This window comes from Oncorhynchus tshawytscha, unplaced genomic scaffold, assembly GCF_018296145.1.
Source record: "Oncorhynchus tshawytscha isolate Ot180627B unplaced genomic scaffold, Otsh_v2.0 Un_contig_2142_pilon_pilon, whole genome shotgun sequence".
NCBI classification, from domain to species: Eukaryota; Metazoa; Chordata; class Actinopteri; order Salmoniformes; family Salmonidae; genus Oncorhynchus; species Oncorhynchus tshawytscha.
The window spans coordinates 16,440-88,528 of NW_024608948.1; the positions used below are offsets into that span (position 1 = coordinate 16,440).

At 42.0% G+C, this 72,089-nt stretch overlaps 3 protein-coding genes across 4 annotated transcripts; all 3 read right to left on the bottom strand.

The window, feature by feature from the left end:
* Nucleotides 1–13,093: 13,093 nt before the first annotated feature.
* Nucleotides 13,094–26,665, bottom strand: LOC112240986 (zinc finger protein 431-like). 2 transcript variants are annotated; one of them, XM_042313891.1, is made up of 2 exons: nucleotides 26,145–26,665; nucleotides 13,094–13,640 (listed from the first exon to the last, which is right to left on the bottom strand). In XM_042313891.1, the coding sequence occupies exons 1-2, from the start codon at nucleotides 26,410–26,412 to the stop codon at nucleotides 13,537–13,539; spliced, it is 372 nt and encodes a 123-aa protein (XP_042169825.1). In that variant the 5' UTR covers nucleotides 26,413–26,665; the 3' UTR covers nucleotides 13,094–13,536. The 2 variants fall into 2 exon arrangements, with proteins under 2 accessions (XP_042169825.1, XP_042169824.1); XM_042313890.1 differs by lacking the exon at nucleotides 13,094–13,640 and adding an exon at nucleotides 22,200–24,244.
* Nucleotides 26,666–33,833: 7,168 nt separating this feature from the next.
* LOC121844018 (zinc finger protein 568-like) lies at nucleotides 33,834–39,716 on the bottom strand. The gene is made up of 2 exons (XM_042313889.1): nucleotides 38,933–39,716; nucleotides 33,834–35,479 (listed from the first exon to the last, which is right to left on the bottom strand). The coding sequence occupies exons 1-2, from the start codon at nucleotides 39,471–39,473 to the stop codon at nucleotides 34,533–34,535; spliced, it is 1,488 nt and encodes a 495-aa protein (XP_042169823.1). The 5' UTR covers nucleotides 39,474–39,716; the 3' UTR covers nucleotides 33,834–34,532.
* A 15,389-nt stretch (nucleotides 39,717–55,105) lies between these two features.
* On the bottom strand, nucleotides 55,106–57,154 carry LOC112242102 (zinc finger protein 135-like; the record flags this gene model as incomplete). Its single annotated transcript, XM_042313888.1, has 1 exon — nucleotides 55,106–57,154. A coding segment is annotated over one exon (1,449 nt), but the record flags the coding sequence as incomplete, so codon positions are not given.
* Between the last annotated feature and the right edge of the window lie 14,935 nt (nucleotides 57,155–72,089).

A 72,089-nucleotide genomic window follows, 5' to 3' on the forward strand; every position in this document is an offset into this window, starting at 1 on the left:
TTAGTTACCTCTACTGCAGAGGATAAGTTAATTAGAGTTACCTCTACTGCAGAGGATAAGTTCATTAGAGTTACCTCTACTGCAGAGGATAAGTTCATTAGAGTTACCTCTACTGCAGAGGATAAGTTCATTAGAGTTACCTCTACTGCAGAGGATAAGTTCATTAGAGTTACCTCTACTGCAGAGGATAAGTTCATTAGAGACTGCAGAGGATAAGTTCATTAGAGTTACCTCTACTGCAGAGGATAAGTTCATTAGAGTTACCTCTACTGCAGAGGATAAGTTCATTAGAGTTACCTCTACTGCAGAGGATAAGTTCATTAGAGTTACCTCTACTGCAGAGGATAAGTTCATTAGTTCATTAGAGTTACCTCTACTGCAGAGGATAAGTTCATTAGTTACCTCTACATGAAGGTCAGTCAATGTGTACAATTTCAAGAACTTCTTCCAAGTGCACTGCAGAAAAATATCAAGCGCTATGATGAAACTGGCTCTCATGAGGACCGCCACAGGAAGGGAAGACCCAGAGTTACCTCTGCTGTAGGGGATAAGTTAATTAGAGTTACCTCTACTGCAGAGTATAAGTTCATTAGAGTTACCTCTACTGCAGAGGATAAGTTCATTAGAGTTACCTCTACTGCAGAGGATAAGTTCATTAGAGTTACCTCTACTGCAGAGGATAAGTTCATTAGTTACCTCTACTGCAGAGTATAAGTTCATTAGAGTTACCTCTACTGCAGAGGATAAGTTCATTAGAGTTACCTCTACTGCAGAGGATAAGTTCATTAGAGTTACCTCTACTGCAGAGGATAAGTTCATTAGAGTTACCTCTACTGCAGAGGATAAGTTCATTAAGTCTACTTAGAGTTACCTCTACTGCAGAGGATAAGTTCATTAGAGTTACCTCTACTGCAGAGGATAAGTTCATTAGAGTTACCTCTACTGCAGAGGATAAGTTCATTAGAGTTACCTCTACTGCAGAGGATAAGTTCATTAGAGTTACCTCTACTGCAGAGGAGTTATTAGTTCAGGATAAGTTCAATTAGAGTTACCTCTACTGCAGAGGATAAGTTCATTAGAGTTACCTCTACTGCAGAGGATAAGTTCATTAGTTACCTCTACATGAAGGGAGTCAATGTGTACAATTTCAAGAACTTCTTCAACTGCAGAGGATAAGTTATGATGAAACAGGCTCTCATGAGGAGCCACAGGAAAGGAAGACCCAGAGTTACCTCTTCTGCAGAGGATAAGTTCATTAGAGTTACCTCTACTGCAGAGGATAAGTTCATTAGAGTTACCTCTACTGCAGAGGATAAGTTCATTAGAGTTACCTCTACTGCAGAGGATAAGTTCATTAGAGTTACCTCTACTGCAGAGGATAAGTTCATTAGAGTTACCTCTACTGCAGAGGATAAGTTCATTAGAGTTACCTCTACTGCAGAGGATAAGTTCATTAGAGTTACCTCTACTGCAGAGGATAAGTTCATTAGAGTTACCTCTACTGCAGAGGATAAGTTCATTAGAGTTACCTCTACTGCAGAGGATAAGTTCATTAGTTACCTCTACATGCAGAGGATAAGTTCATTAAGTTACCTCTACTGCAGAGGATAAGTTCATTAGAGTTACCTCTACTGCAGAGGATAAGTTCATTAGTTACCTCTACATGAAGGTCAGTCAATGTGTACAATTTCAAGAGCAGTCACAAAAAATATAAGTTGAAACATTGAGGACCGCCACAGGAAAGGAAGACCCAGAGTTACCTCTTCTGCAGAGGATAAGTTCATTAGAGTTACCTCTACTGCAGAGGATAAGTTCATTAGAGTTACCTCTACTGCAGAGGATAAGTTCATTAGAGTTACCTCTACTGCAGAGGATAAGTTCATTAGAGTTACCTCTACTGCAGAGGATAAGTTCATTAGAGTTACCTCTACTGCAGAGGATAAGTTCATTAGAGTTACCTCTACTGCAGAGGATAAGTTCATTAGAGTTACCTCTACTGCAGAGGATAAGTTCATTAGAGTTACCTCTACTGCAGAGGATAAGTTCATTAGAGTTACCTCTACTGCAGAGGATAAGTTCATTAGAGTTACCTCTACTGCAGAGGATAAGTTCATTAGTTACCTCTACATGAAGGTCAGTCAATGTGTACAATTTCAAGAACTTCTTCCAGTGCAGGCAAAAAGTTCTATGATGAAACAGGCTCTCATGAGGACCGCCACAGGAAAGGAAGACCCAGAGTTACCTCTTCTGCAGAGGATAAGTTCATTAGTTACCTCTACTGCAGAGGATAAGTTCATTAGAGTTACCTCTACTGCAGAGGATAAGTTCATTAGTTACCTCTACTGCAGAGGATAAGTTCATTAGTTACCTCTACTGCAGAGGATAAGTTCATTAGAGTTACCTCTACTGCAGAGGATAAGTTCATTAGAGTTACCTCTACTGCAGAGGATAAGTTCATTAGAGTTACCTCTACTGCAGAGGATAAGTTCATTAGAGTTACCTCTACTGCAGAGGATAAGTTCATTAGAGATACCTCTACTGCAGAGGATAAGTTCATCAGAGATACCTCTACTGCAGAGGATAAGTTCATTAGAGTTACCTCTACTGCAGAGGATAAGTTCATTAGAGTTACCTCTACTGCAGAGGATAAGTTAGCGTTACCTCTACTGCAGAGGATAAGTTAGAGTTACCTCTACTGCAGAGGATAAGTTCATTAGTTACCTCTACTGCAGAGGATAAGTTCATTAGAGTTACCTCTCTGCAGGGGATAAGTTCATTAGAGTTACCTCTACTGCAGAGGATAAGTTCCATTAGAGTTACCTCTACTGCAGAGGATAAGTTCATTAGAGTTACCTCTACTGCAGAGGATAAGTTCATTAGAGTTACCTCTACTGCAGAGGATAAGTTCATTAGTTACCTCTACATGAAGGTCAGTCAATGTGTACAATTTACCTCTACTGCAGAGGATAAGTTCATTAGAGTTACCTCTACTGCAGAGGATAAGTTCATTAGTTACCTCTACATGAAGGTCAGTCAATGTGTACAATTTCAAGAACTTCTTCCAAGTGCAGTCGCAAAAATATCAAGCGCTATGATGAAACAGGCTCTCATGAGGACCGCCACAGGAAAGGAAGACCCAGAGTTACCTCTTCTGCAGAGGATAAGTTCATTAGAGTTACCTCTGCTGCAGAGGATAAGTTAGCGTTACCTCTACTGCAGAGGATAAGTTCATTAGAGTTACCTCTACTGCAGAGGATAAGTTCATTAGAGTTACCTCTACTGCAGAGGATAAGTTCATTAGAGTTACCTCTACTGCAGAGGATAAGTCCATTAGAGTTACCTCTACTGCAGAGGATAAGTTCATTAGAGTTACCTCTACTGCAGAGGATAAGTTCATTAGAGTTACCTCTACTGCAGAGGATAAGTTCATTAGAGTTACCTCTACTGCAGAGGATAAGTTCAAGTTCATTAGAGTTACCTCTACTGCAGAGGATAAGTTCATTAGAGTTACCTCTACTGCAGAGGATAAGTTCAGATGTGTACAATTTACCTCTACTGCAGAGGATAAGTTCATTAGAGTTACCTCTACTGCAGAGGATAAGTTCATTAGTTACCTCTACATGAAGGTCAGTCAATGTGTACAATTTCAAGAACTTCTTCCAAGTGCAGTACTGCAAAAAATATCAAGCGCTATGATGAAACAGGCTCTCATGAGGACCGCCACAGGAAAGGAAGACCCAGAGTTACCTCTTCTGCAGAGGATAAGTTCATTAGAGTTACCTCTGCTGCAGAGAGGTTAGCGTTACCTCTACTGCAGAGGATAAGTTCATTAGAGTTACCTCTACTGCAGAGGATAAGTTCATTGCAGAGAGTTACCTCTACTGCAGAGGATAAGTTCATTAGAGTTACCTCTACTGCAGAGGATAAGTTCATTAGAGTTACCTCTACTGCAGAGGATAAGTTCATTAGAGTTACCTCTACTGCAGAGGATAAGTTCATTAGAGTTACCTCTACTGCAGAGGATAAGTTCATTAGAGTTACCTCTACTGCAGAGGATAAGTTCATTAGAGTTACCTCTACTGCAGAGGATAAGTTCATTAGAGTTACCTCTACTGCAGAGGATAAGTTCATTAGAGTTACCTCTACTGCAGAGGATAAGTTCATTAGAGTTACCTCTACTGCAGAGGATAAGTTCATTAGAGTTACCTCTACTGCAGAGGATAAGTTCATTAGAGTTACCTCTACTGCAGAGGATAAGTTCATTAGAGTTACCTCTACTGCAGAGGATAAGTTCATTAGTTACCTCTACTGCAGAGGATAAGTTCATTAGAGTTACCTCTACTGCAGAGGATAAGTTCATAGAGTTACCTCTACTGCAGAGGATAAGTTCATTAGTTACCTCTACATGAAGGTCAGTTCAATGTGTACAATTTACCTCTACTGCAGAGGATAAGTTCATTAGAGTTACCTCTACTGCAGAGGATAAGTTCATTAGTTACCTCTACATGAAGGTCAGTCAATGTGTACAATTTCAAGAACTTCTTCCAAGTGCAGTCGCAAAAAATATCAAGCGCTATGATGAAACAGGCTCTCATGAGGACCGCCACAGGAAAGGAAGACCCAGAGTTACCTCTTCTGCAGAGGATAAGTTCATTAGAGTTATTGCAGAGGATAAGTTCATTAGAGTTACCTCTACTGCAGAGGATAAGTTCATTAGAGTTACCTCTACTGCAGAGGATAAGTTCATTAGAGTTACCTCTACTGCAGAGGATAAGTTCATTAGAGTTACCTCTACTGCAGAGGATAAGTTCATTAGAGTTACCTCTACTGAAGAGGATAAGTTAGAGTTACCTCTACTGCAGAGGATAAGTCCATTAGAGTTACCTCTACTGCAGAGGATAAGTTAATTAGAGTTACCTCTACTGCAGAGGATAAGTTCATTAGAGTTACCTCTACTGCAGAGGATAAGTTCATTAGTTACCTCTACATGAAGGTCAGTCAATGTGTACAATTTACCTCTACTGCAGAGGATAAGTTCATTAGAGTTACCTCTACTGCAGAGGATAAGTTCATTAGTTACCTCTACATGAAGGTCAGTCAATGTGTACAATTTCAAGAACTTCTTCCAAGTGCAGTCGCAAAAAATATCAAGCGCTATGATGAAACAGGCTCTCATGAGGACCGCCACAGGAAAGGAAGACCCAGAGTTACCTCTTCTGCAGAGGATAAGTTCATTAGAGTTACCTCTGCTGCAGAGGATAAGTTAGCGTTACCTCTACTGCAGAGGATAAGTTCATTAGAGTTACCTCTACTGCAGAGGATAAGTTCATTAGAGTTACCTCTTACTGCAGAGGATAAGTTCATTAGAGTTACCTCTACTGAAGAGGATAAGTTAGAGTTACCTCTACTGCAGAGGATAAGTTCATTAGAGTTACCTCTACTGCAGAGGATAAGTTCATTAGAGTTACCTCTACTGCAGAGGATAAGTTCATTAGAGTTACCTCTACTGCAGAGGATAAGTTCATTAGAGTTACCTCTACTGCAGAGGATAAGTTCATTAGAGTTACCTCTACTGCAGAGGATAAGTTCATTAGAGTTACCTCTACTGCAGAGGATAAGTTCATTAGAGTTACCTCTACTGCAGAGGATAAGTTCATTAGAGTTACCTCTACTGCAGAGGATAAGTTCATTAGAGTTACCTCTACTGCAGAGGATAAGTTCATTAGAGTTACCTCTACTGCAGAGGATAAGTTCATTAGAGTTACCTCTACTGCAGAGGATAAGTTCATTAGAGTTACCTCTACTGCAGAGGATAAGTTCATTAGAGTTACCTCTACTGCAGAGGATAAGTTCATTAGAGTTACCTCTACTGCAGAGGATAAGTTCATTAGAGTTACCTCTACTGCAGAGGATAAGTTCATTAGAGTTACCTCTACTGCAGAGGATAAGTTCATTAGAGTTACCTCTACTGCAGAGGATAAGTTCATTAGAGTTACCTCTACTGCAGAGGATAAGTTCATTAGAGTTACCTCTACTGCAGAGGATAAGTTCATTAGTTACCTCTACTGCAGAGGATAAGTTCATTAGAGTTACCTCTACTGCAGAGGATAAGTTCATTAGTTACCTCTACTGCAGAGGATAAGTTCATTAGAGTTACCATTCTACTGCAGAGGATAAGTTCAAGTACTCAGGATAAGAGTTACCTCTACTGCAGAGGATAAGTTCATTAGAGTTACCTCTACTGCAGAGGATAAGTTCATTAGTTACCTCTACATGAAGGTCAGTCAATGTGTACAATTTCAAGAACTTCTTCCAAGTGCAGTCGCAAAAAATATCAAGCGCTATGATGAAACAGGCTCTCATGAGGACCGCCACAGGAAAGGAAGACCCAGAGTTACCTCTTCTGCAGAGGATAAGTTCATTAGAGTTACCTCTACTGCAGAGGATAAGTTCATTAGAGTTACCTCTACTGCAGAGGATAAGTTCATTAGAGTTACCTCTACTGCAGAGGATAAGTTCATTAGAGTTACCTCTACTGCAGAGGATAAGTTCATTAGAGTTACCTCTACTGCAGAGGATAAGTTCATTAGTTACCTCTACTGCAGAGGATAAGTTCATAGAGTTACACTTAAGAGTTACCTCTACTGCAGAGGATAAGTTCATTAGAGTTACCTCTACTGCAGAGGATAAGTTCATTAGAGTTACCTCTACTGCAGAGGATAAGTTCCCAGAGTTACCTCTACTGCAGAGGATAAGTTCATTAGAGTTACCTCCTGCAGAGGATAAGTTCATTAGTTACCTCTACTGAAGAGGATAAGTTCATTAGAGTTACCTCTACTGCAGAGGATAAGTTCATTAGAGTTACCTCTACTGCAGAGGATAAGTTCATTAGAGTTACCTCTACTGCAGAGGATAAGTTTACCTCTTCTGCAGAGGATAAGTTCATTAGAGTTACCTCTACTGCAGAGGATAAGTTCATTAGAGTTACCTCTACTGCAGAGGATAAGTTCATTAGAGTTACCTCTCTGCAGAGGATAAGCAGAGGATACCTCTACTGCAGAGGATAAGTTCATTAGAGTTACCTCTACTGCAGAGGATAAGTTACCTCTACTGCAGAGGATAAGTTCATTAGAGTTACCTCTACTGCAGAGGATAAGTTCATTAGTTACCTCTACTGCAGAGGATAAGTTCATTAGAGATACCTCTACTGCAGAGGATAAGTTCATTAGAGTTACCTCTACTGCAGAGGATAAGTTCATTAGTTACCTCTACTGCAGAGGATAAGTTCATTAGAGTTACCTCTACTGCAGAGGATAAGTTCATTAGAGTTACCTCTTCTGCAGAGGATAAGTTCATTAGAGTTACCTCTACTGAAGAGGATAAGTTAGCGTTACCTCTACTGCAGAGGATAAGTTAATTAGAGTTACCTCTACTGCAGAGGATAAGTTCATTAGAGTTACCTCTACTGCAGAGGATAAGTTCATTAGAGTTACCTCTACTGAAGAGGATAAGAGTTACCTCTACTGCAGAGGATAAGTTCATTAGAGTTACCTCTACTGCAGAGGATAAGTTCATTAGAGTTACCTCTACTGCAGTTACCTCTACTGCAGAGGATAAGTTCATTAGAGTTACCTCTACTGCAGAGGATAAGTTCATTAGAGTTACCTCTACTGCAGAGGATAAGTTCATTAGAGTTACCTCTACTGCAGAGGATAAGTTCATTAGAGTTACCTCTACTGCAGAGGATAAGTTCATTAGAGTTACCTCTACTGCAGAGGATAAGTTCATTAGAGTTACCTCTACTGCAGAGGATAAGTTCATTAGTTACCTCTACTGCAGAGGATAAGTTCATTAGTTACCTCTACTGCAGAGGATAAGTTCATTAGAGTTACCTCTACTGCAGAGGATAAGTTCATTAGAGTTACCTCTACTGCAGAGGATAAGTTCATTAGAGTTACCTCTACTGCAGAGGATAAGTTCATTAGTTACTGCAGAGGAGTTCATTAGTTACCTCTACTGCAGAGGATAAGTTCATTAGAGTTACCTCTACTGCAGAGGATAAGTTCATTAGAGTTACCTCTACTGCAGAGGATAAGTTCATGCAGAGTTACCTCTACTGCAGAGGATAAGTTCATTAGAGATACCTCTACTGCAGAGGATAAGTTCATTAGAGATACCTCTACTGCAGAGGATAAGGTCATTAGAGATACCTCTACTGCAGAGGATAAGTTCATTAGAGTTACCTCTACTGCAGAGGATAAGTTCATTAGAGTTACCTCTACTGCAGAGGATAAGTTCATTAGAGTTACCTCTACTGCAGAGGATAAGTTCATTAGTTACCTCTACTGCAGAGGATAAGTTCATTAGAGATACCAGCCTCCGATTGAAGTCCAAATACATGTTTCACAGAGTTCAAGTAACAGACACATCTCAACATCAACTGTTCAGAGGAGACATGCATGAATCACTGCAAAGAAACCACTACTAAAGGACACCAATAATAAGAAGAGACTTGCTTGGGCCAAGAAACACGAGCAATGGACATTAGACCGGTGGAAATCTGTCCTTTGGTCTGATCAGTCCAAATGTTTGTTTTTTTGATTCCAACCACTGTGAGACGCAGAGTAGGTGAAAGGGTGATCTCTGCATGTGTAGTTCTCACTGTAAAGCATGGAGGTGGTGTGATGGTGTGATGGTTCTTCGCTGGTGACACTGTGATTTATTTACAATTCAAGGCACACTTAACCAGCATGGCTACCACAGTATTCTGCAGTGACACGCCATCCCATTTGGTTTGTGCTTAGCGGAACTAGATGACCTGGCCTCCACAATGACCCGACCTTTACCCAATTGAAATGGTATGGACCGCAGAGTGAAGGAAAAGCAGCCAAGAAGTGCTCAGCACGTGCGAACTCCTTCAAGACTGTTGGAAAAGCATTCCAGGTGACTACCTCATGAAGCTGGTTGAGAGAATGCAAAACTGTCATCAGGGCAAAGGCTGGCTACTTTGAAGAATCTCAAAGATATTTTCATTTGATTAACAGTTTTTAGGTTACTACATGATTCCACGTGTTATTTCATAGTGTTGATGTCTTTGCTATTATTCTACAATGTAGAATAACTAACAGAACTCTGTATACCGTGGTGGAAATATACCAGTCTAGCTTCCTGTCAACGAACAGAACTCTGCTGGTTGTCCTGGTAACAGATACCAGTGGGAAGATCTACTTTATTTGTTCAAACTACAGCACTTACTTTGGTGAGGCAAATCTGATCCTTTCTTCTCTTCTCCTAACTTTTATAAGTTTTATTCTCCAAGAATCTATGTCTAGGTATGTGATCATCCTAGACTTGTCCTCTGCTTTTAACTGCATTCAGCCTCACCTTGTCTGTGACTAACACCCCCCCCCACCTACAGGTGATCCCAGCCTCACCTTGTCTGTGACTAACCCCCCCCCCTACAGGTGATCCCAGCCTCACCTTGTCTGTGACTAACTCAACTAGATGACCTGGCCCCACCACAGGTGATCCCAGCCTCACCTTGTCTGTGACTAACCCCCCACACCTACAGGTGATCCCAGCCTCACCTTGTCTGTGACTAACCCCCCACCTACAGGTGATCCCAGCCTCACCTTGTCTGTGACTAACCCCCCCCACCTACAGGTGATCCCAGCCTCACCTTGTCTGTGACTAAACCCCCCCCCCCACACCTACAGGTGATCCCAGCAGTACCTTGTCTGTGACTAACCCCCCACACCTACAGGTGATCCCAGCCTCACCTTGTCTGTGACTAACCCCCCCCACACCTACAGGTGATCCCAGCCTCACCTTGTCTGTGACTAACCCCCCACACCTACAGGTGATCCCAGCCTCACCTTGTCTGTGACTAACCCCCCCACACCTACAGGTGATCCCAGCCTCACCTTGTCTGTGACTAACCCCCCACACCTTCAGGTGATCCCAGCCTCACCTTGTCTGTGACTAACCCCCCACACCTACAGGTGATCCCAGCAGTCACCTTGTCTGTGACTAACCCCCCCACCTACAGGTGATCCCAGCCTCACCTTGTCTGTGACTAACCCCCCCCACCTACAGGTGATCCCAGCCTCACCTTGTCTGTGACTAACCCCCCCCCCTACAGGTGATCCCAGCCTCACCTTGTCTGTGACTAACCCCCCCCCCCCCCCACCTACAGGTGATCCCAGCCTCACCTTGTCTGTGACTCAACCCCCCACCTACTGTGTGATCCCAGCCTCACCTTGTCTGTGACAAAGGCCAAGCACATCAGAGGACCCCCACAGAACCTTTTACAGGTGATCCCAGCAGTAGGTCCCACTGTTCAGCAAGAATAGGAGCAGGGGTTCAATCTGGCAGCCATTTGGCTGCTGAACTGACAGGTGTCATCAGGCTTCAACAGTAACAGAAGGCCCTTCCTCTGTGGACAGATGGGCCCATCAGGGCTCTGAACAGTGAGGTAAAGGCCCATCATGGGACAGATAAAGGCCCAAGGCTGCACATCAGAGGAGGCCCCCCTGAACACAGAACCTTTTCCTAGGTTTTGAGCTGCTGACCTACTGAAGGAGATATAAGGTCCCACTGTTCAGCAAGAATAGGAGCAGGGCAAGTTTCAATCTGGCAGCCATTTGGCTGCTGAACAGTGGGACAGGTGAAGGCCCATCAGGCTGCTGAACAGTAGGACAGATGAAGGCCCATCAGGCTGCTGAACAGTAGGACAGGTAAAGGCCCATCAGGCTGCTGAACAGTAGGACAGATGAAGGCCCATCAGGCTGCTGAACAGTAGGACAGGTAAAGGCCCATCAGGCTGCTGAACAGTAGGACAGGTAAAGGCCAATTAGGCTGCTAAACAGTGGGACAAGTGAAGGCCCATTAGGCTGCTGAACAGTAGGACAGGAAAGGCCCATCAGGCTGCTGAACAGTAGGACAGGTAAAGGCCCATTAAGCTGCTGAACAGTAGGACAGGTAAAGGCCCATCAGGCTGCTGAACAGTAGGACAGGTAAAGGCCCATCAGGCTGCTGAACAGTAGGACAGGTAAAGGCCCATCAGGCTGCTGAACAGTAGGACAGGTGAAGGCCAATTAGGCTGCTAAACAGTGGGACAAGTGAAGGCCCATTAGGCTGCTGAACAGTAGGACAGAGAGAGGCCCATCAGGCTGCTGAACAGTAGGACAGATGAAGGCCCATCAGGCTGCTGAACAGTAGGACAGGTAAAGGCCCATCAGGCTGCTGAACAGTAGGACAGAGAGAGGCCCATCAGGCTGCTGAACAGTAGGACAGGTAAAGGCCCATCAGGCTGCTGAACAGTAGGACAGGTAAAGGCCCATCAGGCTGCTGAACAGTAGGACAGATGAAGGCCCATTAGGCTGCTGAACAGTGGGACAGGTAAAGGCCCATTAAGCTGCTGAACAGTAGGACAGAGAGAGGCCCATCAGGATGCTGAACAGTAGGACAGATGAAGGCCCATCAGGCCGCTGAACAGTAGGACAGGTAAAGGCCCATCAGGCCGCTGAACAGTAGGACAGGTGAAGGCCCATCAGGCCGCTGAACAGTAGGACAGAAGGAGGCCCATCAGGCCGCTGAACAGTAGGACAGAAGAAGGCCCATCAGGCCGCTGAACAGTAGGACAGGTAAAGGCCCATCAGGCTGCTGAACAGTAGGACATGTAAAGGCCCATTAGGCTGCTGAACAGTGGGACAGGTGAGGGCCCATTAGGCTGCTGAACAGTAGGACAGAGAGAGGCCCATCAGGATGCTGAACAGTAGGACAGATGAAGGCCCATCAGGCTGCTGAACAGTAGGACAGGTAAAGTCCCATCAAGCCGCTGAACAGTAGGACAGGTAAAGGCCCATCAGGCCGCTGAACAGTAGGACAGAAGAAGGCCCAATGCACGGTCAGACAGTAGGCCAAAGAAATGTGTGACTTATGTACTAACTTTCCAGTTTTCCATACTGAATGTTTTCTAGTGTATTGTGTTTGTGTACCTAAATGAATTTCCATGTAAAATGGACAATAAAGAATATTGTATCATATCATTAATTTAAAGTCAAAAAATGCATGTACCAATCACAGATAATCCTTTAATATTTCCTAGAGTACTGAACAACATATTCATGTGTAGTACTTCATTAGAATGCCCCTTTAAAAACCACACATTGGTTCAACAACTGCCTGAGTTTGTGCCCCTGTTTCAAAGACCATACTCACTGGTGTTAATCAGGTCTTCAGTCTCCTCCCCATTCTTCCTTTTCTTTCACTCCCACAATGTCCTCCTTTTTTATTGAGGGAGCCTCCTCTTCCAGTTTGAAAGCTTCTATCTCCTCCTCTTCCACTGTAACAGCCTCCTCTTCCACTCCAAACGGTTCTTTCTCTTCTTCCAATGTAACAGCCTCCTCTTTCAATATGATATCCTCCTCTTCCATTCTGAAAGCTCCTATCTCCTCCTCTTCCACTGTAACAGCCTCCTCTTCCACTCCAAACGGTTCTTTCTCTTCTTTCACTGTAACTTCCTCCTCTTTAATTCTGAAAGCTTCTACCTTCTCCTCTTCCACTGTTACATACTCTATTCCCTCTTCCTCTTTCATTCCAAACGGTTCTTTCTCTTCTTTCACTGTAACATCCTCCTTTTTAATACTGACATCTTCTTCATCTCCTTTCACTGTAATATCCTCCTCTTCTTCTTCCACGATAATGTTCAGCCCCAGAGCTTCTTTCTCCGTCCAGCAGACCTCCGCTTCTTCAGCAAGGGATGAGTAGTTTAGTGAGCTCATGGTCAGGGATGTTATCTAGCTAGCTAGCATTAGTGACTAGCCTAGTGCTAGGCTCAGTATCAATCTTAACAATGTTGTACATTTAACAAGCATATTACGTTTAAATTGTGTTAAAAACACAGATTAATATACACATTATCAAAGGAATTTCAATGCATCAGTTTATTGTTGGCTAGTAAGCTACCGAGGTGGCTGACTTAGTTGCCATTTTGTTTTTAGGAAGAGTCCCGTCCCGTCCACTAGATTATGTACAACAACAAAAAAATCAACTGAAAGACTCACATCGCCATCTGCTGACTGGAGTTGGTAAAGCAGTTATTCACGACATTTATTCTGGCAAATAATAATATCAAAATGAGAAAATACATTTTCTCTAACCCCTTACAGCCAATACTTTCCTCATCACAAGATAAGATAATTACTTTTTTCACCCCAATGGGGAAATGTTGTTTTCTGCTCTGTGTATGTACAAACATATCATCAAACATACAAAGGACATCAAGACAACTTCAGACAATAAATATGAGAAGAAAAGATGAGCTTCTACTTCAGTCAAATTTATTGTAAAAAAGCCTTTACATTTCTTACAAAATAATAAGTTGTTTTATTGTTAGATAAAAACAAAGATGTTGGCCTACTCAATAACATTAATAACTATTTTAGTGGTGACTCAAATCTGTAGCCTATAGTACAGTGAGTAGTCTAGATAGCTCATTTAGAAAAATGTGATATTATTCTTCCCTTTTTAACATTACAAGTAATAATAGAAATCGACATCTCTGTCTAATTCCATCTCCATCTGTTTCTTTCTCGTAAGCCTTTTCCCCATCCTGGAATCTGAGACTTTATGGGAATCTGTGGTAGAGAAGAAGAATGTATGAACAATTTTGGCATAGACACTATACATTACCCCCTAGTTATCATCATCGTGATTTCTATAGTTTAGGCATATAGCTAGTTACCTAGCTAGTGTTTGTGTTATCCAGCTAGCAATAACAGTGTTTGGTAACATTAATACGTTTGCTAGCGTTTAGTTACATTGAAAAGGGGTAAACGTTACTCATAGTGTGTTGACTCAAGTAGCTAACGCTAACATGCTCTGTGTGTCTCACCATAACATCTTCCATTTAATAAAATAGGACAGGAGGTTTCAATTCACTAACAAAACGTGTGTCTCACCTGGAGAACAAGGTTCAGGAAGGATAATACCACCGAGCCCAGCTAGCGTTAGCCAGCTAGCTAGTAGCTACCATAGCATATTGCGAGCTTTAGCCAGCCAGTCAATGTTAAAATACAATGTAAAATGTTCGAGTACTCAAATAACTTTGTGGTAATGAAAGCAAAAAACTGATTTTTCTATTTTTCTTTGCAAATGTATTAAAAAAAAACACTATTTACATAACTATTCAGACCCATTGTTATGAGACTCGAAATTGAGATCAGGTGCATCCTGTTTCCATTGATCGTCCTTGAAACGTTTCTACAACTTGGAGTCCACCTGTGGTAAATTAAATTGATTGGACATGATTTGGGAAGGCACACATCTGTCTATATAAGGTCCCACAGTTGACAGTGCATGTCAGAGCAAAAACCAAGCCATGAGGTCGAAGGAATTGTCAATAGAGCTCTGAGACTGGAGCCATGGGATTGTGTTGAGGAACCATCCCTACAGTGAAGAATGGTGGTGGCACCATCCCTACGGTGAAGCATGGTGGTGGCACCATCCCTACGGTGAAGCATGGTGGTGGCACCATCCCTACGGTGAAGCATGGTGGTGGCACCATCACTACGGTGAAGCATGGTGGTGGCACCATCACTACGGTGAAGCATGGTGGTGGCACCATCACTACGGTGAAGCATGGTGTTGGCACCATCACTACGGTGAAGCATGGTGGTCCACCATCACTACGGTGAAGCATGGTGGTGGCACCATCCCTACGGTGAAGCATGGTGGTGGCACCATCATGCAATGCAGATGTTGTTCAGCGGCAGGAACTGAGAGACTAGTCAGGATCGAGGGAATGATGAACGGCGCAAAGTACAGAGACATCCTTGACGAAAACCTGCTCCATAGTGGTCAGGACCTCAGACGGGGCGAACTCGATCGAACATCTCTGCAGAGACCTGAAAATAGCTGTGCAGTGACGCTGCCCATACAACATACCTGACACAGAGCTTGAGAGGATCCGCAGAGAAGAATGGGAGAACCTCCCCAAATACAGGTGTGCCAAGCTTGTAGCGTCATACCCAAGAAGGCTGTAATCGCCCACAAAGGTGCTTAAACAATGTACTGAGTAAAGGGTCTGAATACTTATGTAAATGTAATAGTACATTTTTTTTAATACATTTGCAACATTTTCTTTGCAACATTTTCTAAACATCTGTTTTTGCTTTGTCTTTGTCATTATGGGGTATTGTGATGTCATTATGGGGTATTGTGTGTAGATTGATGAAGGGGGGGAAAAACTATTTAATCCATTTTAGAATATCAAGCTCTAACGTAACAAAATGCATTGTAATTCTCATAGTTATATTGTAACAAGACAATATTCACGTTGTCGGCCAGAAGGGTAGTTAATGTTAACAACGTCGAGGTAGCTAGCTAGTTCACTACACGACACTATTCACAATAGCTACTAGTGAATTTCCTTGCCTGGTACAAGATAGCAATATGACGATAGCTTTAGTACATTAGCTATCATGCAGTGTGAAATAATACGTTTTGACTATCATAGCTCTGCATTCATAGAAAATAACCTTGGCTTTTCAATCCTTTGCTCTTCTGACTCCTAGCTATAAAAGCTATCTAATGACATTACTGGGATGGTTCTATACTAGTTACCTAATAACAGTACTGGGATGGTTCTATACTAGTTACCTAATAACAGTACTGGGATGGTTCTATACTAGTTACCTAATGACATTACTGGGATGGTTCTATACTAGTTACCTAATGACATTACTGGGATGGTTCTATACTAGTTACCTAATAACAGTACTGGGATGGTTCTATACTAGTTACCTAATGACATTACTGGGATGGTTCTATACTAGTTACCTAATGACATTACTGGGATGGTTCTATACTAGTTACCTAATGACATTACTGGGATGGTTCTATACTAGTTACCTAATAACATTACTGGGATGGTTCTATACTAGTTACCTAATGACTGGGATGGTTCTATACTGGGATGGTTCTATACTAGTTACCTAATGACATTACCGGGATGGTTCTATACTAGTTACCTAATAACATTACTGGGATGGTTCTATACTAGTTACCTAATGACATTACTGGGATGGTTCTATACTAGTTACCTAATGACATTACTGGGATGGTTCTATACTAGTTACCTAATGACATTACTGGGATGGTTCTATACTAGTTACCTAATGACATTACTAGGAGGTTCTATACTAGTTACCTAATAACATTACTGGGATAGTTCTATACTAGTTACCTAATGACATTACCTGGATGGTTCTATACTAGTTACCTAATGACATTACTGGGATGGTACTATACTAGTTACCTAATAACATTACTGGGATGGTTCTATACTAGTTACCTAATAACATTACTGGGATGGTTCTATACTAGTTACCTAATAACATTACTGGGATGTTCTGGGATGGTTCTACTGAAGATGTTGGACATTACTGGGATGGTTCTATAGGTTACCTAATGGTTCATGACAACATTACTGGTTTACTAAAAGACCATAACATTAGTGAATATTACAATCCAACTAGTTACTGGATGGTTCTATACTAGTTACCTAATGACATTACTAGGAGGTTCTATACTAGTTACCTAATACCATTACTGGGATGGTTCTATACTAGTTACCTAATGACATTACTGGGATGGTTCTATACTAGTTACCTAATGACATTACTGGGATAGTTCTATACTAGTTACCTAATGACATTACTGGGATGGTTCTATACTAGTTACCTAATACCATTACTGGGATGGTTCTATACTAGTTACCTAATGACATTACTGGGATGGTTCTATACTAGTTACCTAATGACATTACTGGGATGGTTCTATACTAGTTACCTAATAACATTACTGGGATGGTTCTATACTAGTTTAATGACATTACTAATACTAGTTACCTAATGACATTACTGGGATGGTTCTATACTAGTTACCTAATGACATTACTGGGATGGTTCTATACTAGTTACCTAATGACATTACTGGGATGGTTCTATACTAGTTACCTAATGACATTACTGGGATGGTTCTATACTAGTTACCTAATGACATTACTGGGATGGTTCTATACTAGTTACCTAATGACATTACTGGGATGGTTCTATACTAGTTACCTAATGACATTACTGGGATGGTTCTATACTAGTTACCTAATGACATTACTGGTTATACATAAAAGACCATGTAGTGAATATTACAATACAATCCTAGTAACAGTACTGGGATGGTTCTATACTAGTTACCTAATGACATTACTGGGATGGTTCTATACTAGTTACCTAATGACATTACTGGGATGGTTCTATACTAGTTACCTAATGACATTACTGGGATGGTTCTATACTAGTTACCTAATGACATTACTGGGATGGTTCTATACTAGTTACCTAATGACATTACTGGGATGGTTCTATACTAGTTACCTAATGACAGTACTGGGATGATTCTATACTAGTTACCTAATGACATTATTGGGAGGGTTCTATACTAGTTCTAATAATAGTTACCTAATAACAATACTGGGATGGTTCTATACTAGTTCTGATACTAGTTACATAATAACATTTCTGGGATGGTTCTATACTAGTTCTAATACTAGTTACCTGATAACATTACTGGGAGGGTTCTATACTAGTTACCTAATAACATTACTGGGATGGTTCTATACTAGTTACCTAATGACATTACTGGGATGGTTCTGTACTAGTTACCTAATAACAGTACTGGGATGGTTCTATACTAGTTACTGGGATGGTTCTATACTAGACATTACTGGGATGGTTCTATACTAGTTACCTAATAACATTACTAACTGTACTGGGATGGGTTCTAATACATTACTGGGATGGTTCTATACTAGTTACCTAATGACAGTACTGGGATGGTTCTATACTAGTTCTAATACTAGTTACCTAATAACAATACTGGGATGGTTCTTTACTAGTTCTGATACTAGTTACATCATAACATTTCTGGGATGGTTCTATACTAGTTCTAATACTAGTTACCTCATAACATTACTGGGAGGGTTCTATACTAGTTACCTAATGACATTACTGGGATGGTTCTATACTCGTTACCTGATAACATTACTGGGATGGTTCTATACTAGTTACCTAATGACATTACTGGGATGGTTCTGTACTAGTTACCTAATGACAGTACTGGGATGGTTCTATACTAGTTACCTAATGACATTACTGGGATGGTTCTATACTAGTTACCTAATGACAGTACTGGGATGGTTCTATACTCGTTACCTAATAACATTACTGGGATGGTTCTATACTAGTTCTAATACTAGTTACCTAACAACATTACTGGGATGATTCTATACTAGTTACCTAATGACATTACTGGGATGGTTCTAAACTAGTTCTAATACTAGTTACCTAATAACATTACTGGGATGGTTCTATACTAGTTACCTCATGACATTACTGGGATGGTTCTATACTAGTTACCTAATACCACTACTGGGATGGTTCTATACTAGTTCTAATACTAGTTACCTGATAACATTACTGGGATGGTTCTATACTAGTTACCTAATGACATTACTGGGATGGTTCTATACTAGTTACCTAATGACATTACTGGGATGGTTCTATACTAGTTACCTAATAACAGTACTGGGATGGTTCTATACTAGTTACCTAATAACAGTACTGGGATGGTTCTATACTAGTTACCTAATGACATTACTGGGATGGTTCTATACTAGTTACCTAATGACATTACTGGGATGGTTCTATACTAGTTACCTAATAACATTACTGGGATGGTTCTATACTAGTTACCTAATAACAGTACTGGGATGGTTCTATACTAGTTACCTAATAACATTACTGGCATGGTTCTATACTAGTTACCTAATGACATTACTGGGATGGTTCTATACTAGTTACCTAATGACATTACTGGGATGGTTCTATACTAGTTACCTAATAACATTACTAGGAGGTTCTATACAGGTTCCTAATGACATTACTGGGATGGTTCTAGTTACTAGTTCTAATACTAGTTACCTAATAACATTACTATGGTTCTATACTAGTTACCTAATGACATTACTGGGATGGTTCTATACTAGTAGTTACCTAATGACATTACTGGGATGGTTCTATACTAGTTACCTAATGACATTACTGGGATGGTTCTATACTAGTTCTAATACTAGTTACCTAACAACATTACTGGGATGGTTCTATACTAGTTACCTAATGACATTACTGGGAGGGTTCTATACTAGTTACCTAATAACATTACTGGGATGGTTCTAAACTAGTTCTAATACTAGTTACCTCATAACAATACTGGGATGGTTCTATACTAGTTACCTCATGACATTACTGGGATGGTTCTATACTAGTTACCTAATACCACTACTGGGATGGTTCTATACTAGTTCTAATACTAGTTACCTAATAACATTACTGGCATGGTTCTATACTAGTTACCTCATGACATTACTGGGATGGTTCTATACTAGTTACCTAATGACATTACTGGGATGGTTCTATACTAGTTACCTAATGACATTACTGGGATGATTCTATACTCGTTACCTAATAACATTACTGGGATGGTTCTATACTAGTTCTAATACTAGTTACCTAACAACATTACTGGGATGATTCTATACTAGTTACCTAATGACATTACTGGGAGGGTTCTATACTAGTTACCTAATAACATTACTGGGATGGTTCTAAACTAGTTCTAATACTAGTTACCTCATAACAATACTGGGATGGTTCTATACTAGTTACCTCATGACATTACTGGGATGGTTCTATACTAGTTACCTAATACCACTACTGGGATGGTTCTATACTAGTTCTAATACTAGTTACCTAATAACATTACTGGCATGGTTCTATACTAGTTACCTCATGACATTACTGGGATGGTTCTATACTAGTTACCTAATGACATTACTGGGATGGTTCTATACTCGTTACCTAATGACATTACTGGGATGGTTCTATACTAGTTACCTAATAACATTACTGGGATGGTTCTATACTAGTTACCTAATAACATTACTGGGATGGTTCTATACTAGTTACCTAATGACATTACTGGGATGGTTCTATACTAGTTACCTAATAACAGTACTGGGATGGTTCTATACTAGTTACCTAATAACATTACTGGGATGGTTCTATACTAGTTACCTAATAACAGTACTGGGATGGTTCTATACTAGTTACCTAATAACATTACTGGCATGGTTCTATACTAGTTACCTCATGACATTACTGGGATGGTTCTATACTAGTTACCTAATGACATTACTGGGATGGTTCTACACTAGTTACCTAATAACATTACTAGGAGGTTCTATACAGGTTCCTAATGACATTACTGGGATGGTTCTATACTAGTTCTAATACTAGTTACCTAATAACATTACTGGCATGGTTCTATACTAGTTACCTCATGACATTACTGGGATGGTTCTATACTAGTTACCTCATGACATTACTGGGATGGTTCTATACTAGTTACCTAATGACATTACTGGGATGGTTCTATACTAGTTACCTAATGACATTATTGGGAGGGTTCTATACTAGTTCTTATACTAGTTACCTAATAACAATACTGGGATGGTTCTTTACTAGTTCTGATACTAGTTACATCATAACATTTCTGGGATGGTTCTATACTAGTTCTAATACTAGTTACCTCATAACATTACTGGGAGGGTTCTATACTAGTTACCTAATGACAGTACTGGGATGGTTCTATACTAGTTACCTAATGACATTACTGGGATGGTTCTATACTAGTTACCTAATGACAGTACTGGGATGGTTCTATACTGGTTACCTAATGACATTACTGGGATGGTTCTATACTAGTTACCTAATGACAGTACTGGGATGGTTCGATACTAGTTACCTAATGACATTACTGGGATGGCCCCTTGGTTCTATGGCTATGAAGATGTTGTGTATGGATTGTATAAGTGTTATACTCAACTCTTCTGCATGACAATCATTACTGGTTATACATAAAAGACCATGTAGTGAATATTACAATACAATCCTAGTAACAGTACTGGGATGGTTCTATACTAGTTACCTAATGACATTACTGGGATGGTTCTATACTAGTTACCTAATGACATTACTGGGATGGTTCTATACTAGTTACCTAATGACATTACTGGGATGGCCCCGCCCTATGGCTATGAAGATGTTGTGTATGGATTGTATAAGTGTTATACTCAACTCTTCTGCATGACAATCATTACTGGTTATACATAAAATACCATGTAGTGAATATTACAATACAATCCTAGTAACAGCCGTGTGCACTTTTGTTTTCTTCTGTAGGATTTGAGTTTTGAAGAGAGCCGCAGACCGCCCAGGGGCACAGGATGCAGAGAGAATTGGACAGGAAGACGTATCCAACAAAGACAGTTTTGAAGAGAGCCGCAGACCGCCCAGGGGCACAGGATGCAGAGAGAATTGGACAGGAAGACGTATCCAACAAAGACAGTTTTGAAGAGAGCCGCAGACCGCCCAGGGGCACAGGATGCAGAGAGAATTGGACAGGAAGACGTATCCAACAAAGACAGTTTTGAAGAGAGCCGCAGACCGCCCAGGGGCACAGGATGCAGAGAGAATTGGACAGGAAGACGTATCCAACAAAGACAGTTTTGAAGAGAGCCGCAGACCGCCCAGGGGCACAGGATGCAGAGAGAATTGGACAGGAAGACGTATCCAACAAAGCAGGATCAGTGAGTTAGTCTCACCTTGTGCTTAGGTTGTTATTTGATGTTTTTAGAAGCTTTTTTTTTTTAAATGGTCTGATTGACTCAATAACCAAGTTTAGATTTCCTAATGAGCCAAGAAATGTCATAGTTATTTCTGGTTCTTTATAAAAGATAAGATGTCTAGCCCTTATTGATCCTGCCTTGCAGTACACCCCTCTCAATATTATTATGTACATTATGGATAAATACAGTTAGAATAGGGATTGTTTTTTTGTGTTTTTTTTTTTACATGTGACCAAATATTCCCTTAAAGCCACACTCTGTACGATACATATGCAACTCAAATGTAAACAATAGATGATTTGTAGTGCTTGAAGAAGGAGGTCCACTCAGTCACACAGACACACACATAGAAAACCCAGAGCCAGAGTTTGTAAAGGACCATTGAATCACAGAGAGAGTACAAATTGAAACTGTCACACAGACAAACCCATTGAAGAGCCAGAGTTTGAAAAGGACCATTTAATCACAGAGAGCGCACAAATTGAAACTGTTGCGCTCGCTATTAAAACTGACATACTTCATTTTTTCAATTAATGTCTTTAGATAAAAAAGACTTAACACATGTATTGTTGAATAGGCGTTTTAAAAGGCCCAGTGCATAAACGCGTGTTTATAAATATGTCCATACTGAGGTTGGAATAATACTGTGGAAATGATGATCATGTCCTTTCAGTGTAAGAGCTGAAATTTCAGCCTGTTTTGGAAGGATGACACGTTGGCGTTCTTGATATCCTCATCAGGCAGGAAATTAGTTATCAAATCAATATGAAAAACCTCTCTGTCAATAAGAGCTAGTTCAGTTGTTCCCTCCCCACTCAGTACCATCACAATTCTTGCAATTGAGAAATTGCTCTTTGCTGAGAAGTTATTTTGGTTTTGACCATTTGAAATTGAAAAACATTACAGTAAGGGACCTAAATATTACAGTAAGGGACCTAAATATTACAGTAAGGGACCTAAATATTACAGTAAGGGACCTAAATATTACAGTAAGGGACCTAAATATTACAGTAAGGTCCCTAAATATTACAGTAAGGTACCTAAATATTACAGTAAGGTACCTAATTATTACCCAGAAATGATTTGATATCGAGATGTTTTTAAAAACAGGCTGCATTGGACCTTTAAAGCTAGAATCTTTAGTTTGACCCAAAATTATAGTTTAAACTATAATATGTTTTGAGGCTCATACAATGTTTGTTTACATTTACATTGTTTACAAAACATTGGTGCAAATCAAAGCGTGTATTTTGGAATCTGAGTATGACAGTTGAACTAAGCTCATGAGGCATTTTATAAGTTATGTTCATCAAGAATCAATGAGTATCATTAATTTAGAAGTTTTAGAAAAGTAGGCAGCAACTAAGGATTCTATCATCGAACCAAGTTGATTTTACGTGACATGAACAAAAACGCTACTTCTCAGTCAAAAACTTAAGTCAGAACACAGCTTCTTCATTCTCTCATGTGCTTTCAGGCACCATAACCGGGTAAAACTCTTTCCACACCGGGAACAGTGGTATGGCTTCTCTCCCGTGTGTGTCCTCTCGTGCTCTTTTAGGCTCCCTAACTGGGTAAAACTCTTCCCACAATGAGAGCACAATGGTTTTTCGCCTGTGTGTATTTTTTCATGAGCTTTCAAATGACAACGCTGGATAAATCTCTTTCCACACTGAGAGCATTTGAAAGGCCTCTCTACAGAGTGTGTTCTCTCATGTTTTTTCAGTTCCCATGGTGATAAAAACACGTTTTCACACTGGGAGCATTGATACGGCTTCTCTACAGCATGTGATCTTTTATGCCTTTTTAAGTTCCCTAAATGGGTAAAACTCTTTCCACACAGGCAGCAATAGTAAGGCTTCACTCCTGTGTGTGTCCTCTCGTGCTCTTTCAGTTGCCCTGGCCAGCTAAAACTCTTGCCACACTGGGAACAGAGGTATGGCTTCTCCCCTGTGTGTGTTCTCTTATGTGACTTCAGGGCTCCTGATGAAACATATCTATTTTCACACTGGGAGCAGTGGTAGGGCTTCTCCCCTGTATGCGTCATTTCATGCATTTTCAATTTCCTTAACTGGATAAAACCTTTTCCACATTGGGAGCAGTAATAAGACTTCTCCCCTGTGTGCGTTCTCTTGTGTTCTTTCAGGTGGCTTAACCGGATAAAACTCTTTCCACACTGGGAGCAGTGATGAGGTTTTTCCCCTGTGTGTGTCCTCACATGTTCTTTTAGGTTCCAAAACCTTGTAAAACTCTTTCCACACTGGGAACATTGGTAGGGCTTTTCTCCTGTGTGTGTAATCTCATGGTTTTTAAGGTTCCCTAACTTGGTAAAACTCTTTCCACACTGGGAAGAGTGGCGTCGTCTTGCTGGTTTGGATGTCTCTGGTTCTTCTGAAAGACACTTTTCGCTGTCAGAGTGAGAGTCTTGTCTCTCTCCTGCCAAAGACAAATAAATAGAGCATTTAGTTAAATACTAAACTGAAGACCTAAAACAAACCTGAATGATACCTAGGGTTTAATCCAGACTCGGTCTCTCAAAATCCGGAGTTCAGTTTGAAGAACATTCTAGAACATCCTGGTTGGGTTCTGGAATGCGTGGCTATATTTGAAATGAACGGACTTCTTTTCAAATAATTGTCAACACATAGCCCAATGTTAAGGTGTGAGAGGTTCACTGTAGCTCCGCGTAATCTGTCTGTGGGAAGGAACATGGCTGCTCTCAACACCAGACAACAGAAAGAGTTGGCCACGACTATCCAAGAGACTGTGCGTGAGGAAATTACCTCTGCCCTCCACTTGCAATTAAGACCGATAAATTAATCTCTTGCAGTGATCCACTTCTAAAGTGGATACCTACTAAGTCTCGCAATGAACTCAAAATGGCATTGGTACTCGAGGGCATTGGATAACATGAATAAAGGCAAATCAGCTGGATCGGACGGTATTCCTACTGAGGTCTATTTAAAAATGTTGGTATCAATATTTAGACTTTGGTACTTTCTTTGCTTTCAGGCCCCTGGGGAAGGAGTGTTACGGGGGTGGGGTCTCTGGTAATTTTTTGGGTGGGGTGTAAGGGTGCTGATAAGCTGGGGGGCTAGGTGGGGAGGGAAACATGGTTTCTGGCTGTGGAGGAAGGATGAGGGTGGGTGGGGACTGAGGGGGCTGTGGAGGGAGGATGAGGGCGGGTGGGGACCGAGGGGGGTAATGGGTTGGTGGGGAGGGAAACATGGTTTCTGGCTGTGGAGGAAGGATGAGGGCGGGTGGGGACTGAGGGGGCTGTGGAGGGAGGATGAGGGCGGGTGGGGACCGAGGGGGTAATGGGTTGATGGGGAGGGAAACATGGTTTCTGGCTGTGGAGGGCGGGTGGGGGGAGGAGGGAGGATGAGGGCGGGTGGGGCTGAGGAGGGAGGATGAGGGCGGGTGGGGACCGAGGGGGCTGTGGAGGGAGGATGAGGGCGGGTGGGGACTGAGGGGGCTGTGGAGGGAGGGATGAGGGGGCTGTGGAGGGAGGATGAGGGCTGAGGGGGCTGTGGAGGGGGTGGGGGCTGTGGAGGGAGGATGAGGGCGGGTGGGGACTGAGGGGGGTACTGGGTTGGTGGGGAGGGAAACATGGTTTCTGGCTGTGGAGGGAGGATGAAGATAATGTCATGTTTATAGGCTGAGCATAGCTCTATAATAATAGATAATGTCATGGTTACAGGCTGAGCAGAGCTCTATAATAATAGATAATGTCATGTCTTTAGGCTGAGCAGAGCTCTATAATAATAGATAATGTCATGTCTCTAGGCTGAGCAGAGCTCTATAATAATATATAATGTCATGTTTATAGGCTGAGAAGAGCTCTATAATAATATATAATGTCATGTTTATAGGCTGAGCAGAGCTCTATAATAATAGATGTCATCATGTCTTCAGGCTGAGCAGAGCTCTATAATAATAGATAATGTCATGTTTATAGGCTGAACAGAGCTCTATAATAATAGATAATGTCATGTTGAGGCTGAACAGAGCTCTATAATAATAGATAATGTCTTGTCTTTAGGCAGAGCAGAGCTCTATAACAATAGATAATGTCATGGAATGACAGAGCTCTAATTATAACCATGTTTACATTGATTTGCATGCCAGCCTATTAATATATTGATGACTAATGTCATTGGATGCATTCGATCCATTGTTTCCGTTTTGTTAGTGGCCCACTGTTTAATGGTGTACACATCTTACATTGTAGCTTTAATAATTCCCACAGTAGAGAACGTATTGAAGTAGCGAACTTCAGTGGAATGACCCTTTATAACCACACATTGATTTGCGCCCCTGTTAAGATAGTACTCACTGGTGTTAATCAGATCTCCATTCTTCTCTTCTTCCTCCTCTATAACTGTGACAGTAATCTCATCCTCCTCCTCTTTCACTTTTTCAACTGCATCCTCCTCTTCTTCCACAGTAACATCCACCTCCTCTTTCACTGAAACAGCCTCACCCTCTACTTCCTTTTTAACCGTGACAGCCTCCTCTTCCTTCTCCTCTTTCACGGGAGCTTCTTTCTCTGTCCAGCAGACCTCCTCTTCTTTAGCAGGTGGGGTGTAGGATAGTGAACTCATGGTCGGGAACGTTAGACTAGCCTAGTGTTAACTAAACAGCTAGCTAGCTGACAACGTAAATATAAAAGTAACTAGTAAATTCGCAGACGGTGTTTTTAAAACACCGAGGTTAATATACACAGAAATTGTCTAAATATTACCGGTTTTATGTTTGCTAGCGAACAACCGATGTGGTTGAATCAGTAGCCTGTTGTCCTTGTTGAAGAAGTGTCCCGTCCACTAGATTATACGTCACGCAACGAGCATCAGCCGAAAGACTCCCATCGCCATCTGTTGACTGGAGTGGGTACCGCAGTTAATAAGGAAAATATTCACCACATTGTTTATACTGGCTAAAATATAAAATGAACTGATATGTTTTCTCTTACTTCTTACAAGTAATACTTTCCTACACACATATATAGAAGCTGAATATAAAATACATATAAACTGAACAAAAATATAAACACAAAGTATAAAGTGTTGGTTCCATGTTTCATGAGCTGAAATAAATGATATCAGAAATGTTCCATATACACAAAAAGCTGAGCATTTCTCCTTTGATAACAAAACGAAGGAGCTGATTGTGGACTTCAGGAGACCGCTGAGGGAGCACCCCCCATCCACATCGACGGGACAGGAGACAGCAGAGGGAGCACGCCCCCATCCACATCGACAGGACAGGAGACAGCAGAGGGAGCACGGTCCATCCACATCGACAGGACAGGAGACAGCTGAGGGAGCACGCCCCCATCCACATCGACGGGACAGGAGACAGCAGAGGGAGCACGCCTCCATCCACATCGACAGGACAGGAGACAGCAGAGGGAGCACGCCTCCATCCACATCGACGGGACAGGAGACAGCAGAGGGAGCACGCCCCCATCCACATCGACGGGACAGGAGACAGCAGAGGGAGCACGCCCCCATCCACATCGACAGGACAGGAGACAGCAGAGGGAGCACAACCCCCATCCACAGAGGGACAGGAGACAGCTGAGGGAGCACGCCCCCATCCACATCGACAGGACATGAGACAGCTGAGGGAGCACGCCTCCATCCCTCGACAGGACATGAGACAGCTGAGGGAGCAGCCCCCATCCACATCGACAGGACATGAGACAGCTGAGATCATCCATCCACATGAACGGGACAGGAGACAGCTGAGCACGCCCCCATCCACATCGACGGGATAGCAGACAGCAGAGTACAGGTGCATCCACATCGACGGGATAGGAGACAGCAGAAGCACGCCCCCATCCACATCGACAGGACATGAGACAGCTGAGGGAGCACGCCTCCATCCACATCGACGGGACAGGAGACAGCAGAGGGAGCACGCTCCATCCACATCGACGGGATAGGAGACAGCAGAGTGAGCCTAGCCTCCATCACATCGACGGGACAGGAGACAGCAGAGTGAGCACGCCCCCATCCACATCGACGGGATAGGAGACAGCAGAGTGAGCACGCTCCATCCCACCCGGGACAGGAGACAGCAGAGGGAGCACGCCCCCATCCACATGTCAGGACATGAGACAGCTGAGGGAGCACGCCTCCATCCACATGACGGGACAGGAACCAGAGGGTCACGCCCCCATCCACAGCCGGGATAGGAGACAGCAGAGGGAGCACGCCCCCATCCACATCGACAGGACAGGAGACAGCAGAGTCAGCACGCCTCCATCCACATCGACGGGACAGGAGACAGCAGAGGGAGCACGCCCCCATCCACATCGACGGGACAGGAGACAGCAGAGGGAGCACGCCCCCATCCACATCGACAGGACATGAGACAGCTGAGGGAGCACGCCTCCATCCACATCGACGGGACAGGAGACAGCAGAGGGAGCACGTCATCCACATCGACGGGATAGGAGACAGCAGAGGGAGCACGCCCCATCCACATCGACAGGACAGGAGACAGCAGAGTGAGCACGCCTCCATCCACATCGACGGGACAGGAGACAGCAGAGGGAGCACGCCCCCATCCACATCGACGGGACAGGAGACAGCAGAGTCACGCCTCCATCCACATCGACGGGACAGGAGACAGCAGAGGGAGCACGCCCCATCCACATCGACGGGACAGGAGACAGCAGAGGGAGCACCCCATCCACATCGACGGGATAGGAGACAGCAGAGGGAGCACGCCCCCATCCACATCGACAGGACAGGAGACAGAACACGCCCCCATCCACATGACGGGACAGGAGACAGCTGAGGGAGCACGCCCCCATCCACATCGACGGGACTACAATGGAGAAGGCGGAAAAGCTTCAAGTTCCTCAGCGTACACATCTCTGACAATCTGAAATGGTCCACCCACACAGACAACGTGGCTTGGCCCCCAATACCGTCACAAACTTTTACAGATGCACCATTGAGAATCACTGGTATCACCGCCTGTACGGCAACAGCACCGTCCGCAACTCCAGAGGGCGGTGCGGTCTGCCCAAAGCGTCACCGGGGCACACTGCCTGCCCTGCAGGACACCTACAGCACCCGATGTCACAGGAAGGCCAAAAAGACCATCAACCACCTGAACCACGGCCTGTTCACCCCGTTATCATCCAGAAAGCAAAGTCAGTACAGGTGCATCAAAGCTGAGAAAAAAAACAGTATCTCAAGGCCATCAGACTGTTAAATAGCCATCACTCACCGGCCTCCACCCAATACCCTGCCCTGAACCTAGTCTCTGTCACTACCCGGCTACCACCCAGTTACTCATCCCTGCACATTAGAGGCTGCTGCCCTGTGTACATAGACATGGAATCACTGGCCACTTTAACAATGTTTACACACTGTTTTACTAATTTCATATGTATATACTGTATTCTACTCAATGACACTCTGACATTGCTTGTCCTAATATTTATATATTTATATAAATCCATTATTTTACTTAAAAATGTGAGTGTATTGTTGTGAACTGTTAGATACTACTGCACTGGTGGATCGAGGAACACAAGCATTTCGCTACACCCACAATAACAGCTGCTTAATATGTGTTCTGACCAATCAAATTTGATTTAATTTGAAGATAATCCATCCAAAGAGTTCCTGCCTGATACAGGTAATTAAAATGATATCACACACATACTGATACAGGTAATTAAAATGATATCACACACATACTGATACAGATAATTAAAATGATATCACACACATACTGATACAGATAATTAAAATGATATCACACACATATTTATGTGTGCAGGCACTAAGTCATTCTGTCTTACACACACACACACCTGCTTTAGGTTCCAGCAGGCCTGGTTTTATTTGACCCTCCAAGTTTTCAGAGCAAAAAAATATAATATTTTTTCATTCTGTAAAAACTCCAGGAAATCAGCTCCTAGTGATTTTAATGGAAGACATCTGTTCCCAAGTATTCCAGTGGTTGATAGAGAGACACGTGATCGTATATCAAATGGAAGCAAGATTTTAAATTATTATGTTTTAGTCAAACATTATATCTGTTTGGGCTTTGGGACATTTTGCAGTCTACAGATTATGTTTTAGTCAAACATTATATCTGTTTGGGTTTGGTGGGTCATTTTGCAGTCTACAAATTATTTGTAATTATGTTCCGGCCACAAGACCATCCATTCCAGAAGAAAAAACGTCCAGCAGCTGAATCTAGTTGAAGTTCCCTGGTGTATAGGTAAGACTTTGTCATGAAAATAATATTTCAGATTTGCTGAGCACACCACTGCCCTTGACAAGCTTCTCCACTGTGCCCATCAAGAGATGAGGTTCCGTCTTCATCTTGGACCACAGCCAATGGACAGAGCCCATTAGAGCTGACAGTGATGTCCTATTGGTCAAACACCACAGGGAGGAAGAGATCCTGAAGTGGGTGGATCTGCTCTGCTCTTAACACCAGCCCAGAGAAGCTCCTAGAGACACACAGCTGTGGTATTATGTTACTGCAGAGAGTGAAACGATCAGTGTCCCAGTCACGCCCCCCCCCCCCTGCCACAGCATCACTAATTCAAAAATACCATTTGAGGATTTTACTGCCGCTGCCTTCTATCAATGGGAGCTGGAGGCCTTGAAGCAGTGGGAGGCAGAGGGAGGCAGAGGGAGGCAGTGGGAGGCAGAGGGAGGCAGTGGGAGGCCTTGAAGCAGAGAGAGACAGCGGGAGGCAGAGGGAGGCAAAGGGAGGCCTTGAAGCAGAGGAGGCAGAGGGAGGCAGTGGGAGGCAGAGGGAGGGAAGCAGAGGGAGGCAGTGGGAGGCAGAGGGAGGCAGTGGGAGGCCTTGAAGCAGAGAGAGGCAGAGGGAGGCAGTGGGAGGCCTTGAAACAGAGAGAGGCAGAGGGAGGCCTTGAAGCAGAGAGAGGCAGAGGGAGGCAGAGGGAGGCAGAGTGGGAGGCCTTGAAGCAGAGGGAGTCAGAGGGAGGCAGTGGGAGGCCTTGAAGCAGAGGGAGGCAGTGGGAGGCCTTGAAGCAGAGAGAGGCAGAGGGAGGCAGAGGGAGGCAGTGGGAGGCCTTGAAGCAGGGAGGCAGAGGGAGGCAGTGGGAGGCAGAGGGAGGCAGATGGAGGCAGATGGAGGCAGAGTGAGGCAGAGGGAGGCAGAGTGAGGCAGAGGGAGGCAGAGGGAGGCAGTGGGAGGCCTTGAAGCAGGGAGGAGGCAGTGGGAGGCCTTGAAGCAGAGAGAGGCAGAGGGAGGCAGAGGGAGGCAGAGGGAGGCCTGGGAGGCAGCAGGGAGGCAGTGGGAGGCCTTGAAGCAGAGGGAGGCAGAGGGAGGCAGTGGGAGGCAGTGGGAGGCAGTGGGAGGCATGGAGGCAGTGGGAGGCAGAGGGAGGCAGTGGGAGGCAGAGGGAGGCAGTGGGAGGCAGAGGGAGGCAGAGGGGAGGCAGATGGAGGCAGAGGCAGGGAGGCAGTGGGAGGCAGATGGAGGCAGTGGGAGGCAGAGGGAGGCCTTGAAGCAGAGAGAGGCAGAGGGAGGCAGAGGGAGGCAGTGGGAGGCCTTGAAGCAGAGGGAGGCAGAGGGAGGCCTTGAAGCAGAGGGAGGCAGAGTGAGGAGTCCTTGAAGCAGAGGGAGGCAGAGGGAGGCAGGGAGAGGCAGAGGGAGGCAGTGGGAGGCCTGGGAAGCAGTGGGAGGCAGAGGGAGGCAGAGGGAGGCAGTGGGAGGCAGAGGGAGGCCTTGCAGCAGAGGGAGGCAGAGGGAGGCCTTGAAGCAGAGGGAGGCAGAGGGAGGCAAAGGGAGGCCTTGAAGCAGAGGGAGGCAGTGGGAGGCAAAGGGAGGCAGTGGGAGGTAGAGGGAGGCCTTGCAGCAGAGGGAGGCAGAGGGAGGCCTTGAAGCAGAGGGAGGCAGTGGGAGGCAAAGGGAGGCAGTGGGAGGTAGAGGGAGGCCTTGCAGCAGAGGGAGGCAGAGGGAGGCCTTGAAGCAGAGCCATCTGGGAGGCAGTGGGAAGTAGAGGGAGGCCTTGAAGCAGAGGGAGGCCTTGAAGCCATCTGGAGGCAGAGGGAGGCAGTGAAGAAGAAGCAAACAGAGGAAAGCCCCAACAAAAAAATCCTCAGAGCAGCATCCCTCCAGCCATCTGTACATGCTCTGCCATCAGCCGCTGAAACAAGGCCCCAACAGCCATCTGTACACGTTCTGCCATCAGCCGCTGAAACAAGGCCCCAACAGCCATCTGTACAGGTTCTGCCACCAGCCGCTGAAACAAGGCCCCAACAGCCATCTGTACAGGTTCTGCCACCAGCCGCTGAAACAAGGCCCCAACAGCCATCTGTACAGGTTCTGCCACCAGCCGCTGAAACAAGGCCCCAACAGCCATCTGTACACGTTCTGCCACCAGCCCCTGAAACAAGGCCCCAACAGCCCTCACACACATACCGGCTTTCCTGGAGTGACAGGAAAATACCTACTGCCGAGCCAAAGTGTTTTCCCTGTACCTGGCACAGGGCATTGGAGGGAGCTCCTCTGCCTTTTAATGAGACTGAAAAGGTAGAGATGGATGGTGGAGGAGGAGTGACTCTACAGGTCCACACAAAGAAATAAATAGGAGATGAAAAATCTATTTCCATTGATAGAAGGTGTTTGGACTGTTGTTTGGTTTGCATTCATTCCCCCCAAGGTACTGTCCATTCTGTTACATGACTGAAATTGTCATTATTACAAATAAAACACTTTTTTTCAAAAATGTAATCGGCCAATTAATCGGCATCGGCTTTTTTGGTCCTCCAATAATCGGTATCGGCGTTGAAAAATCATAATCGGTCGAGCTCTAGTTCACACAACTATTAGCGTCGTAGCTCTTATTGCAGGACTTTGACTGTGGGAAATTAACTCAGTTGTGAACATTTCATGGGCCTCTCAGATCCATAGGCAAGGCTGAACAATGTTCTATCATGGACCTCTCAGATCCAAGGCTGAACAATGTTCTATGAAGTCTAATACATCCACAGTGCGATGTCAACTGATTACATTTTTTTTTTTGGGGGAGTAAATTAACAAATTATTGTCTTTTGTTGTATTTATACAACATTCCAAACATAATCTGGTCCAAATATGGAGTGATTGCACTATGTGAATCTGTTTGCTTCCGTTTCAAATGCGGGACTTTTATTTTGAAGGCAAACCGCAAATTCTACTATTGAGCAAAGCGCTGTGACATTGATCAACCAATGGTGTGTTAGTTACCACAGACAGACAGACATTGGCTTGACACCACCTCATTATCATATTGGTGTGTTAGTTACCACAGACAGACAGACATTGGCTTGACACCACCTCATTATCATATTGGTGTGTTAGTTACCACAGACACAGACAGACATTGGCTTGACACCACCTCATTATCATATTGGAGGAAGAAACACAGACATTAATAAATATATAAGATGAATAACATTTATTGGAGATTGAAGAATTAGATAATAGATAATTACGGCAGGTTTTGTCCTCGTGATTCACAATTGATTATTTTGATTCACCAGAATCCTAACTAATACAAATGGCGAAGTGAATCACTTGTTTGCAAAAAAATTAAAAATAAATTTAAAAAACAGTTTAAATGAATTGTCCAAAAAAAGTGAATAAACTTTGCATGACCTTAACCTGCATGTGACGGTGGAAAGTTTTTGGGACATGACGAAAACATGATTAAATGCTAACAGCTAAACAGTTAACTAGCATGAATAAATGCTAACAGTTAACTAGCATGAATAAATGCTAACAGCTAAACAACTAGCATGAATAAATGCTAACAGCTAAACAGTTAACTAGCATGAATAAATGCTAACAGCTAAACAGTTAACTAGCATGAATAAATGCTAACAGCTAAACAGTTAACTAGCATGAATAAATGCTAACAGTTAACTAGCATGAATAAATGCTAACAGCTAAACAACTAGCATGAATAAATGCTAACAGCTAAACAGTTAACTAGCATGAATAAAATGCTAGCATGAATAAAGCTAAACTAAACAGTTAACTAGCATGAATAAATGCTAACAGCTAAACAGTTAACTAGCATGAATAAATGCTAACAGCTAAACAGTTAACTAGCATGAATAAATGCTAACAGCACTTGAGGCCCACTCCACAGTGCTACTGTCTCTCTCCCCTTGAGGCCCACTCCACAGAGTACGTGCAGGTGATGCGGTCACACAGCATTAAAGCATTCTGATCCTGGTTGATATGGTGATTTGTATGTGATCAATAAAATATTTACAAACTATGCCTAAATAAATGGCTAACAGAAGTTAAAGTAAGTACCATTGACTTTTTGAAAACACAACAACAAAAAATTCATGACTTTTCCCAGATGTTCATGACCGATCCAACCCAGGAACACACATTCTCAGTGTGGGAGCACTGTGTGTTATGAGATGTGAAAAATCTCTTTCCACACTGGGAGCAGTGGTACGGTATCTTCCCGGTGTGTGTTCCGTCGTGGTCTTTCAGGTTCCCTAACTATGTATAAATACCTTTCCACACTGGGAGGAAGATATATTTATCTTGTGTCTTGTCTGTATTGAGTTTATTCCATCGAGGACCACGTTGGAAACAAGTGATTTTCACTTTAACGCGTTACCCCCTGGGTTGTACTCGTACTCGGTGCATCTTTTCCCCCTAATAAATCCATCAATTGTTGTTAATGGATGCATTTTCTAACCGTTTCTTTTCACACTGGGAGCATTGGAAATGCTGATCTCCTGTGTGTACTCTTGTGTGTTTTTAGTGTGCTTAACCTGGTAAAACCCTTTCCACACTGAGAGCATTGGAACGGTTTTTCTCCTGTGTGTGTTGTCATGTGATCTTTCAGATGTGATGACTGGATGAATCTCTTTCCACACTGAGAGCATTGGAACGGCCTCTGCCTCTCTACTAAGTGGGTTCTTTCATGTGATTTCAGGTCCCTTAATACGGAAAAGGTATTTTGACACTGGGAGCAGCGATATGGCTTCTCTCCAGTGTGTGTCATCTCATGCGTTTTCATGGACCCTAACTGGGTAAAAGTCTTTCCGCACAGGGAGCAGTGGAAATGATTCTCTCTTGTATGCGTCCTCTCGTGTTTTCTCAGGGCCCCTAACTGGGTAAAACTCTTTCTACACAAGGAGCAGTGAAAATTCTTCTCTCCAGTGTGTGTTCTCTCATGTGTTTTCAGGGCCCCTAACTGGGTAAAATGCTTTCCACACAGGGAGCAGTGGAAAGGCTTCTCTCCTGTGTGTATTCGCTCATGCGTTTTCAGGGACCCTATCCGGGTAAAACTCTTTCCACACAGGGTGCAGTGAAAATGCTTCGCTCCTGTGTGCGTCCTCTCATGTATTTTCAGGGCAGCTAACTGGGTAAAACTCTTTCCACACAGGGAGCAGTGGAAAGGCTTCTCTCCTGTGTGTATTCGCTCATGCATTTTCAGATTCCCTAACTGAGTAAAACTCTTTCCGCACTGTGAGCAGTGGTAAGGCTTTTCTCCTGTATGTACTCTTTGATGAACTTTTAGACTCCTTAAATTAATAAAACTCTTTCCACAATGGGAGCAGTGGTGTGGTCTCGCTGGTTTGGCCATCTTTGGGTCTGGTTGCCCTGAAGTACTCTTTCCTCTGTCCGAGTGGGAGTCTGGTCTCGCTCCTGCCAAAGACAAAAAAAAGTATTTAGTTTAATACTAAAAACATGGATTTTTTTTTGACTATACAGTGTTTTTTTTTACAATTACAAGCTTATCTTTGGGGTTCTGATGGGTATACTACGACAATAGAGAGATTTAGTCAGGGTTTTCTAAAGCTAGCCAGCTTCAGTTAGCTTTACATTCCAGCTCAGGCTTCATCCCATATTATAAAGGTGGATATTGATCCTACAGCTGCCATGCACAAAGACCATAACACAAACAACTTTTAATGAATTATCTGAAAGCTGGTTAACATTTGCTGTACTCCTATTGTTGTTAATTAGTTCAACTTGTCTTTCTAAAGCCTAAAGACCGTTTCTAATCTCCCTAATCTTTCTAATCTGCTCTTGTATTAGAAAGGTACAGGTGGTGAAACTCCCCAAAAAAACAGAATCACCTGGATGAAGGAAGGACAACAATATGACAACGCCCCGGCCCGAACTGCATGAGTAGTCGGACAGTAGTCATCTTCTTGTCCTTCATTTGTTTGCCCAGATCTTCTATCCTTGATATCCTTCAACCCTGATCTTCTTCTTCTTCTCTCTCTCTGCATCAACAACTACCTGTCTACTTCTAACGTGCTGCAGAGAGTACAGAGGTTTCTAGTTGTTCTTAATGATTTAATCTTGGTAAAGATCACTATGAATAATATGCATAACTGTAGTTTGAGTACTTAAATCTGAAGTAAAGACATTCATGCTCAGGTTTATATCAACACACAATCTCCATGTGTTTCATGGCTTAATAGGAACATACTGGGCTTACTAGGAGCAAACTGGGCTTAATAGGAGCAACCTGGGCTTAATAGGAGCAACCTGGGCTTAATAGGAGCAACCTGGGCTTAATAGGAGCAACCTGGGCTTAATAGGAGCAACCTGGGCTTAATAGGAGCAACCTGGGCTTAATAGGAGCAACCTGGGCTTAATAGGAACATACCTGGGCTTAATAGGAGCAACCTGGGCTTAATAGGAGCATACTGGGCTTAATAGGAGCAACCTGGGCAACCTGGGCTTAATAGGAGCATACTGGGCTTAATCGGAGCAACCTGGGCTTAATAGGAGCAACCTGGGCTTAATAGGAGCAACCTGGGCTTAATAGGAGCAACCTGGGCTTAATAGGAGCATACTGGGCTTAATAGGAGCAACCTGGGCTTAATCATACTGGGCTTAATAGGAGCAACCTGGGCTTAATAGGAGCAACCTGGGCTTAATAGGAACATACTGGGCTTAATAGGAGCACCTGGGCTTACTGGGCAACCTTAATAGGAGCATACTGGGCTTAATAGGAGCATACTGGGCTTAATAGGAGCAACCTGGGCTTAATAGGAGCATACTGGGCTTAATAGGAGCATACTGGGCTTAATAGGAGCATACTGGGCTTAATAGGAGCAACCTGGGCTTAATTGGAACGACAATGATTTATTTATTGTCATTTACATTCTGTATAGAGAATGCTTTTTGTGCACCTGTACCATTAATAGGAGCATACTAGGCTTAATTGGAACGGCAATGATTTATGGTATAAAAAAATACCAAATAGCTAAATGTACTTCAAATATTTGGAAACCATTGGTCTGGGGTATAAATATACATACATTATATATTACCACATTATATACATTATATACACTATATATTAACATATATATATACATTATATATATATATACATTATATACACATTATATACTATATATTACAACATTATATACATTATATACACTATATATTACAACATTATATACATTATATATACTATATATTACAATATACATTATATACGCTATATATTACAACATTATATATATTACCACATTATATACATTATAAACACTATATATTACAACATTATATACATTATATACACTATATATTATAACATTATATACATTATATACACTATATATTACAACATTATATACATTATATACGCTATATATTACTATATATATACACTATATAACATTATATACACTATATATTACCACATTATATACATTATATACACTATATATTACAACATTATATACATTATATACGCTATATATTACAACATTATATACATTATATACACTATATATTACAACATTATATACATTATATACACTATATATTATTACATTACTATTATATACATTATATACACTATATATTACAACATTATATACATTATATACGCTATATATTACAACATTATATACATTATATATACTATATATATACAACATTATATACATTATATACACTATATATTACATTATAACATTATATACACTATATATTATACATTATATACATTATATACACTATATATTATAACATTATATACATTATATACACTATATATTATAACATTATATACATTATATACACTATATATTACAACATTATATACATTATATACACTATATATTACAACATTATATACATTATATACACTATATATTACAACATTATATACATTATATACGCTATATATTACCACATTATATACATTATATACACTATATATTACCACATTATATACATTATATACACTATATATTACCACATTATATACATTATATACACTATATATTACAACATTATATACATTATATACACTATATATTACAACATTATATACATTATATACACTATATATTACCACATTATATACATTATATACACTATATATTACCACATTATGCAAAGTTAGTATTGATCGTATTAAACAATGTTTATTTATTTTGATTTCCATTTTGTATAGCTTTTGTGCTACTGTACTTCAGGACAAGTCTCTGAATGTCCTTGAGTGGCCGAGCCAGAGCCCAGACTTGAGCCCGATCTAACATCTCTGAAAAGACCTGAAAATAACTGTGCAGCAACGCTCCCCCATCTAACCTGACAGAGCTTGAGAGGATCTGCAGAGAAGAATGGGAGAAACTCCCCAAATACAGGTGTGCCAAGCTTGTAGCGTCATACCCAAGAAGACTCGAGGCTGTAATCGCTGCCAAAAGGTGCTTCAACAAAGTACGGAGTAAAAGGTCTGAATACTTATGTAAATGTGATATTTCCTGTTTTAAAAAAATACATTTACTAAAAATAAATATAAAACAGTTTTTGCTTTGTCATCATTGGGTATTGTGTGTAAAAATAAAAATATTTAAGCAATTTTATAACAAGGCTGTAAGAGTTAGTTGAAGTAAGTTCATTGAGCATTTATCAGTTATATTCTCCAATAAGCAATAGCTAGGCCTATATATTATTAATTAAAAAGTCAAAAAATGCATGTACCAATGGCAGATTGCCCTTGAACAATGTCTACAGTACTGAATAACCTATTGAAGTATAGCACTTCAGTAGAACACCTATTTAAAACAACATATTACTTCACAAGTGCAAAGTTTGTGTCCCTGTTTTTAAGACAATACTCACTGGTGCTAATCCGATCTTCAGTCTCCTCTTCCTCTCCTTCCTCCTCTTCTTTCACTCCCAAAATGTCTTCCTCCTCTTTTACTGAGATAGCCTCCTCTTTCACTCTAAAAGGTTCTTTCTCTAATTTCATTACAATATCCTCTTCTTTTAATGTGATAGCCTCTTCCTCCTTTTTCATTATCGAAGCTTCTACCTCCTCCTCTTCCACTGTGACAGCCTCTATCCCCTCCTCTTCTTCCACCTTCACTCTAATGGGTTCTTTCTCTTCCTTCACTGTAACATCATACTCCTCTTTTAATATAAGAGCCTCCTCTTCCACTCCAAATGGTTCTTTCTCTTCTTTCACTACAACATCTTCCTCTTTCAATGCGATGCTGATAGACTCCTCTTCCTCCTTTTTAATTCTGAAAGCTTCTTCCTCTACTTTCAATGAGATATCTTCCTCTTCTTCTTTTATGACAACGTTCAGGCCGAGAGATTCTTTCTCCGTCCAACATATCGCCTCTTCTTTAGCTGGGGGCGAGTAGCTTAAAGAGCTCATGGTTGTGGATGTTAGCTAGCTAGTTAGCATTAGCGACTAGCCGAGTGCTAGGCTCAGAACAAGTGTGCAAATGTAACAAGTACATTACGTTAAAGTTAACCAGTAGATACCTCAACAGAACTGTTTTTAAAACAACGAGATTAATATTCACAAAAGTGGTCTAAAGAGCTTCAATGTTTCGGTTGCATGTTGGCTAGCAAGCTACCGAGGTGTTTTAAACAGTAGCTGTGTTGTGGTTCTTGAGCGTCTTGTCCACTAGATTATACGTCACGCAAGACACATCACCTGAAAGATTCACGTCGCCATCTGCTGCCTGGAGTTTAATTAAGCAATTTGGCAGCGATTATGGCTGTGAGTCTTTCTGGGAAAATCTCTAAGAGCTCGTTGTCCATTTTTTTTTTACATTCTTCAAGCTCTGTCAAATTGGTTGTTAATCATTGCTAATGAACCATTTCCAGGTCTTGCCATAGATTTTCAAGTAGATTTAAGTCAAAACTTCTTAGTGAGCAACCCCAGTGTAGATTTGGCCTTGTGTTTTAGGTTGTTGTCCTGCTGAAAGGTGAATTAATCTCCCAGTGTCTGGTGGAAAGCAGACTGAACCAGGTTTTCCTTTAGGATTTTGCCTGTTTTTAGCTCAATTCAGTTCATTTTTTTATTCTGAAAAACTCTCCAGTCCTTAACGCTTACAAGCATACCCATAACATGACGCAGCCACCACTATGATTGAAAATATGGAGAGTGGTACTCAGATTTACCTCGAACATCACACTTTGTATTCAGGACAAAAAGTGAATTGCTTTGCCACATGTTTTGCAGTATTACTTTAGTGGCTTGTTGCAAATAGGATGCGTGTTTTGGAATATTTATAAATATTTTTAAAATATTTGTCTTCTGTACAGACTTCCTTCTTTTCACTCTGCCAATTAGGTGAGTATTGTAGAGCAACTACAATGTCGTTGATCCATCCTCAGTTCTCCTATCACAGCTATAAAACAGATACAAAGTTTTGGCCTCACCATTGGCCTCATGGTGAAATCCCTTTTGTAGTGACTGGGTGTATTGATACACCATCCAAAGTGTAATTCATAACTTCACAGCCATTAAACTCTGTAACTGTTTTAAAGTCACCATTGGCCTCATGGTGAAATCCCTGAGCGGTTTCCTTCCTCTCCAGCAACTGAGTTTAGGAAGGACGCCTGTATCTTTTGTAGTGACTGGGTGTATTGATACACTATCTACTGAGTTAGGAAGGAAGCCTGTATCTTTTGTAGTGACTGGGTGTATTGATACACCATCCAAAGTGTAATTAATAACTTCACAGCCATTAAACTCTGTAACTGTTTTAAAGTCACCATTGGCCTCATGGTGAAATCCCTGAGCGGTTTCCTTCCTCTCCAGCAACTGAGTTTAGGAAGGACGCCTGTATCTTTTTCTTTTGTAGTGACTGGGTGTATTGATACACTGAGTTAGGAAGGACGCCTGTATCTTTTGTAGTGACTGGGAGTATTGATACACCATCCAAAGTGTAATTAATAACTTCACCTCAAAGGGATATTCAATCTCAGATGTTTGTTTTTTTGTTTTTGTTTGCCTCTCTACCAATAGGTGTCCTTCTTTGTGAGGTATTGGTTGAATCTGTGATGTAAATTCACTCCTTGACTGAGGGACCTTACAGATAATTGTATGTGTGGGGTACGGAGATGAGGTAGTCATTCAAAAATCATGTTAAACACTATTATTGCACACAGTGAGTCCATGCAATTTATTATGTGACTTGTTAAGCAAATGATTACTCCTGAACTTATTTAGGCTCCTTGCCATAACAAAGTGGTTGAATACTGAAAACTTACTGACTCAAGACATTTCAGATTTCCTTATTTTTTTTATTATTATTGAATTTCCGAAACATACAATGTACTTGCAGTGAAGCCGATCAGCAACTACATCACACCAGTCATCCAACAGACTCCCATTCAGAGCGACACACAGAAGCATCCAGGGTCAATGCCCTGCTCAAGGGCACGTTGACAGATCTACCACCAGGCCAAAAAAAACGTGAACCTGAACCCTCCAAGATCCCCCCACAGTGCCCCAATAGCTGTCCCTCAACCATTCGAGACCCCTCCCACAATCCCCCACAAGATAAAAATAAAAAATACAATTAATTCCATTCCCCAAGAACCCCCCGATGCACCAACAACCAAGAGAAAGAGAAAAAAGAAAAAGACAGAAGAAAACAGCAAACAACAGCAAAAAAATAAAATATATATTAAAAACAAAATATATCAAGGACAACAAAAACCATAACAGCAATGCCAACTGTATATGTTTGGCTGCATGTCTGGTACTATTACATGTATGTGTGTGTTCTTGTACAGTGGGGCAAAAAGTATTTAGTCAGCCACCAATTGTGCAAGTTCTCCCACTTAAAAAGATGAGAGAGGCCTGTAATTTTCATCATAAGTACACTTCAACTATGATGGACAAAATGAGAAAGAAAATCCAGAAAATCACATTGTAGGATTTTTTATGAATTTATTTGCAAATTATGGTGGAAAATAAGTATTTGGTCAATAACAAAAGTTTATCTCAATACTTTGTTATATACCCTTTGTTGGCAATGACAGAGGTCAAACGTTTTCTGTAAGTCTTCACAAGGTTTTCACACACTGTTGCTGGTATTTTGACCCATTCCTCCATGCAGATCTCCTCTAGAGCAGTGATGTTTTGGGGCTATTGCTGGGCAACACAGACTTTCAACTCCCTCCAAAGATTTTCTATGGTGTTGAGATCTGGAGACTGGCTAGGCCACTCCAGGACCTTGAACTGCTTCTTACGAAGCCACTCCTTCGTTGCCTGGGCGGTGTGTTTGGGATCATTGTCATGCTGAAAGACCCAGCCCCGTTTCATCTTCAATGCCCTTGCTGATGGAAGGAGGTTTTCACTCAAAATCTCACGATACATGGCCCCATTCATTCTTTCCTTTACACGGATCAGTCGTCCTAGTCCCTTTGCAGAAAAACAGCCCCAAAGCATGATGTTTCCACCCCCATGCTTCACAGTAGGTATGGTGTTCTTTGGATGCAACTCAGCATTCTTTGTCGTCCAAACACTACGAGTTGAGTTTTTACCAAAAATTCATATTTTGGTTTCATCTGACCATATGACATACTCCCAATCTTCTTCTGGATCATCCAAATGCTCTCTAGCAAACTTCAGACAGGCCTGGACATGTACTGGCTTAAGCAGGGGGGTCTGGCACTGCAGGATTTGAGTCCCTGGCGGCGTAGTGTGTTACTGATGGTAGGCTTTGTTACTTTGGTCCCAGCTCTCTGCAGGTCATTCACTAGGTCCCCCGTGTGGTTCTGGGATTTTTGCTCACCGTTCTTGTGATCATTTTGACCCCACGGGGTGAGATCTTGCGTGGAGCCCCAGATCGAGCGAGATTAACAGTGGTCTTGTATTTCCTAATAATTGCTCTCACAGTTGATTTCTTCAAACCAAGCTGCTTACCTATTACAGATTCAGTCTTCCCAGCCTGGTGCAGGTCTACAATTTTGTTTCTGGTGTCCTTTGACAGCTCTTTGGTCTTGGCCATAGTGGAGTTTGGAGTGTGACTGTTTGAGGTTGTGGACAGGTGTCTTTTATACTGATAACAAGTTCAAACAGGTGCCATTAATACAGGTAACGAGTGGAGGACAGAGGAGCCTCTTAAATAAGAAGTTACAGGTCTGTGAGAGCCAGAAATCTTGCTTGTTTGTAGGTGACCAAATACTTATTTTCCACCCTAATTTGCAATTAAATTCATAAAAAATGTGATTTTCCTAATTTTGTCTGTCATAGTTGAAGTGTACCTATGATGAAAATGACAGGCCTCTCTCATCTTTTTAAGAGGGAGAACTTGCACAATTGCTGGGTGACTAAATATTTTTTTGCCCCACTGTAAGTGTATCAGGGTTGACAGACAGTAACATAAGTGTCTCTGGATAAGAGAGTCTGCTAAATGACTCACTACTGTAAGTGTCTCTGGATAAGAGAGTCTGCTAAATGACTCACTACTGTAAGTGTCTCTGGATAAGAGAGTCTGCTAAATGACTCACTACTGTAAGTCTCTCTGGGTAAGAGTCTGCTAAATGACTCACTACTGTAAGTGTCTCTGGATAAGAGAGTCTGCTAAATGACTCAGTACTGTAAGTCTCTCTGGATAAGAGAGTCTGCTAAATGACTCACTACTGTAAGTGTTTCTGGATCAGAGAGTCTGCTAAATGACTCAGTACTGTAAGTCTCTCTGGATAAGAGAGTCTGCTAAATGACTCACTACTGTAAGTGTTTCTGGATCAGAGAGTCTGCTAAATGACTCAGTACTGTAAGTCTCTCTGGATAAGAGAGTCTGCTAAATGACTCAGTACTGTAGTGTCTGGATCAGAGAGTCTGCTAAATGACTCAGTACTGTAAGTGTCTCTGGATAACAGCATTTGCTAAATGACTCAATGTAAATGTACATAGTGTAGGTCTACCCCTCAGAAGGGGTGAGACTGTTGAAGTAAGCTCATTGGGCATTTCAGAGTTATATTCCCCAAGAACCAAAGCGTAGGCTCTATCATTCATTGAAAAGTAAAACAATGCATGTACCAATCGCAGATTGCCCCTTTATAAATGAACAACATATTCAAGTGTAGAACTTCAGTAGAATGCCCCTTTAAAAAACACACAGCCTAGTTAAACAACTGTTGAATGCCCCTTTATACATGAACACAGTACTGAACAACATATTGTAATGAAGTGCTATTTCCTATGCAAATGATCAGCTTACTGCTATTGCATTGCTATAACTGAGACAACACATAGCAACGTATTTTCACAGTAAAACATGTTAGGCCTCATACAGGATATCTCTCACACACACACTCACTTAAATCATCCACAACACTGGCAAAACAGGATACATCCTAGCCACAGGTGCTAGCCGTCAGTTCGGCCACAACATCCCAGACTGCAAGAACGCACACACATTACACACACTCACTGCGAGGACACCAAGATAGGGACGCACACACATTACACACACTCACTCCGAGGACACACAGACTTGCCAAGACAGGAACGCACACACATACACACACTCACTCCCTTCCCTGGGAATGGGCTCCAAAGACAAAGAACTCTTCCAACTGCCAATGGGACGGCGACACCAGTCTGGAGGGAACTGCCAATCGACTACCAGCAACCTACCAGAGGCCTGAATCTACCAGAATCTACCTACGTCATACCCATGGATAAAATGAACTGCACACAATGTATCGGGGCTCTTTTCTGAAGGTTCCCTAAGAGCCAGACGAAGGAGAGTCCGTGCCAGATATCTCCACTCTGTCAAATAAACTGCCTTTACCTGATCAAATCAAATCAAATCAAATACCTGATCCACCCTGTCCAGTGTTTCAACTTGGTCTCATGTATCGATTCATCAACAATATTCAAGTGTAGAACTTCAGTAGAATGCCCCTTTAAAAAAACACACATCCTAGTTAAACAACTGCATAGTTTGTGTCCCCTCTTTTTAAGATAATACTCATATATATATATATCATACATATACCTGATCAAATCAAATCAAATCAAATGTTATTTGTCACATACACATGGTTAGCAGATGTTAATGCGAGTGTAGCGAAATGCTTGTGCTTCTAGTTCCGACAATGCAGTAATAAAAAGCAAGTAATCTAACTAACAATTCCAAAAAAAACTACTGTCTTATACACAGTGTAAGGGGATAAAGAATATGTACATAAGGATATATGAATGAGTGATGGTACAGAGCAGCATAGGCAAGATACAGTAGATGATATCGAGTACAGTATATACATATGAGATAAGTATGTAAACCAAGTGGCATAGTTAAAGTGGCTAGTGATACATGTATTACATAAGGATGCAGTCGATGATATAGAGTACAGTATCAACGTATGCATATGAGATGAACAATGTAGGGTAAGTAACATTATATAAGGTAGCATTGTTTAAAGTGGCTAGTGATATATTTACATCATTTCCCATGAATTCCCATGATTAAAGTGGCTGGAGTAGAGTCAGTGTCATTGACAGTGTGTTGGCAGTAGCCACTCAATGTTAGTGGTGGCTGTTTAACAGTCTGATGGCCTTGAGATAGAAGCTGTTTTTCAGTCTCTCGGTCCCAGCTTTGATGCACCTGTACTGACCTCGCCTTCTGGATGACAGCGGGGTGAACAGGCAGTGGCTCGGGTGGTTGATGTCCTTGATGATCTTTATGGCCTTCCTGTAGCATCGGGTGGTGTAGGTGTCCTGGAGGGCAGGTAGTTTGCCCCGGTGATGCGTTGTGCAGACCTCACTACCCTCTGGAGAGCCTTACGGTTGAGGGCGGTGCAGTTGCCATACCAGGCGGTGATACAGCCCGCCAGGATGCTCTCGATTGTGCATCTGTAGAAGTTTGTGAGTGCTTTTGGTGACAAGCCAAATTTCTTCAGCCTCCTGAGGTTGAAGAGGCGCTGCTGCGCCTTCCTCACGATGCTGTCTGTGTGAGTGGACCAATTCAGTTTGTCTGTGATGTGTATGCCGAGGAACTTAAAACTTGCTACCCTCTCCACTACTGTTCCATCGATGTGGATAGGGGGGTGTTCCCTCTGCTGTTTCCTGAAGTCCACAATCATCTCCTTAGTTTTGTAGACGTTGAGTGTGAGGTTATTTTCCTGACACCACACTCCGAGGGCCCTCACCTCCTCCCTGTAGGCCGTCTCGTCGTTGTTGGTAATCAAGCCTACCACTGTTGTGTCGTCCGCAAACTTGATGATTGAGTTGGAGGCGTGCATGGCCACGCAGTCGTGGGTGAACAGGGAGTACAGGAGAGGGCTCAGAACGCACCCTTGTGGGGCCCCAGTGTTGAGGATCAGCGGGGAGGAGATGTTGTTGCCTACCCTCACCACCTGGGGGCGGCCCGTCAGGAAGTCCAGTACCCAGTTGCACAGGGCGGGGTCGAGACCCAGGGTCTCGAGCTTGATGACGAGCTTGGAGGGTACTATGGTGTTGAATGCCGAGCTGTAGTCGATGAACAGCATTCTCACATAGGTATTCCTCTTGTCCAGATGGGTTAGGGCAGTGTGCAGTGTGGTTGAGATTGCATCGTCTGTGGACCTATTTGGGCGGTAAGCAAATTGGAGTGGGTCAAGGGTGTCAGGTAGGGTGGAGGTGATATGGTCCTTGACTAGTCTCTCAAAGCACTTCATGATGACGGATGTGAGTGCTACGGGGCGGTAGTCGTTTAGCTCAGTTACCTTAGCTTTCTTGGGAACAGGAACAATGGTGGCCCTCTTGAAGCATGTGGGAACAGCAGACTGGTATAGGGATTGATTGAATATGTCCGTAAACACACCGGCCAGCTGGTCTGCGCATGCTCTGAGGGCGCGGCTGGGGATGCCGTCTGGGCCTGCAGCCTTGCGAGGGTTAACACGTTTAAATGTCTTACTCACTTCGGCTGCAGTGAAGGAGAGACTGCATGTTTCCGTTGCAGGCCGTGTCAGTGGCACTGTATTGTCCTCAAAGCGGGCAAAAAAGTTATTTAGTCTGCCTGGGAGCAAGACATCCTGGTCCGTGACTGGGCTGGGTTTCTTCCTGTAGTCCGTGATTGACTGTAGACCCTGCCACATACCTCTTGTGTCTGAGCCGTTGAATTGAGATTCTACTTTGTCTCTGTACTGGCGCTTAGCTTGTTTGATAGCCTTGCGGAGGGAATAGCTGCACTGTTTGTATTCAGTCATGTTACCAGACACCTTGCCCTGATTAAAAGCAGTGGTTCGTGCCTTCAGTTTCACACGAATGCTGCCATCAATCCACGGTTTCTGGTTAGGGAATGTTTTAATCGTTGCTATGGGAACGACATCTTCAACGCACGTTCTAATGAACTCGCACACCGTATCAGCGTATTCGTCAATGTTGTTGTCTGACGCAATACGAAACATCTCCCAGTCCACGTGATGGAAGCAGTCTTGGAGTGTGGAGTCAGCTTGGTCGGACCAGCGTTGGACAGACCTCAGCGTGGGAGCTTCTTGTTTTAGTTTCTGTCTGTAGGCAGGGATCAACAAAATGGAGTCGTGGTCAGCTTTTCCGAAAGGGGGCGGGGCAGGGCCTTATATGCGTCGCGGAAGTTAGAGTAACAATGATCCAGGGTCTTTCCACCCCTGGTTGCGCAATCGATATGCTGATAAAATTTAGGGAGTCTTGTTTTCAGATTAGCCTTGTTAAAATCCCCAGCTACAATGAATGCAGCCTCCGGATAAATCGTTTCCAGTTTGCAGAGAGTTAGATAAAGTTCGTTCAGAGCCATCGATGTGTCTGCTTGGGGGGATATATACGGCTGTGATTATAATCGAAGAGAATTCTCTTGGTAGATAATGCGGTCTACATTTGATTGTGAGGAATTCTAAATCAGGTGAACAGAAGGATTTGAGTTCCTGTATGTTTCTTTCATCACACCATGTCACGTTGGCCATAAGGCATACGCCCCGCCCGTCTTCTTACCAGAAAGATGTTTGTTTCTGTCGGCGCGATGCGTGGAGAAACCCGCTGGCTGCAACGCTCGGATTGCGTCTCTCCAGTTAGCCATGTTTCCGTGAAGCAGAGAACGTTACAGTCTCTGATGTCCCTCTGGAATGCTACCCATGCTCGGATTTCATCAACCTTGTTGTCAAGAGACTGGACATTGGCAAGAAGAATGCTAGGGAGTGGTGCACGATGTGCCCGTCTCCGGAGTCTGACCAGAAGACCGCTTCGTTTCCCTCTTTTTCTGAGTCGTTTTTTTTTTTTTTTTTTTTTGGTCGCTGCATGTGATCCACTCCGTTACACTGGTTGTAAGGCAGAACACAGGATCCGCATCGCGAAAAACATATTCTTGGTCGTACTGATGGTGAGTTGACGCTGATCTTATATTCAGTAGTTCTTCTCGGCTGTATGTAAAGAAACCTAAGATGACCTGGGGTACTAGTGTAAGAAATAACACGTAAAAAAACAAAAAACTGCATAGTTTCCTAGGAACGCGAAGCGAGGCGGCCATCTCTGTCGGCGCCTGATCCACCCTGTCCAGTGTTTCAACTTGGTCTCATGTATCGATTCATCAACAATATTCAAGTGTAGAACTTCAGTAGAATGCCCCTTTACCTTTAAAAAACACACATTAGTTCAACAACGGCATAGTTTGTGTCCCCTGTTTTTAAGACAGTACTCACTGGTGTTAATCAGATATTCAGTCTCCTCTTCCACTCCCAAAACATCTTTCTCCTCTTTTATTGAGATAACATGTTGGAGTAAAAGAGGCTCTTCCTCTTCTTTCACTACATTCTCTTCTTCTTTCAATGTGACATCTTCCTCTTCCTCCTTTTTCATTCTGAAAGGTTCTACCTCCTCCTCTACCACTGTGACAGCCTCTATTCCCTCTTCCTCTTTCACTCCAAAAGGTTCTTCCTCTTCTTTCACTTTAACATCCTCCTCTTCCTCCTGTTTTACTCTGAAAACGTCTTCCTCTCCTATCACTGAAATATCCCCCTGCTCTTCTTTTATGACAATGTTCAGCTCCAGAGCTTCTTTCTCCGTCCAGCAGTCCTCTACTTTAGCGGGATGGGAGTAGTTTAGTGAGCTCATGGTGATGTTAGCTAACTAGCTAGCATTAGCCTTGTGCTAGACTCAGTATTAATTTAACACATTTGCAAAATGTAATTTAACAAGTAAATTACGTTTAAATTAACCAGTAGATATGTAAACAGAATTATGTTCAAAACACTAAGATTAATAAACACAACATTGGTCTAAAGAGCTTCAATGTTTCGGTTTTAGTTTTGCTATCAAGCTACGGAAGTGGTTGAATCAGAAGCCTGTTGACGCTGTTGAAGAAGCCTCCCTTCCACTAGATTATACGCAATAGGCACATCGCCACCTGCTGACTGGAGTGGGTAACGCAGATTGGAAAAAATATGTATTGCATTGTTTAATCTGACAAACAATGTCATAAGGAGTCATTTAAAAACAACCAGATGTTATGTTTTCTCGTACTTCTTACAGCCAATACATTTATCCAAGGCTGGCCTGCCCATTATGCAGGATTAGGTGACAGATTGAAGAGGGCGGCATTTTCCCGAGCTAAATTGACCAAGACGCACCGCCAACAACACCTACACAAAAACAATGAAAGCTTCTCTCACCGAGGGGCATATGGGCTTTTTATGTGTTGTTGGGTTAGGGTTAGGTGTTTTTAGGTGTTGTTGGGTTAGGGTTAGGTGTTTTTAGGTGTTGTTGGGTTAGGGTTAGGTGTTTTTAGGTGTTGTTGGGTTAGGGTTAGGTGTTTTTAGGTGTTGTTGGGTTAGGGTTAGGTGTTTTTAGGTGTTGTTGGGTTAGGGTTAGGTGTTTTTAGGTGTTGTTGGGTTAGGGTTAGGTGTTTTTAGGTGTTGTTGGGTTAGGGTTAGGTGTTTTTAGGTGTTGTTGGGTTAGGGTTAGGTGTTTTTAGGTGTTGTTGGGTTAGGGTTAGGTGTTTTTAGGTGTTGTTGGGTTAGGGTTAGGTGTTTTTAGGTGTTGTTGGGTTAGGGTTAGGTGTTTTTAGGTGTTGTTGGGTTAGGGTTAGGTGTTTTTAGGTGTTGTTGGGTTAGGGTTAGGTGTTTTTAGGTGTTGTTGGGTTAGGTGTTGTTGGGTTAGGTGTTTTTAGGTGTTGTTGGGTTAGGGTTAGGTGTTTTTAGGTGTTGTTGGGTTAGGGTTAGGTGTTTTTAGGTGTTGTTAGGGTTAGGTGTTTTTAGGTGTTGTTGGGTTAGGGTTAGGTGTTTTTAGGTGTTGTTGGGTTAGGGTTAGGTGTTTTTAGGTGTTGTTGGGTTAGGGTTAGGTGTTTTTAGGTGTTGTTGGGTTAGGGTTAGGTGTTTTTAGGTGTTGTTAGGGTTAGGTGTTTTTAGGTGTTGTTGGGTTAGGGTTAGGTGTTTTTAGGTGTTGTTGGGTTAGGGTTAGGTGTTTTTAGGTGTTGTTGGGTTAGGGTTAGGTGTTTTTAGGTGTTGTTGGGTTAGGGTTAGGTGTTTTTAGGTGTTGTTGGGTTAGGGTTAGGTGTTTTTAGGTGTTGTTGGGTTAGGGTTAGGTGTTTTTAGGTGTTGTTGGGTTAGGGTTAGGTGTTTTTAGGTGTTGTTGGGTTAGGGTTAGGTGTTTTTAGGTGTTGTTGGGTTAGGGTTAGGTGTTTTTAGGTGTTGTTGGGTTAGGGTTAGGTGTTTTTAGGTGTTTTTGGGTTAGGGTTAGGTGTTTTTAGGTGTTGTTGGGTTAGGGTTAGGTGTTTTTAGGTGTTGTTGGGTTAGGGTTAGGTGTTTTTAGGTGTTGTTGGGTTAGGGTTAGGTGTTTTTAGGTGTTGTTGGGTTAGGGTTAGGTGTTTTTAGGTGTTGTTGGGTTAGGGTTAGGTGTTTTTAGGTGTTGTTGGGTTAGGGTTAGGTGTTTTTAGGTGTTGTTGCCGCCACATGAAGCAGTGCTCACTTTGCCAGAGTTTGTGTAACGTGTTTATGTTTTTTTGTCTGATTTGTTTAGAACCCACTGCCCCACGTCAGCGTTAAATTCACCTGAGTGATTTGATTTCCTTCAATCAATGATTTCCTTCAATTTTCTGAACACATGGAGTTGGGTTGAATATAGTCATGGTAGGAAACATGATAGTGGCAACACATGGAGTTGGGTTGGATATAGTCATGGTAGGATACATGATAGTGGCAACACATGGAGTTGGGTTGGATATAGTCATGGTAGGATACATGATAGTGGCAACACATGGAGCTGGGTTGGATATAGTCTGAGTATATTGAAGCATTGTGTCAACATAGTGGTTCTGAGAATATTGAAACATTGTGTCAACATAGTGGTTCTGAGAATATTGAAACATTGTGTCAACATAGTGGTTCTGAGAATATGAAGCATTGTGTCATAATGGCTCTGAGAATATTGAAACATTGTGTCATAGTGGTTCTGAGAATATTGAAACATTGTGTCATAGTGGTTCTGAGAATATTGAAACATTGTGTCATAGTGGTTCTGAGAATATTGAAACATTGTGTCATAGTGGTTCTGAGAATATTGAAACATTGTGTCAACATAGTGGTTCTGAGAATATTGATATTATTGTTCATTTGTTTTGGTCAACATCCGAATCCCTGAACCGACAAGGTAAAAATCTGTCGTTCTGCCCCTGAACAAGGCATTTAACCCACTGTTCCCCGGTAGGCCGTCATTGAAAATAAACATTTGTTCTTAACTGACTTGCCAAGTTAAATTAAGGTAAAATGTAAAATGTAAAAATAATAACACCTAAAGGACTCTCACCATGAGAAACAAAATTCTCTGCTCTGATGAAACCAAGCTTGAACTCTTTTGGCCTGAATACCAAAAGTCATGTCTGGAGGAAACCTGGCACCATCCCTACGGTGAAGCATGGTGGTGGCAGCATCATGCTGTGGGGATGTTTTTCAGCGGCAGGGACTGTGAGACTAGTCAGGATCGAGGCAAAGACGAACAGAGCAAATTACAGAGATATCCTTAATGAAAACCTGCTCCAGGACCTCAGACTGGGGCAAAGTTTCACCTTCCAGGACAATGACCCTAACCACACAGCCAAGAGAACACAGGAGTGGCTTCGGGATAAGTCTCTGAATGTCCTTGAGTGGCCCAGCCAGAGCCCGGACTTGAACCCGATCAAACATCTCTGGAGAGCCCTGAAAATAGCTGTGCAGCAACGCTCCCCATCCACACTGACGGAGCTTGAGAGGATCTGCAGAGAAGAATGGGAGAAACTCCCCAAATACAGGTGTGCCAAGCTTGTAGCGTCATATCCAAGAAGATTCGAGGCTGTAATTGCTGCCAAAGATGCTTCGAAACAGCACTGAGTAAAGGGTCTGAATACTGACAATTTCAGTCAAATGTTTGGACACACTTACTCATTCTGAATATTTCAGTTGTATATTTTTAATACATTTGCAAAACATTTTACAAAACCAGTTTTTGCGTTTGTCATTTTGAGGTATTGTGTGCAGATTGAGGGGGGAAAAAAACAATTTCATACATTTTCGAATAAGGCTGTAACGTAACAAAATGTGGGGAAAAGTCAAGGGGTCTGAACACTTTCCAAATGCTCTGTATATAAGGAACGTAACAATACATCATGTAGATGTATATAATGAACAGACTAGGTCTATACTGCTCCTACATGGTGTAACAATACATCATGTAGATGTATATAATAAACAGACTAGGTCTATACTGCTCCTACATGGTGTAACAATACATCATGTAGATGTATATAACTAATAATGAACAGACTAGGTCTATACTGCTCCTACATGGTGTAACAATACATCATGTAGATGTATATAATGAACAGACTAGGTCTATACTGCTCCTACATAGTATAACAATACATCATGTAGATGTATATAATGAACAGACTAGGTCTATACTGCTCCTACATGGTGTAACAATACATCATGTAGATGTATATAATGAACAGACCAGGTCTATACTGCTCCTACATGGTGTAACAATACATCATGTAGATGTATATAATGAACAGACCAGGTCTATACTGCTCCTACATGGTGTAACAATACATCATGTAGATGTATATAATGAACAGACCAGGTCTATACTGCTCCTACATGGTGTAACAATACATCATGTAGATGTATATAATGAACAGACCAGGTCTATACTGCTCCTACATGGTGTAACAATACATCATGTAGATGTATATAATGAACAGACCAGGTCTATACTGCTCCTACATGGTGTAACAATACATCATGTAGATGTATATAATGACCAGACCAGGTCTATACTGCTCCTACATGGTGTAACAATACATCATGTAGATGTATATAATGAACAGACCAGGTCTATACTGCTCCTACATGGTGTAACAATACATCATGTAGATGTATATAATGACCAGACCAGGTCTATACTGCTCCTACATGGTGTAACAATACATCATGTAGATGTATATAATGAACAGACCAGGTCTATACTGCTCCTACATGGTGTAACAATACATCATGTAGATGTATATAATGAACAGACTAGGTCTATACTGCTCCTACATGGTGTAACAATACATCATGTAGATGTATATAATGAACAGACTAGGTCTATACTGCTCCTACATGGTGTAACAATACATCATGTAGATGTATATAATGAACAGACCAGGTCTATACTGCTCCTACATGGTGTAACAATACATCATGTAGATGTATATAATGAACAGACTAGGTCTATACTGCTCCTACATGGTGTAACAATACATCATGTAGATGTATATAATGAACAGACCAGGTCTATACTGCTCCTACATGGTGTAACAATACATCATGTAGATGTATATAATGAACAGACCAGGTCTATACTGCTCCTACATGGTGTAACAATACATCATGTAGATGTATATAACTAATAATGAACAGACTAGGTCTATACTGCTCCTACATGGTGTAACAATACATCATGTAGATGTATATAATGAACAGACCAGGTCTATACTGCTCCTACATGGTGTAACAACACATCATGTAGATGTATATAATGAACAGACCAGGTCTATACTGCTCCTACATGGTGTAACAATACATCATGTAGATGTATATAATGAACAGACTAGGTCTATACTGCTCCTACATGGTGTAACAATACATCATGTAGATGTATATAATGAACAGACCAGGTCTATACTGCTCCTACATGGTGTAACAATACATCATGTAGATGTATATAATGAACAGACTAGGTCTATACTGCTCCTACATGGTGTAACAATACATCATGTAGATGTATATAATGAACAGACTAGGTCTATACTGCTCCTACATGGTGTAACAATACATCATGTAGATGTATATAATGAACAGACTAGGTCTATACTGCTCCTACATGGTGTAACAATACATCATGTAGATGTATATAATGAACAGACTAGGTCTATACTGCTCCTACATGGTGTAACAATACATCATGTAGATGTATATAATGAACAGACTAGGTCTATACTGCTCCTACATGGTGTAACAATACATCATGTAGATGTATATAATGAACAGACCAGGTCTATACTGCTCCTACATGGTGTAACAATATATCATGTAGATGTATATAATGAACAGACTAGGTCTATACTGCTCCTACATGGTGTAACAATACATCATGTAGATGTATATAACTAATAATGAACAGACTAGGTCTATACTGCTCCTACATGGTGTAACAATACATCATGTAGATGTATATAATGAACAGACCAGGTCTATACTGCTCCTACATGGTGTAACAATACATCATGTAGATGTATATAACTAATAATGAACAGACTAGGTCTATACTGCTCCTACATGGTGTAACAATACATCATGTAGATGTATATAATGAACAGACCAGGTCTATACTGCTCCTACATGGTGTAACAATACATCATGTAGATGTATATAATGAACAGACCAGGTCTATACTGCTCCTACATGGTGTAACAATACATCATGTAGATGTATATAATGAACAGACCAGGTCTATACTGCTCCTACATGGTGTAACAATACATAGATATAAAATGAACATCCACACAGTTTAAAAAAAATACCAGTTTACTTTTATTCAGTTACATGTTGAAATAATCAAATCATTTTTACAAATCAGCACCTGTGTTTTATCTGATGGAACAGTACTGATGGACATTGAGGTAGTAAATGTTTTATCATGTCAACAACTTATCAATGTTATCAGAACAACGTCATCTAATTATCACACAGCTTATTAATAACTACACAAATGAACTCAATGAAAAACACAACGACTAAATTCAAGAGGTTAAGATCAGAATCAAGAAAAACACATGAATGATTAATTTCATTTTTTTTTTTTAAATAACAATATCCAAATCATATAATGAACACTTAAGGGTTTATATTTATCAATAAAAATTCATAATGAAAATCAAATACATTCAAAATCTATTCTAATTTTAGATGCGAACATGTTTTGAGAGAAAAAATTAACTAAGAACAAAAGTAAGGCTATTTTTTTTCTTACAATTTTATTTAATGTGGCATAAACCAAAGCACAAAAAGTTTGTCAAAACTATAAGTCAGAACCTCTATTCTCTCATGTGATTTCATGTCCTCTGACTGGGAAAATGTCTTTCCACACTGAGAACACTGGAACGGATTCTATCCTGTGTGTGTTCCTTCATGCCTTTTCAGGTTCACTAACTGAGTAAAACTCTTTCCACATTGGGAGCATTGGAAAGGCTTCTCTCCTGTGTGCGTCATCTCATGCTTTTTCAGTGTCCCTAAAAAGGTAAAACTCTTTCCACACAAGGAGCAGTGGAAAGGCTTCTCTCCTGTGTGTATTCTCTCATGCATTTTCAAGTTCCCTAACCAGGCAAAACTTTTTCCACACTGAGAGCATTGGAAAGGCTTATCTCCTGTGTGTGTCCGCTCATGTGATTTCAGGTCCCCTAGCTGGATAAATCTCTTTCCACAGTCTGAACAGTGGTATGGCTTCTCCCCTGTGTGTGTTCTCAAATGCATATTCAGATTCCCTAACCGGGTAAAACTCTTTCCACACTGAGAGCATTGGAAAGGCCTCTCTACAGTGTGTGTTCTCTCATGTGATTTCAGGTCCCCTGATGAGAAAAATTTACTTTCACATTGGGAGCATTGATACGGCTTCTCTCCAGTGTGTGTTCTTTCATGCACTTTTAGATGCCCTGAGTGTCCAAAACCTTTTCCACACTGGGAGCAGTGATAAGGCTTATTTCCTGTGTGTGTCATCTCATGCATTTTCAGGTTCCCTAAATGGGTAAAACGTTTTCCACAGAAGGAGCAATGGAAAGGCTTCTCTCCCGTGTGTGTCATCTCATGCGTTTTCAAGTTCCCTAAACGGGTAAAACTTTTTCCACAATGAGAGCATTGGAATGGTTGTTCGCCTGTGTGTATTCTCTTGTGTTTTTTCAGATGTGATGACTGCATAAATCTCTTTCCACATTGAGAGCATTGGAAAGGCCTATCTACTAAATGTGTTCTCTCATGTTTTCTCAGGTCCCCTGGTGAGAAAAAACCCTTTTGACACTGGGAGCATTGATACGGCTTCTCGCCAGTGTGTGTTCTTTCATGCACTTTTAAATGACCTGAGTATCTAAAACCCTTTCCACACTGAGAGCATTGATACGGCTTCTCCCCTGTGTGTATTCTTTCATGCTCTTTCAGATGCGACGACTGGATAAATCTCTTTCCACACTGAGCGCATTGGAAAGGCCTCTCTAAAGACTGTGTGTGTGTTCTCTCATGTGACTTCAGGTCCCCTGGTGAGAAACATTTCTTTTCACACTGGGAGCATTGATATGGCTTCTCTCCAGTGTGTCTTCTTTCATGCACCTTTAGATGCCCTGACTGTCCAAAACCCTTTCCACACTGGGAGCAGTGGTAAGGCTTCTCCCCTGTATGTGTTTTCATATGTTCTTTCAGGTGCCCTAACCGGATAAATCTCTTCCCACACTGGGAGCAGTGGTGTGCTCTTGCTGGTTTGGATGTCTCTGGGTCAGGTTCTTCTGAAGGACTCGTCCCGCTTTCAGAATGAGAGTCTGTTCTCTCTCCTGTCAAAGACAGAGTATTTGGTTAAACAGAGAGACCTGAATGAAACCTCCACATGGTAAAACTGTCTACCTATGAGGTTTAATCTAGACTAGATCCCTCAATAAAAGAGCAATGGATAAATAGACTAGTCAGTATAGGTCAGTATAGGATACATGTATTAGACCTAATAGATAAATAGACTAGTCAGTATAGGATACATGTATTAGACCTAATAGATAAATAGACTAGTCAGTATAGGATACATGTATTAGACCTAATGGATAAATAGACTAGTCAGTATAGGATACATGTAATAGACTAGTCAGTATAGGATACATGTAATAGACTAGTCAGTATAGGATACATGTAATAGACTAGTCAGTATAGGATACATGTATTAGACCTAATGGATAAATAGACTAGTCAGTATAGGATACATGTAATAGACTAGTCAGTATAGGATACATGTAATAGACTAGTCAGTATAGGATACATGTATTAGACCTAATAGATAAATAGACTAGTCAGTATAGGATACATGTATTAGACCTAATAGATAAATAGACTAGTCAGTATAGGATACATGTAATAGACTAGTCAGTATAGGATACATGTAATAGACTAGTCAGTATAGGATACATGTAATAGACTAGTCAGTATAGGATACATGTAATAGACTAGTCAGTATAGGATACATGTAATAGACTAGTCAGTATAGGATACATGTAATAGACTAGTCAGTATAGGATACATGTAATAGACTAGTCAGTATAGGATACATGTAATAGACTAGTCAGTATAGGATACATGTAATAGACTAGTCAGTATAGGATACATGTATTAGACTAGTCAGTATAGGATACATATATTAGACCTAATGGATGAATAGACTAGTCAGTATAGGATACATGTATTAGACCTAATAGATAAATAGACTAGTCAGTATAGGATACATGTAATAGACTAGTCAGTATAGGATACATGTAATAGACTAGTCAGTATAGGATACATGTAATAGACTAGTCAGTATAGGATACATGTAATAGACCTAATAGATAAATAGACTAGTCAGTATAGGATACATGTATTAGACCTAATAGATAAATAGACTAGTCAGTATAGGATACATGTATTAGACCTAATAGATAAATAGACTAGTCAGTATAGGATACATGTAACAGACTAGTCATGTAATAGACTAGTCAGTATAGAATACATTGTTGTTATTTGGCAGGCTACTAGATCTAAAGGGGAAATCTGCAGTTCAAACAACATCCTGCCACAGTTTTGGTATAAAGCTGAGGGATGGGGGTTAGAGAAACATAACCACTCAAATGCATTGACAGCGCTATGGATGCAAAATTATAGTTGTAACCATGTTGAGCGAATAAGTCTTTGTTTCCAATTAGGCCTACATTGTTTACAAATAATGGAGGAAAAACAAGCTCAGGGTAAAAGTGTAACTATTAAGCACACTTCTAACTTTGGATGCAAATAAATAACTACAAATTATTAACATTTTCTGCTATTTTCCTGTTTCAACCAGTTCATGTGGTGGTTGTATCCGTACCAGTTTTAAATTCTATTTCCTGTGTCAACCAGTTCATGTGGTGGTTGTATCCGTACCAGTTTTAAATTATATTTCCTGTTTCAACCAGTTCATGTGGTGGTTGTATCCGTACCAGTTTTAAATTATATTTCCTGTGTCAACCAGTTAATGTGGTGGTTGTATCCGTACCAGTTTTAAATTCTATTTCCTGTTTCAACCAGTTAATGTGGTGGTTGTATCCGTACCAGTTTTAAATTCTATTTCCTGTTTCAACCAGTTAATGTGGTGGTTGTATCCGTACCAGTTTTAAAATTCTATTTCCTGTTTCAACCAGTTAATGTGGTGGTTGTATCCGTACCAGTTTTAAATTATATTTCCTGTGTCAACCAGTTAATGTGGTGGTTGTATCCGTACCAGTTTTAAATCCTATTTCCTGTTTCAACCAGTTAATGTGGTGGTTGTATCCGTACCAGTTTTAAATTCTATTTCCTGTTTCAACCAGTTAATGTGGTGGTTGTATCCGTACCAGTTTTAAATTATATTTCCTGTGTCAACCAGTTAATGTGGTGGCTGTATCCGTACCAGTTTTAAATTCTATTTCCTGTTTCAACCAGTTAATGTGGTGGTTGTATCCGTACCAGTTTTAAATTCTATTTCCTGTTTCAACCAGTTAATGTGGTGGTTGTATCCGTACCAGTTTTAAAATTCTATTTCCTGTTTCAACCAGTTAATGTGGTGGTTGTATCCGTACCAGTTTTAAATTATATTTCCTGTTTCAACCAGTTAATGTGGTGGTTGTATCCGTACCAGTTTTAAATTCTATTTCCTGTTTCAACCAGTTAATGTGGTGGTTGTATCCAGTTAATGTGGTGGTTGTATCCAGTTCATGTGGTGGTTGTATCCGTACCAGTTTTAATTCTAAGCCAATCAGATTATTTAGTTATTGACAGTTGTGTAAATTTCCACTCGTTGACAATTTCAAAAGCTGAAAAAAAAAAACTTGTGTTGAGGTCTTGACTCTCAGGATAAACACATTTTCCCTGTATTTTTCGTACCTTGTGAGATAAAGTGATAATACTTCATGTAAAAATGAAGATATGACTGTCTTGATAATAGATCTAGTTCCTTCCCCTATATTTTTAGTACCTTGTCAAATAAGTAATAATACTTCATGTAAAAACGAAGATATGACTGTGTTGATAATAGATCTACTTCCTTCCCCTTCCATTTTTTTGTTTGTGGTAATGCTGAGAAAGATTTAGCCTTGCTTGGACCAATTTGTTTCCACATTTACAATAATGATACATTTTCGCTCTTCTCACTAACAGCTAAATGATTGCATCTTGTTATTGTATTGCACACAAATGTTATATGGGATTGAGGTCGGGGCTTTGTGATGGCCACTCCAATACCTTGACTTTGTTGTCCTTAAGCCATTTTGCCACAACTTTGGAATTACGCTTGTGGTGATTGTCCATTTGGAAGACTCATTTGCGACCAAGCTTTAACTTCCTGACCGAAATCTTGAGATGTTGCTTCAATATATCCATAGAATTTTCTTTCCTCATGATGCCATCTATTTTGTGAAGTGCACCAGGCCCTCCTGCAGCAAAGCACCCCTTCGGCTTGCAAGCCTCCCCCTTTTTCATCCAAACATCATAATGGTCATTATGGCCAAACAGTTGGTATTTTTATTTCATCAGACCAGGGGACATTTCTCCAAAAAGTACAATCTTTGTCCCCATGTGCAGTTGCAAACCGTAGTCTGGCATTTTTTATGGCGGTTTTGGAGCAGTGGCTTCTTCCTTGCTGAGCAGCCTTTCAGGTTATGTCGATATAGGACTCGTTTTACTGTGGATAAAGATACTTTTGTACCCGTTTCCTCCAACATCTTCACAATGTCCTTTGCTGTTGTTCTGGGATTGATTTGCACTTCTCGCACCAAAGTACGTTCATCTCTAGGACACAGAACGTGTCTCCTTCCTGAGCAGTATGACGGCTGCGTGGTCCCATGGTGTTTATACTTGCGTACTATTGTTTGTACAGATGAACGTGGTACCTTCAGGCATTTGGAAATTGCTCCCAAGGATGAACCAGACCTGTGGAGGTCTACAATTTATATTTCTGAGGTCTTGGATGATTTCTTTTGATTTTCCCATGATGTCAAGCAAAGAGGCACTGAGTTTGAAGGTAGGCCTTGAAATATTTTTTTGTGATTTTTTTTACTAAGGAGGAGAAGGAGGCCGTGCTGACAGAGATGCATGCTGGTAATTTCGGAATGAAGTGCATGAATGCCAAAATCAACTTTACGCTTCCTTCTGACGGGGAATTACCAAGGAGGTGGACAGCCGGGGCAAGTGGATGAACCTTTTTGTTTATCAATCACATTCTATTATATCTGGAATTATTATGAATTCAATGAATGTCATATCAGAGAGCACAAGGTCAGTACCCTGTCTAGCCTGCCAGAAGTTTGAGAGGGCGGAGACTGTGGTGCCGGAGTTGAAGCCCATCAAACCTGTTTTCACCACGGCACATGATCGGTAAACTGTCCCAATTCAAATGTTGCCCTGATAAGTTGTTTTGTGATGGTTTCTTTTTATTTGACCACAGCAGAGTTTTTTTACAATTAGTTTTTTCATGGTACATAATTAGACATATTTCAATATCTTCCATTATCAATAGAAATCCCTTTCCTATCCCCTCTTCCAGTTCCTTACATTATCAATAGATATCCCTTTCCTATCCCCTCCTCCAGGTTTGGTGAATGGACCAACCAGAACCCGAAGACTGCCATGGGTAAGTTCCTTACATTATCAATAGATATCCCTTTCCTATCCCCTCCTCCAGGTTTGGTGAATGGACCAACCAGACCCTGAAGACTGCCATGGGCAAGTTCCTTACATTATCAATAGATATCCCTTTCCTATCTCCCTTTCCAGGTTTGGTGAATGGACCAACCAGACCCTGAAGACTGCCATGGGCAAGTTCCTTACATTATCAATAGATATCCCTTTCCTATCCCCCTTTCCAGGTTTGGTGAATGGACCAACCAGACCCTGAAGACTGCCATGGGCAAATCCCTTGATTGGTACCAGGAAGGGTGGGAGAACAACCTGAAGGTAATTCTCTTTGAACTGTTGGAGGAAATTATCGTTGAAATGATTAATAATGTATACATTTCAATTAGAACCATTTATTCTAATACTATCATGTTATGGTACGAAATGTATGGGCTCTTGGTTAAGCTGTTTCTGAAAATGTAAGCAAAACAAATTAATTGTCAGTACCTTGCGGGAAGTTTAAGGGAGAGGGATGATATATATTTTCTGACAGATAAGAATGGTCCTTGATATTTCGTTAGTGGAGGAGAAGATATCTTCTAGACAGATTGGAATGTCTGGTTTATGAGGGGAGTAGAAGAAACCTCCGGACCTGAAAACACTGTGCTATTGTAGGGGATCGGAGAGAGTGTGAGAAACTGATGATGTCATTTTATGTTCTCTCTTTAAAATGTAAGGTTCTTTGTATTTCGCTTCACTACTCTCTTGTAATAAACGCTGCTACCTGACTTTTAAGACCGGGACTCTGTCCATTTCTTATAAAAATATTGGGTCTTACAATCCCTTTAGAATGCATTGACAGAGTAATGATTCTGATTGGGAAATAATACAGAGGAATTTAGAATTCCACTAACAGAACACAACAGCAGTTTCCAGGCCGAGTACGACTGAGGTAAACAATGCAATTGTACATACACTTATTACATATACTGTAGTCTTTCAAATGTGTGATTGACTTAGTGTTGTTGTTTGTCTATTGTTATTTTTGTATAACGTACTTTCAGATCACTGAAACCCCACCGGTGGACGTTGTGGAACCAGATCAGAACACCTTCGAGTCCTTCAGGCACGGACTGAGAAGGACGTTGAGGTTTTTCACCAGGCACGGACTGAGAAGGACGTTGAGGTTTTTCACCAGGCACGGACTGAGAAGGACGTTGAGGTTTTTCACCAGGCACGGACTGAGAAGGACGTTGAGGTTTTTCACCAGGCACGGACTGAGAAGGACGTTGAGGTTTTTCACCAGGCACGGACTGAGAAGGACGAGGAGGTTTAACACCAGACACAGACTGAGAAGGACGTGGAGGTTTATCACCAGGCACGGACTGAGAAGGACGAGGAGGTTTATCACCAGACACGGACTGAGAAGGACGTGGAGGTTTTTCATTATCCACGGACTGAGAAGGATGAGGAGGTTTATCACCAGGCACGGACTGAGAAGGACGAGGAGGTTTATCACCAGGCACGGACTGAGAAGGACGAGGAGATTTATCACCAGACACGGACTGAGAAGGACGAGGAGGTTTATCACCAGGCACGGACTGAGAAGGACGAGGAGGTTTTTCGCCAGGCGCGGACTGAGAAGGACGAGGAGGTTTTTCACCAGACACGGACTGAGAAGGACAAGGAGGTTTTTCACCAGGCACGGACTGAGAAGGAAGAGGAGGTTTATCACCAGACACAGACTGAGAAGGACGTGGAGGTTTATCACCAGGCACGGACTGAGAAGGACGAGGAGGTTTTTCGCCAGGCGCGGACTGAGAAGGACGAGGAGGTTTTTCACCAGACACGGACTGAGAAGGACAAGGAGGTTTTTCACCAGGCACGGACTGAGAAGGAAGAGGAGGTTTATCACCAGACACAGACTGAGAAGGACGTGGAGGTTTATCACCAGGCACGGACTGAGAAGGACGAGGTGGTTTATCACCAGGTACGGACTGAGAAGGACGAGGAGGTTTATCACCAGGCACGGACTGAGAAGGACGAGGAGGTTTATCACCAGGCACGGACTGAGAAGGACGAGGAGGTTTTTCACCAGGCACGGACTGAGAAGGATGTGGAGGTTTATCACCAGACACGGACTGAGAAGGACGTGGAGGTTTTTCACCAGGTACGGACTGAGAAGGATGTGGAGGTTTTTCACCAGGTACGGACTGAGAAGGATGTGGAGGTTTTTCTCCAGGCACGGACTGAGAAGAACGTGGAGATTTATCACCAGGCACGGACTGAGAAGGACGTTGAGGTTTTTCACCAGGCACGGACTGAGAAGGACGTTGAGGTTTTTCACCAGGCACGGACTGAGAAGGACGTTGAGGTTTTTCACCAGGCACGGACTGAGAAGGACGAGGAGGTTTAACACCAGACACAGACTGAGAAGGACGTGGAGGTTTATCACCAGGCACGGACTGAGAAGGACGAGGAGGTTTATCACCAGACACGGACTGAGAAGGACGTGGAGGTTTTTCATTATCCACGGACTGAGAAGGATGAGGAGGTTTATCACCAGGCACGGACTGAGAAGGACGAGGAGGGTTATCACCAGGCACGGACTGAGAAGGACGAGGAGGTTTATCACCAGGCACGGACTGAGAAGGACGAGGAGGTTTATCACCAGGCACGGACTGAGAAGGACGAGGAGGTTTATCACCAGGCACGGACTGAGAAGGACGAGGAGGTTTATCACCAGGCACGGACTGAGAAGGACGAGGAGATTTATCACCAGACACGGACTGAGAAGGACGAGGAGGTTTATCACCAGGCACGGACTGAGAAGGACGAGGAGGTTTTTCGCCAGGCGTGGACTGAGAAGGACGAGGAGGTTTTTCACCAGACACGGACTGAGAAGGACAAGGAGGTTTTTCACCAGGCACGGACTGAGAAGGAAGAGGAGGTTTATCACCAGACACAGACTGAGAAGGACGTGGAGGTTTATCACCAGGCACGGACTGAGAAGGACGAGGTGGTTTATCACCAGGTACGGACTGAGAAGGACGAGGAGGTTTATCACCAGGCACGGACTGAGAAGGACGAGGAGGTTTATCACCAGGCACGGACTGAGAAGGACGAGGAGGTTTTTCACCAGGCACGGACTGAGAAGGATGTGGAGGTTTATCACCAGACACGGACTGAGAAGGACGTGGAGGTTTTTCACCAGGTACGGACTGAGAAGGATGTGGAGGTTTTTCACCAGGTACGGACTGAGAAGGATGTGGAGGTTTTTCTCCAGGCACGGACTGAGAAGAACGTGGAGATTTATCACCAGGCACGGACTGAGAAGGACAAGTAGGTTTTTCACCAGGTACGGACTGAGAAGGACGAGGAGGTTTTTCACCAGGTAAAAATGACTGTCCGCTGTTAATTTATTTTTATAACACTGCACTAATCCATGACATTTTCTCCCCAGTAAAGTGTAACCTGTGTGTTTGCTTGTTTACGTCTCTGTATCCTCCACCTGTTCCCTTTAACTCTGCTCCTGTTCTCCAGGACCTAGGGGGTTCTGCCCAACACCCAGATGTGGATCCACCTGCTGTCCTCCATTACCTGTTCTCCAGGACCTAGGGGGTTCTGCCCAACACCCAGACGTGGATCCACCTGCTGTCCTCCATTACCTGTTCTCCAGGACCTAGGGGTTCTGCCCAACACCCAGACGTGGATCCACCTGATGTCCTCCATTTCCTGTTCTCCAGGACCTAGTGGTTCTGCCCAACACCCAGACGTGGATCCACCTGCTGTTGTCCATTACCAACCATTACCTCCAACTTTTCATTACATCATCTACAGTTACTGTTGATGTCATTATCTGCTGAGAAAGTTTTCTTGCTGTATCATACTGGCCACATACTATGAGAGATACACAGATGAACTAAAAACTATTAGCACCGCAAACACTCAGAACAAAAGAGAGAGCAGCAATGTCTGGACTTTGTTGTCTCCTTCTTCAAGTCCCCCTTTCTGAGAACAAGTGACAGGCAGAATTCTACACTCCAGAAATCAGTATTTTAGTCTATGATTGCCATGTGAGTGCACAACAAAAATCTGTAAAATCTGTAAAAAATAAATCTGTAAAACTAAATCTGTAAAAAATAAATCTGTAAAAAATAAATCTGTAAAAAATAAATCTGTAAAAAATAAATCTGTAAAAAATAAATCTGTAAAAAATAAATCTGTAAAAAATAAATCTGTAAAAAATAAATCTGTAAAAAATAAATCTGTAAAAAATAAATCTGTAAAAAATAAATCTGTAAAAATAAATTAATGACACAAATAATACCAAAGTTTATGTATTCAAATCTTAAATAATGTCAGGTTGGTTTTCACAGCTGTTCCACAAGGTGTTCATTACTGTACGCTCTAAGGTATCCTGACTAGGTGTTCATTACTGCTCTAAGGTATCCTGACTAGGTGTTCATTACTGCTCTAAGGTATCCTGACTAGGTGTTCATTACTGCTCTAAGGTATCCTGACTAGGTGTTCATTACTGCTCTAAGGTGTCCTGACTAGGTGTTCATTACTGCTCTAAGGTATCCTGACTAGGTGTTCATTACTGTACGCTCTAAGGTATCCTGACTAGGTGTTCATTACTGCTCTAAGGTATCCTGACTAGGTGTTCATTACTGCTCTAAGGTATCCTGACTAGGTGTTCATTACTGCTCTAAGGTATCCTGACTAGGTGTTCATTACTGTACGCTCTAAGGTATCCTGACTAGGTGTTCATTACTGCTCTAAGGTATCCTGACTAGGTGTTCATTACTGCTCTAAGGTATCCTGACTAGGTGTTCATTACTGTACGCTCTAAGGTATCCTGACTAGGTGTTCATTACTGCTCTAAGGTATCCTGACTAGGTGTTCATTACTGTACGCTCTAAGGTATCCTGACTAGGTGTTCATTACTGCTCTAAGGTATCCTGACTAGGTGTTCATTACTGCTCTAAGGTATCCTGACTAGGTGTTCATTACTGCTCTAAGGTATCCTGACTAGGTGTTCATTACTGCTCTAAGGTATCCTGACTAGGTGTTCATTACTGCTCTAAGGTATCCTGACTAGGTGTTCATTACTGCTCTAAGGTATCCTGACTAGGTGTTCATTACTGCTCTAAGGTATCCTGACTAGGTGTTCATTACTGTACGCTCTAAGGTATCCTGACTAGGTGTTCATTACTGCTCTAAGGTATCCTGACTAGGTGTTCATTACTGTACGCTCTAAGGTATCCTGACTAGGTGTTCATTACTGCTCTAAGGTATCCTGACTAGGTGTTCATTACTGCTCTAAGGTGTCCTGACTAGGTGTTCATTACTGTACGCTCTAAGGTATCCTGACTAGGTGTTCATTACTGCTCTAAGGTATCCTGACTAGGTGTTCATTACTGTAAGCTCTAAGGTATCCTGACTAGGTGTTCATTACTGCTCTAAGGTGTCCTGACTAGGTGTTCATTACTGTACGCTCTAAGGTATCCTGACTAGGTGTTCATTACTGCTCTAAGGTATCCTGACTAGGTGTTCATTACTGCTCTAAGGTATCCTGACTAGGTGTTCATTACTGCTCTAAGGTATCCCTGACTAGGTGTTCATTACTGCTCTAAGGTATCCTGACTAGGTGTTCATTACTGCTCTAAGGTATCCTGACTAGGTGTTCATTACTGCTCTAAGGTATCCTGACTAGGTGTTCATTACTGCTCTAAGGTATCCTGACTAGGTGTTCATTACTGCTCTAAGGTATCCTGACTAGGTGTTCATTACTGCTCTAAGGTATCCTGACTAGGTGTTCATTACTGCTCTAAGGTATGCTGACTAGGTGTTCATTACTGTACGCTCTAAGGTATCCTGACTAGGTGTTCATTACTGCTCTAAGGTATCCTGACTGGGTGTTCATTACTGCTCTAAGGTATCCTGACTAGGTGTTCATTACTGTACGCTCTAAGGTATCCTGACTAGGTGTTCATTACTGCTCTAAGGTATCCTGACTAGGTGTTCATTACTGCTCTAAGGTATCCTGACTAGGTGTTCATTACTGCTCTAAGGTATCCTGAAGTGTACTGCTCCTGACTAGGTGTTCATTACTGCTCTAAGGTATCCTGACTAGGTGTTCATTACTGCTCTAAGGTATCCTGACTAGGTGTTCATTACTGCTCTAAGGTATCCTGACTAGGTGTTCATTACTGTACGCTCTAAGGTATCCTGACTAGGTGTTCATTACTGCTCTAAGGTATCCTGACTAGGTGTTCATTACTGTACTCTAAGGTATCCTGACTAGGTGTTCATTACTGCTCTAAGGTATCCTGACTAGGTGTTCATTACTGCTCTAAGGTATCCTGACTAGGTGTTCATTACTGTACGCTCTAAGGTATCCTGACTAGGTGTTCATTACTGCTCTAAGGTATCCTGACTAGGTGTTCATTACTGTACGCTCTAAGGTATCCTGACTAGGTGTTCATTACTGCTCTAAGGTATCCTGACTAGGTGTTCATTACTGCTCTAAGGTATCCTGACTAGGTGTTCATTACTGCTCTAAGGTATCCTGACTAGGTGTTCATTACTGCTCTAAGGTATCCTGACTAGGTGTTCATTACTGTACGCTCTAAGGTATCTGACTAGGTGTTCATTACTGCTCTAAGGTATCCTGACTAGGTGTTCATTACTGCTCTAAGGTATCCTGACTAGGTGTTCATTACTGCTCTAAGGTATCCTGACTAGGTGTTCATTACTGCTCTAAGGTATCCTGACTAGGTGTTCATTACTGTACGCTCTAAGGTATCCTGACTAGGTGTTCATTACTGCTCTAAGGTATCCTGACTAGGTGTTCATTACTGCTCTAAGGTATCCTGACTAGGTGTTCATTACTGTACGCTCTAAGGTATCCTGACTAGGTGTTCATTACTGCTCTAAGGTATCCTGACTAGGTGTTCATTACTGCTCTAAGGTATCCTGACTAGGTGTTCATTACTGTACGCTCTAAGGTATCCTGACTAGGTGTTCATTACTGTACGCTCTAAGGTATCCTGACTAGGTGTTCATTACTGCTCTAAGGTATCCTGACTAGGTGTTCATTACTGCTCTAAGGTATCCTGACTAGGTGTTCATTACTGCTCTAAGGTATCCTGACTAGGTGTTCATTACTGCTCTAAGGTATCCTGACTAGGTGTTCATTACTGTACGCTCTAAGGTATCCTGACTAGGTGTTCATTACTGCTCTAAGGTATCCTGACTAGGTGTTCATTACTGCTCTAAGGTATCCTGACTAGGTGTTCATTACTGCTCTAAGGTATCCTGACTAGGTGTTCATTACTGCTCTAAGGTATCCTGACTAGGTGTTCATTACTGCTCTAAGGTATCCTGACTAGGTGTTCATTACTGTACGCTCTAAGGTATCCTGACTAGGTGTTCATTACTGCTCTAAGGTATCCTGACTAGGTGTTCATTACTGCTCTAAGGTATCCTGACTAGGTGTTCATTACTGCTCTAAGGTATCCTGACTAGGTGTTCATTACTGCTCTAAGGTATCCTGACTAGGTGTTCATTACTGCTCTAAGGTATCCTGACTAGGTGTTCATTACTGTACGCTCTAAGGTATCCTGACTAGGTGTTCATTACTGCTCTAAGGTATCCTGACTAGGTGTTCATTACTGCTCTAAGGTATCCTGACTAGGTGTTCATTACTGCTCTAAGGTATCCTGACTAGGTGTTCATTACTGCTCTAAGGTATCCTGACTAGGTGTTCATTACTGCTCTAAGGTATCCTGACTAGGTGTTCATTACTGCTCTAAGGTATCCTGACTAGGTGTTCATTACTGCTCTAAGGTATCCTGACTAGGTGTTCATTACTGCTCTAAGGTATCCTGACTAGGTGTTCATTACTGCTCTAAGGTATCCTGACTAGGTGTTCATTACTGCTCTAAGGTATCCTGACTAGGTGTTCATTACTGCTCTAAGGTATCCTGACTAGGTGTTCATTACTGCTCTAAGGTATCCTGACTAGGTGTTCATTACTGCTCTAAGGTATCCTGACTAGGTGTTCATTACTGCTCTAAGGTATCCTGACTAGGTGTTCATTACTGCTCTAAGGTATCCTGACTAGGTGTTCATTACTGCTCTAAGGTATCCTGACTAGGTGTTCATTACTGCTCCTAAGGTATCCTGACTAGGTGTTCATTACTGCTCTAAGGTATCCTGACTAGGTGTTCATTACTGTACGCTCTAAGGTATCCTGACTAGGTGTTCATTACTGCTCTAAGGTATCCTGACTAGGTGTTCATTACTGCTCTAAGGTATCCTGACTAGGTGTTCATTACTGCTCTAAGGTATCCTGACTAGGTGTTCATTACTGCTCTAAGGTATCCTGACTAGGTGTTCATTACTGCTACTAAGGTATCCTGACTAGGTGTATCCTGACTGCTCTAGGTGTTCATTACTGCTCTAAGGTATCCTGACTAGGTGTTCATTACTGCTCTAAGGTATCCTGACTAGGTGTTCATTACTGCTCTAAGGTATCCTGACTAGGTGTTCATTACTGCTCTAAGGTATCCTGACTAGGTGTTCATTACTGCTCTAAGGTATCCTGACTAGGTGTTCATTACTGTACGCTCTAAGGTATCCTGACTAGGTGTTCATTACTGTACGCTCTAAGGTGTCCTGACTAGGTGTTCATTACTGCTCTAAGGTATCCTGACTAGGTGTTCATTACTGCTCTAAGGTATCCTGACTAGGTGTTCATTACTGTACGCTCTAAGGTATCCTGACTAGGTGTTCATTACTGCTCTAAGGTATCCTGACTAGGTGTTCATTACTGCTCTAAGGTATCCTGACTAGGTGTTCATTACTGCTCTAAGGTATCCTGACTAGGTGTTCATTACTGCTCTAAGGTATCCTGACTAGGTGTTCATTACTGCTCTAAGGTATCCTGACTAGGTGTTCATTACTGCTCTAAGGTATCCTGACTAGGTGTTCATTACTGCTCTAAGGTATCCTGACTAGGTGTTCATTACTGCTCTAAGGTATCCTGACTAGGTGTTCATTACTGTACGCTCTAAGGTATCCTGACTAGGTGTTCATTACTGCTCTAAGGTCCTGACTAGGTGTTCATTACTGTGCTCTAAGGTATCCTGACTAGGTGTTCATTACTGCTCTAAGGTATCCTGACTAGGTGTTCATTACTGCTCTAAGGTATCCTGACTAGGTGTTCATTACTGTTCATTACGCTCTAAGGTATCCTGACTAGGTGTTCATTACTGCTCTAAGGTATCCTGACTAGGTGTTCATTACTGCTCTAAGGTATCCTGACTAGGTGTTCATTACTGCTCTAAGGTATCCTGACTAGGTGTTCATTACTGCTCTAAGGTATCCTGACTAGGTGTTCATTACTGTACGCTCTAAGGTATCCTGACTAGGTGTTCATTACTGCTCTAAGGTATCCTGACTAGGTGTTCATTACTGCTCTAAGGTATCCTGACTAGGTGTTCATTACTGCTCTAAGGTATCCTGACTAGGTGTTCATTACTAGGTGTTCATTACGCTCTAAGGTATCCTGACTAGGTGTTCATTACTGCTCTAAGGTATCCTGACTAGGTGTTCATTACTGCTCTAAGGTATCCTGACTAGGTGTTCATTACTGCTCTAAGGTATCCTGACTAGGTGTTCATTACTGCTCTAAGGTATCCTGACTAGGTGTTCATTACTGCTCTAAGGTATCCTGACTAGGTGTTCATTACTGCTCTAAGGTATCCTGACTAGGTGTTCATTACTGCTCTAAGGTATCCTGACTAGGTGTTCATTACTGCTCTAAGGTATCCTGACTAGGTGTTCATTACTGCTCTAAGGTATCCTGACTAGGTGTTCATTACTGCTCTAAGGTATCCTGACTAGGTGTTCATTACTGCTCTAAGGTATCCTGACTAGGTGTTCATTAAGGTATCCTGACTAGGTGCTCTAAGGTATCCTGACTAGGTGTTCATTACTGCTCTAAGGTATCCTGACTAGGTGTTCATTACTGCTCTAAGGTATCCTGACTAGGTGTTCATTACTGCTCTAAGGTATCCTGACTAGGTGTTCATTACTGCTCTAAGGTATCCTGACTAGGTGTTCATTACTGCTCTAAGGTATCCTGACTAGGTGTTCATTACTGCTCTAAGGTATCCTGACTAGGTGTTCATTACTGCTCTAAGGTATCCTGACTAGGTGTTCATTACTGCTCTAAGGTATCCTGACTAGGTGTTCATTACTGCTCTAAGGTATCCTGACTAGGTGTTCATTACTGCTCTAAGGTATCCTGACTAGGTGTTCATTACTGCTCTAAGGTATCCTGACTAGGTGTTCATTACTGCTCTAAGGTATCCTGACTAGGTGTTCATTACTGCTCTAAGGTATCCTGACTAGGTGTTCATTACTGCTCTAAGGTATCCTGACTAGGTGTTCATTACTGCTCTAAGGTATCCTGACTAGGTGTTCATTACTGCTCTAAGGTATCCTGACTAGGTGTTCATTACTGCTCTAAGGTATCCTGACTAGGTGTTCATTACTGCTCTAAGGTATCCTGACTAGGTGTTCATTACTGCTCTAAGGTATCCTGACTAGGTGTTCATTACTGCTCTAAGGT

Coding starts and splice junctions, on each gene's coding strand:
- LOC112240986 (XM_042313890.1), bottom strand. CDS start 26,412: ATGAGTTCACTATCCTACACCCCACCTGCTAAAGAAGAGGAGGTCTGC. Junction 24,245..26,144: donor TGGAGATCTGATTAACACCA/GTGAGTACTATC, acceptor TGTCTTTGGCAG/GAGAGAGACAAGACTCTCAC.
- LOC121844018 (XM_042313889.1), bottom strand. CDS start 39,473: ATGAGCTCTTTAAGCTACTCGCCCCCAGCTAAAGAAGAGGCGATATGT. Junction 35,480..38,932: donor TGAAGATCGGATTAGCACCA/GTGAGTATTGTC, acceptor TGTCTTTGGCAG/GAGCGAGACCAGACTCCCAC.